Below are 63013 nucleotides of genomic sequence, written 5' to 3'. Positions count from 1 at the left end.
GTTGATTTACTTGCCCTGCTCCTCCTGGTGATCTTGTGAGCTTGATTCGGTCTTGTGGTGAGTTATTGGATTGAACAGCAGTGGCTGTTCATGTGTTCTTGAGTTCTTGTGTTCTTACCAGTGAAGCCTGTCGATGAATGAGCTAGAGTTTGGCTCAAAACTGTTATATATGATGCTCCTATGCTCTATCTGGTCGACAGCTTGGCTCTGGTCACTTTGGTGACTCTCCCAGGCTTGTGTCTCTGTGAGACATGCACACCAGCTTGTGAGCTGCCTGTGTGTTTGCTGCTTGGTACTTGGTCCAGTGAGTGGATCAGCTCGGCTGATCATGGTCATATCCTCTCATTTTCATTTTTCTTGTTAACCTGCCAAGTGGCTTTGCCACTTGGCTTAATCCTTGTTTGGTCTTTGTGTGTATGTGCAGGGACAATGTGATGATCAAGATGAATTTGGAATTCATCAAGTTCAAGATCAAATGAAGATGATCTTGCTGAATTTAGTCTAGGATCATTAAATTGTAATTTTTCTTTATTTTTCTTTCTTCTATTTCTGCCCATTTATGTAATGTGTTGTAATTCATTTATTTCCATTATGGATAATGTAAAGACAATGTATCTTGTGTGTTATTCAATAAAGCTCAAAGTTTTCTCTAACGAGCTTTACTTTAATATAATTGTTCATCTTATTTATAATTGATCATTTACTTAATGAATTTCCTCAATTGAATTATTTAAGTAATTATTTAATGTTTGAATTTGAAATTCAAATTCAACCTTGGTTTGAATTTAATCATGTCATAACATTTAGAATTCAATCATGTGAATTCTCCCTCTCTTCTCAAAACCCTAAACTAGTGAAGTGAGAAGCAAGTTTGTCGCACTCTCGAAACCCTAACCACGTAAGGTGTCGAGAGAGAAACTTGTCCCCCTTCGATGCAGTTTTTGTTTAAAAGCGCGAAATTTCCCCAGAATTTACTATGCAATGCACATCCCTTTCTAAAATCTACCCCTCGATCGTCTCTAAACCTGGGACATTACAGATGGAACCAGAAAAATTGTTTTATCGATACATAACAAAATTTTGCAACAAAAAATTCGAAATTCATTTTTTTAATTTCTCTTGCAACAAGATAATATAACACATGAACATCTCGAAGGATTTTATCTTTTAATTTTTCTATCAATTTATTTTATTAAAAAAACTAGAAAGGCGATGGGGGGCATCCGTTTTCAAAAAAGGCCTAGACGTACCAATGGCGCATCAGACTTGCTAAGGGGTTCGCTGCGGAAGTTCGAGCAGGGTGCCTATAGGTGGCATGGGGGCTGCTCGCATAGGTTGAATAAAGGAGGTGGCGTGCAACACTGTTTTGTGTTGTGATCAGATGACATTCTGGTCCATGGTGAAATCAGAGGCAGAGAATATCATGAGGGCCGGTTTCGAGGAATAGCGATGGAGGTTTGAGTCTCTGTGATGTAGAGGGACATGCGTGGTAATTTGGGTTTCACATCAACAATATCAAGTGGGACGGCAACATGGGTGAAGTTAAGGGTCTCACCTTTTAGGGTGAAAATCCAAGGTCTCGACTTAATTGGTTGTGCATGGCAGCCGCCTCGTTGAAGACATTTTTTTATGAGCGGAGACTATCTTCATGGTGAAAACTTAAGATCTTTTGATGAAGCGATGGCGGTGCTTGTGCATTGTTCACTTCTTGGAAGCTTCGCTTTTGGAGAGTCTGGAGTTTAGGTGTTGTCTTGGTGGTGGATGTACGGTTACTGCTAGGGCTGGTATACCGTAGCGGGACTTTTCTTTTCTTAGTTTTATTTTTATTTTTTTGCTTGTGTGCATCCATACTACCAGTAGGGTATTGCGTTGTTGGTTATAATTGGCATCTTTCATATTAATATATTTTCTTTATCGAAAAATGATAATATATTGCCTTCTTCGAAACAAGAAAACTAGGTTTTGGAACAATTATTCCTTCCAAAAAGATATCTGATTGAAAAACTTATCTTTTGTTTTTCTTCCGCCCTCTCACTATATATCTACTGGCATGTTGTTTTCCTTCACTTGCGGGGGATCATTCTGCAGGTCGATGAAAACTGCAGTCATCGTTGTTTTCGTCCTTACGCAAGCCTTACTTCCCTCCTCTTTCACCATCATCTGTTCCAAAATGCATGGATCCCTACACGCTTCAGTTTTTTCTTAGGTAACCTCTGAATACTTTCCCCGAAAAAGAAAAAGTTCTGGATACATAAATCAAATACTACAGTAGTTCAGTGTGCTGCGTGTTTACGTCTCACAATCTGATGCACCGTTGCAGCTGTCAGATTAATCGCCATGTAACAGAATTTTCCGAATTTATTGAGACAAAACCAACTTCCTAGTTTGCGAGTCTTAACCCACAATACATAGTGCTGAAGTGTTGATAGTTTTATAGTGTCTTGCCTTCAGATATAAAGCAAGTATGCACCAGGGAGGCGCAATGGAAAGACAAGACACTCGAGAGCTGAACTTGTTTGCGTTACTAGAAAACCTGCAGCTTTTTGACATGAACCAGCAGAACAATATATTAAATTCTTTTTTTTGACGTTACAATATATTAAATTCTGGGACTGACTGTAGGCATTTCTTTGCCATCATTGCACTTCCAGCATTTATAGGCGTACTGTATCCATGGCTTAGAGAGATAAGAACACGTCCAAATCACACAACACCGGTAAGATCGAGCAGCACAACGCCTTTCAAGTGCTCCTCCACTTATTTAGCTTTATAATAGACCGACTGACACCCAGACGCCTATAGACAGTAGTACGTCGGATTATCACGAACAGTTGCTGGGCATGGCGAGGCCGCACTTGCCGGGAAGCGCCATGGCGCGGGCGGCGTCGATGTGGTACATCCTCAGCCATACGCCGGCAACTCCTTTGTAACGGCAGATGCACGACAGGTTGGCCTTCCCAAGCGCGGCACAACACTCAGACGATGGTCCGTCTGTGGGGTTATTCACCGCCGCCGCTGGCTGGCAAAGCTTGAACTCGTCGTTGGACAAGCCGCAGATGCCATGAGCACCCTCTATTGCGGCGAGGGAGACCACTAAGGCAAGCAGGAGTGCTGCAGCCAATGCCTGTGGCTTTGCCATGGATGCTGGTTTCTATTCTGATTTCTGGTAGATTATTTGGCTACTTTGATCTTAGGTCTTGCTTTGGGGATGTGTGCGATGATTGTCTGATGTAGGGCTCTATTTATAGGAGCAGGCCTGGTGTGTATTCTGCATCAAGCAAGCTAGTAGTACTATCTCGTCGTATCATGGAAATATCTGCACCTGAACTCAGTCGCTGAGCATGCATGCAGTGCTGAGTGATAAGTGATAACGACTGCCACAATTGACACAGTAAGGGATATAACCAGAAAACTCTATTTAGATAGGTGTGAACTTCTCCATAATGAAATATCAGGAGTACGCCGCAAAGAGCTATTCTTAGATATGATCGCACTCAAGGTTTTTTCACATTGAAAAGAAAGATGGCTCATGATAACATTTTGAATATTGGATTGTGTTTAGATGACCAAATCGATTAAGACAACCACCGTAATCTCGTTGTTTGTACCTAGCTAACGAATTATATGTATTATTTCATTAGCTATGGTATGCCAAAATAAGAATTAAAAGGCATTAGGCACCTAGTGCCCCTTCAAAAATTAACAAAAAGAACCTTAGTTTTTTTTTGCAAAGGAAAAAGAACCTTAGTTTGGAGGACAATATGGTCTGCTCCTGGTTAGTTAATTATAGAGAACGACGTTTGCTAGCCTGAAGCGTTCAGAAGTATGTTAAATGCACCCACCATGGTTTCAGATGCTTTCATCAGAGACCATATAGAGATCAGGTTGGTCTTACCAATTCTTAGGTACTTTTGCCGACTATTTTCAGTAGTGTTTAGGTGGGACAGTCAGAAAGGAAATGAATGAAAGATTGCTTGCGGTGGCTGTGGATGGTGAGGTCAGACAAGTCTTGCTCATCATGATAACATTTCACAGTATGCAAATTCGGCGGGACGTCGACCGGCACTTAACATTATAAGAAAAGCGTTTATTTTTATGGCAATTGGGGCAACCGGGCAATTTGCTGCCGACTAGCACTCACTCCAATGACCCAATCAGCCAGGGACGTTCCTGGCCGTTCGGGGGCCCTTGGGTGAAACATAGGAAGAGGCCTCATTTGTTATACGCCTTCCGTCTTCCCAAATTTATTTTAGATTTATTAAAATATTTTAATGTAGCTAAACACTATCTGCTATGTAGACAAATCTGAGATAAGTTTCATGAGACGGAGGGAGTATATAACTTACAGAAAACATATCGATTCATAATAGTTGAAATAGTCATGGAATTTTTTTCGGCTCATCCTCTTTAGGATCCAATCAACTTCTGTACTTGTCTATTTTTTTTCTCATTTTGAAAATACACACTAGTGAAGACAGGGCAATCAGTCCCGGCCCGTAATGGGATCTAGTCCCGGTTGGCCAACCGGAACTATTCATGCGGGACAAAAGGTGAAGCCTTTAGACCCGACCCAGTTGCTAGCCGAGATTAATGGCTCTCCACGTAGCCGCGATACAGGGTTTTGGACTGGAGAAATTTTAGTCCCGGCTCGTAATTCCAACCGGGACTAACTATTAGTTTCAATAATTTTGTTTTTCATTTTTCTAATTTCTTTTTTCATTTTTTCTTTTTGTTTGACTTGTTACTCTCTTACTTGGACCATTTTTAATACTAATTACACTTACTTTGTAGTCAAATTGTAGACTTGGTCATCACTTCTCGGTCGGTCACCCATCCGCATACTACTCCTTGCGCTCCCGCGAATGTGATTGTACCTTGTTGTAAATACTACCATACCAATCTTATTACCTCTTATACCATTGTGTCACATTTCTATATTTTTTGAAACCAAAAACAATCTGTAAACCGTAATTGGACAAATATTATATACTTTATTATTATAAAAATGTGAGGAATTTGAATATGAAATAATTATGTTTTTTTTATTTTTTATTATTATTAGCAGATAATATATGCATTATTCGTATAATATGGCCAAATAATTAATATCTTGAAATTTGTAAACTGCAATTGGACAAATAATATATGCTTTATTATTAGAAAAATGTGAGGAATTGGAATATGAAATAATTATGTTTTTATTCATTTTTTATTATTATTAGCAAATAATATATGCATTATTCATATAATATGGTCAAATAATTAATATCTTGAAATTTGTAAACCGCAATCGGACAAATAATATATGATGTATCTGTAAACTGCAGGTAGATGTGGAGTTGGCGCCATGCAGAGATAGAAGAAACACGATGGTGATGGAGGTGGACGTGGAGGGGAGGCGGCATGGAGTGAATGCAGAGATGTAAAATACACGAAGATATATGTTGCTAGTTCAGATACATAGTTCGATATATCTTCTTTGGTTGCAGCGTGATGGTGATGGAAGGGAAGCGGCATGGAGTGAATGCAGAGATATAAAATACACAAGGATATATATATATCGCTAGTTCAGACACATAGTTCAATATATCTTCTTCGGTTGCAGCGTGATGGCCGGTGGAGCGCCGGGTGCGGCGTGATGGTGATGGAGGTGGACTTGAAGGTGGCGGCATGCAGAGATACAAGAAACGCGATGGTGATGGAGGTGGACGTGGAAGGGAGGCTGCATGGAGTGAATGCAGAGATGTAAAATACACAAGGATATATGTCGCTAGTTCAGACACATAGTTTGATATATCTTCTTCGGTTGCAGCGTGATGGTGGAGCGCCGGGTGCAGCGTGATGGTGATGGAGGGGAGGCGGCATGGAGTGAATGCAAAGATGTAAAATACACAAGGATATATGTCGCTAGTTAAGACACATAGTTCAATATATCTTCTTCGGTTGCAGCGTGATGGTGGAGCGCTAGGTGCAGCGTGATGGTGATGGAGGTGGACGTGGAGGTGGTGGCATGCAGAGATACAAGAAACGTCATGGTGATGGAGGTGTACATGGAGGGGGGGCGGCATGGAGTGAATACAGAGATGTAAAATACACAAGGATATATGCCGCTAGTTCAGACACATAGTTCGATATATATTGAAAGACTGTTATCACCAGAATTTAGCCAATGCAGGAGATGGGCCGTGATTGAGATGGTCCTAGAGGACGTGCAGATAAAGGGTCTCTGAATAGGCCTCGTGCAGGAGTTTGGGCTAGATTGCCCGTGTATCTGTATATTATAGTAGGTCACGTTTTAATTAAGAGATAGAATTTAGTTGTACACAGCTAGGTTTATTGTAAAGATAGAAAGTCTACGTACTATAAATATGTACCTAGGGTTATTGAGAAGGAGGACGATCACGTTCACAACAAACCAATCTAGACGCATCGCCACCCCTTGTTTCGAGGGTTTCTTCCGGGTAAGCAACATGCTGCCTAGATCGTATCTTGCGATCTAGGCAGTATCAGTTTATTCGTTGTTGGTGTTGCTCGTACTGAAGCCTTTTTGATGGCGAGCAACACCCTTATCGTGGATGTTTTGGGGCTAACGTCGATACTTTCATGATATGCTTGTTTAGCTACGCTGCCCCTCAATATATGGCTGCCTTTGCACCTATCTTGGGTGTAAGGGCAGCATCTTGCTTAATCTTTATTTAGTAGATTCGATTTGTTATAGTTGTTCCTTGTTCTCCAAAGATTAGTTTGATATCCGCATGATTAGGCCTTGCAAACGGGTTGAACGATCCGGTAGTGCGTAAGGTATGGTTTACTAATCGTAGAGGGATTGTTCCGGGAATCGACTTCGTGTTGGTTTTTAGGCCTCTTTAGGGACTAGTTTTCCATCATCTTTCGTATCTGCTAGGCTCAACTATGTGTAGGATGTTCCGGTTATGCGGTGAAAACCCTAAACTGTCGTAGATTGATTTAACAATGTATTGATAAAGCAGGATCCCCATGTCATCGTAAATCCAACGTGAACCATGGGGAAATCGGCTCTTTGAGCCGATTCACAGGGAACCTGAGAGCCGATCGGGCTCGTATTTAATGTTTACATGTCTGCCATGCAGGAAACTAGTCGAAGCCATCCATCACCTTCCTGACCAGGTATAGGTCAGGTGGCACGCCCTTGCATTAGCCAGGACGTGTGCCGGAGCATTGCGGGCCGTCGCCCGAGGGACCAGGGCCCACCAGCAGTCCTGGGAGCCTCCCGGCTCTCCGTGTTGTCCATCGCTGCTCGCCGGTGGGTTTTGGTAGGCAACACATTCTGGCACGCCCAGTGGGACATTCTACAACAACTATGTCAAAATCTGCAGCTGAGATGGCGGACGAACCAGTCACGTACGAAGATCTGCCTGAAGAGCACAAGAAGAAATATGATGAGATTAAAGCCGTCTTCGAGTCTGATCTCATCGGCTCTTTCGCGAAGACCCGTTCACGTGGCATTACGTGGAAAGGGTTCTCACCCGAAGGCGCTCTCGACGAAGTAGATCTGTCTACCCCTTCAGAGGAACGCACCAGGGTTCTGCGCCAGGAAGTCAATTACATGGTGGCTCATTCTATACACCGTCATTCTGAGAGCCTGGTGAACTCCTTCGAGCGCATTGCGGTTCGCGTGGTTCAGGAAATCATGAAGCATCAGTACTCTCCGTCAGGACCTGCCCTGGGGACGCACCAAGGAGAAATACCGTTCCAGACCAGACCGCCGCTGCCGTTCACGCTTGCAGCTCCAGAGCTGCAGGGTTCACCGGCGTACGTCGTCTACAAGGTTGGAGGCGATCCTGGCGATTGCCAATTCCTCTATGAGCCACCTAAAGAGATCCCACATGGATACGTGTGCACATACGTGCCGGACTGCAATAGCTTGGCGCGCACGAACCAGATTGCACCAGCTGGGATTTCTGGAGCAGACGCCGATAAACAGGCGTGGCTAGCTAAATATGCCACCAGAACGAGTCATGAAAGCTCGGTCCCTGCAGCTCATACCGTGAAACAAATCAGTACCATCTTGAGAGACCAGTTCGGCATCCTGCCAAAGAGGAAAACAATCGGCTATTCCAAGCCGTACCCCGACGAGTATGATTTGATCCCGCTGCCACCCAAGTATCGGCTCCCTGAATTCTCAAAATTCAATGGATCGAAGGGTCTAGCTCAATTGAGCATGTGAGCCGATATTTGGCACAGTTGGGCATGATTTCAGCATCAGACCCGTTACGTGTAAGGTTCTTTGCACAATCTCTCACGGGATCGGCTTTTGGGTGGTACACCTCGTTGCCACCAAACTCAGTCCGGACGTGGAAGCAACTGGAAGAGCAGTTTCATGTCCAATATCACTCAGAGGCTACCGAGGCTGGCATTGCCGATCTAGCGCGAGGTGCGGCGAAGCGGGGAGAAACGGTGTCGGAGTACATCCGGCGTTTCGGGACTCGTTAAGAACCGATGTTATTCGGCTCGTCTAAATGAGAAGGAAGCAGTCGAGCTGGCAGTGTTGGGCCTCGCGGCGCCGATCAAAGATCTGGCTTTCCAAGTAGATTACAGTTCACTGGCGCACATGGTCCAGAAATTAACTTTGTATGAGCAGCGCCACCCAGAACTGTACCAAGACAAGTTCAAGCGTCCGATAGGCCTGGTTGAGACTGAAGAAGTTGAGGATTCTCCAGGAGACCAGGAAGTGGCCGTGGCTGAATGGAGTCGGGGGCGGTTCCCGTGTCCCGCAAATGGGTGAAACCACAAGGGCCTCCAAAGGGGTTTGACTTCGATGTAAGCAAGGCTGAGCGAGATATTCGATTTATTGCTTAAGAAAAAACAGCTGAAGTTACCCGAAGGCCATAAAATCCCTACGGCGCAAGAGATGAACGGGAGACCGTACTGCAAGTGGCATCATTCGTTCACCCATATCACCAATGACCGCAAAGAGTTGCTTCGGCATATCCAAACGGCGATAGAACAAGGCCATTTGATCCTCGGCCAGTTTGCCATGAAAGTGGACACGCACCCGTTTCCTGGCGTCAACATGGTGGGAATCAATCACTCCACGAGGCATCAGCCAGGTTTCTCATTTGATGTTAACATGGCAGGGCCTGTACACCACCATGGCAAGGATAAAGAAGAAAGCAGTCACTCCCGTGGCAAGGAAAAGGAGGAGGCCGGCCCACGCGACCGGCCCCGATATGATGACAGACGGTACCTCACCGAGGAACAAGTGAGAAGCGTGCGATATCAACGACCACTCTCCGTGCATCTCCTTAACAAGTATGAGCGTCAGTATGACCGACGTCGGCGGTATGACAGAGAAGACGAAAGATATCGTCGGTCTGACGTAGACAATGGAAGATATCGTCGGTATGATAGAGCCGGCGAAGGATATGAGCACCGCGCTAAAGGGGAATCAAGAGAGCAGGAGGACATGGATAGACACTGGGACTGTCCTTTCTTTAAGCACTGCTGGGATTCAGGAATGAGCCGATTGCCTACAATCGACAACTGCCCGAAGTGTAGACAGCAGAAGAAGGACGCAGGAGAAGTTTCGGTTTTCAAGCGTCTAGGGCCTCTCCCATCTCGGAACAGACGAGCTGAGTCATCTCAAGAGGAAGATTTTGAGGAGTCAGAAGATGAAGAAGAAGATAGATACCACCGGCCAAGGTGGTGTCCTGATGGACTCAGCCACTCCCAAAAGCGTAGGGTTCAGCGGCTACGTAGCTTGGAGCAAGCCGAGGCGCAATACCTGCACACGTTGAGGAAAGCGCGGCCCGATCTGGCCGTGAAAATTCAGCAAACTTTGGACGAGGAGAGTCGTCCACAGAAGAAAGAATGGCGCCCCAAGCAAGTAAAAGCCCATGCGAGTGCATCGGCTGGCACAAATATGGTGTTCATACTTCCGTCGGAGTTTCGTGCTCCAGGAACCGAAGAAGTGCCGATAGCACAGTTTGACTGCGGTCCACGGCCAGTTATCTTTGAAAAGCCACGAGAGAAGAGCTACAAACATTTGAAGGCCCTGTACCTAAAAGGTTATATCAATGGGCATCCTGTCGGAAAGATGTTGGTTGACACGGGAGCGGCAGTCAATATAATGCCATACTCCATGCTACGGCGTTTGGGACGCTCTAGCGCAGATCTGATCAAAACCAACGTCACACTAAACGACTTCAACGGCCAAGCATCAGAGACGCAAGGACTTCTGAACGTGGATCTAACCGTAGGCCGAGAAACCATCCCTACATCATTCTTCATCGTCGACAGCAAAAGCACCTACGCTGTCCTGCTAGGGAGGGATTGGATTCACGCCAACTGCTGCATTCCATCTACAATGCACCAGTGCCTGATACAGTGGGAGGGAGATGAAGTGGAGGTCGTTCATGCAGACGACTCGATCGAGGTCTCAATAGCTGGCATGAATATTTGGGACTCGGAAGACCAAGAGCCGCTCTCTGGAGTCAGTTTGGACGGCTGTGATCGCATCGAGGTTACAAAAAACGGGGTGAGGCTGGTCTTATCCACCGGCCTGACAGAGTAGCAAGAGCAACATCAATCGACGTACGTGGCAAGGCCGATCCCTGCGATCGGCCCCAAAAAATAAAAAGCAATGATCTCACCTCAAGCATGTCACGTAGTCGTAGTAGGGATGCTCCTTCCCGTAGTGAAGCGCAAATAAGTTGTAAACCTTCATTGAGCAATGCAAACGAAAAGGAGTCCGATTCCAACAATCGGCCAAAATTATCTTCACCATACGTTTTGCCTGTGTTCAGCATTGATCTAGCAGGCGACGGGAAGCTATGATATGGGTTTACATCGGCTGATGAGCTAGAACAGATTGACATTGGTCTTGGGGATAAGCCACGGCCAACATTTATCAGCAGAAAGTTAGATCCGCATCTGAGGGGCCTGATGATAGCTTTGTTGAAAGAGTACCCTGATTGTTTTGCCTGGGATTACACAGAGATGCTCGGGTTAGACAGGAGCATCATTGAGCATCGGCTCCCTCTTAAGAAAGGATTTCGGCCGTTCCAACAACGAGCAAGACAGATGAAGGCCGAAATTTTAGAAGAAGTCAAGAAAGAGATCGAGAAAATGCTGAACGCCGGGTTCATCAGGCCATGCAGGTATGCTGAATGGATTTCTAGTATCGTACCTGTAGAGAAAAAGGACGGCCGATGGCGCGTCGCCATAGATTTTCGTGATCTCAATAGAGCCACTCCAAAGGATGAGTATCCAATGCCGGTAGCAGAGACATTGATCAATGCAGCTGCTGGTCATAAGGTTTTAACTTTCATGGATGGCAACGCCGGCTACAACCAAATTTTTATGGCTCCAGAAGATATACACAAGACTGCATTCAGAGTACCAGGTTCGGTGGGCTTGTTTGAATATGTAGTCATGACATTTGCACTGAAAAATGCCGGCGCAACATACCAAAGAGCCATGAATTACATCTTTCATGATCTGATCGGCAAGTTGGTGGAGATTTACATTGATGACGTGGTAGTCAAGTCTGTCTCAGTAGAAGGACACCTGGAGGATTTGCGACGCATCCTGGACCGAACTAGAAAATTCGGGTTAAGAATGAATCCAAAGAAGTGTGCTTTTGGTGTGATGGCCGGTCAATTCTTGGGCTTCTTGGTCCGTGAACGCGGAATTGAGATCGGCCTGAAAAGTCAGGAGGCAGTACGAACAATGAAGCCACCTACCACGAAGAAGGAACTCCAGTGTCTCATCGGCAAAATCAATTTCGTCAGAAGGTTCATCTCCAACATGTTAGGGCGAATCGAGCCGTTCATGGGATTGGTAAAGATTAAAGCTGATGAGGAGTTTCGCTGGGGGGCAGAGCAACAGCGAGCGTTTGACGAGATTAAAGAGTATCTAACGAAGCCACCTGTGTTGGTTCCGCCCCAGCAAGACAGGCCATTCTATATTTACTTGTCGGTAGCCAGCACTTCCATCGCCTCAGTGGTGGTGCAAGTTTATGATGGTCTGGAGAGAGTCGCTTTCTACCTGAGCAGAAGGATGTTGGATGCAGAGACTAGGTACCCTGAGATCGAGAAGTTGTGCCTCTGCCTAGTTTTCACCTGCACCAAGCTTCGTCACATCTTTCTGACAGCAGAAATTGTCATCATATGCAAATCAGATGTCATCAAACATATGCTGTCGGCTCCTGTGTTGAAAGGCCGACTCGGTAAATGGATGTTTGCATTATCGAAATTCGATCTCCGATATCAGCCCGCGAAAGCAGTCAAGGGACAGGCGTTGGCCGATCTTATTGCTGAACGAATCAACACTGATATAGCAGCATTGTCTGTGCGTGCATGGGCCATGTTTTTCGATGGATCGGCTTGTGATGACGGTTGTGGCATCGGCATTCTACTCGTGTCGCCCCGGGGGGCAACATATTCCTTCTCCATCAGGCTGTCTACCCCTTGCACCAAAAATGTCGCTGAGTATGAAGCAATACGCAAGGGAATGGAGTTGCTGTTGGAAGCCGGGGCAGAAGCGGTGGAACTTTTTGGAGACTCCAAATTAGTGATTTCCCAACTCACGGAGGAATATAAATGTGAGAGTGAGTCGCTCTTCCCGTTATGGATGCAATGCCGTGAGTTGATGACACAATTTAGGTACATAAACTTCAACTGGATCCCGAGGTCGCAGAATACCGAGGCAAACGATCTCGCACAGATGGCGTCAGGCTACAAAGACGTAGCGGGTAGAGTCGATGTCCAGGTACAGTTCATGGAACCGGATGACTGGAGAGCCGATATCTTCAATTAATTGAAAGATTCGGCTCGGGGGGCACCTAAATGGATAAGGTACAAGGCCATGAAGTACGTCCTTATTGGGGATGACATGTTCTATAGGACGTTGGAAGGGTTACTTCTCAGATGTCTGGGACCAGCCGAGTCCAATCGGCTCTTACATGAGGTACATGAAGGCGCCTGTGGAACTCACCAATCGGCTCATAAGATGAAATGGTTGATCAGGCGATCGGGGTTTTATTGGCCCACCATGCTTGAGGATTGTTTTGAGTACTATAAAGGGTGTCAAGCATGTCAGAAGTTTGGGAAAATTCAGATGGTGCCCGCATCAGTAATGAACCCCATCATCAAGCCTTGGCCATTTCGAGGGTGGGGCATGGATATGATCGGCAAAATCAATCATCCATCGAGCAAAGGCCATGTGTGGATTTTGGCTATTACAGATTATTTCACCAAATGGGTGGAGGCCGTCCCTATGAAGTCAGTAGCATCGGCAGATGTTATCAATTTCGTAAAAGAGCATGTCATTCATAGATTCGGGATTCCCCAGACTATCACGACCGATGGAGGTTCGGTCTTCAGTTCTCGCGAGTTTAGAAAGTTCTGCGAGGACACGGGGATTAAGCTGATCCGATCATCTCCATACTATGCTCAAGCAAATGGACAACCTGAAGCGTCTAACCAGAGCCTTATCAAGTTGATTAAGAGAAAAGTCGACGAGCATCCTAGACGTTGGCACGAGGTGTTGTCAGACGCTTTGTGGGCTTATCGCATGTCATGTCATGGAGCGATAAAAACCTCGCCATACCATCTGGTCTATGGACAAGAAGTTGTATTACCCTGGGAGATCACGGCTGGCTCGAGACGTGTCACGTTTCAGAATGATTTAACAGCTGAAGAATATGCAGCCCTGATGAGTGATAGCATTGAGGATCTAACGGAACTTATACTTTGGTCGCTTGAGAAAATTAAAGAGAACAAAGCCAAGGTAGCTCGCGCATATAATAAGAAGGTGAGACCAAAGGAGTTCCACGTTGGTGATCTGGTATGGGAAGCTGTATTGCCATTGGGGACTAAGGATGCAGTATATGGTAAATGGTCTCCAAATTGGCACGGGCCGTACAGGGTTGGCCAAGTTTTAAAGGGTAATGCATACATGCTTGAGGAGCTGAGTGGTGTGAAATTCCCAGTGGCTGTCAATGGTCAGCATCTTAAGAAATATTTCCCAAGTATGTGGGATGACGGACAGTGAAATATGGGGGCCGATGCACGAAATCGGCCAGTAATTTTTTTTAATATACAAGGATATACAAGGCACAGCCGATGCACAGACATCGACTTTAGAATAAAACAGCCAATGCGCAGCCATCGACTTTAGAAGTACAGACTGGTACAAGGGTCACAGATTACCGTTTGGATTTGGGGATCTTCTGAATCTGGCCTTAACTGACGTTTTTATGATAAAGACCGATGCGTTGCCATCGGCTCTTTGAACATTGACCTATTTTGACAATCGGGAAAATCAGATATGACCATCGGGAAAATCAGACATAAGAAACATTCTTCATTGATTTAAAGAGGATTGTTACAAGAAGAGCCGATTGCTCACAAAAGGAGGATTTGCTGCCTAATGCACTACTACTACTAGTCTTATTCTAGTAGTCCCTAATCTAGGGGTCGTCGCTGCCCTCGTCGTCGCCGTCGTAGCTGTCGTCGGCGCTGCTGCCAGCGAAGTCCTCGTCGCTGCTGCCGAAGCCGTCGGCAGGCGCTCCTTCTTCCTCGTCGTCGTCGTCATTGTCGTCGTCGTCCTCCGACCCGGTGCGGAAGCGCTTCACCGGCGGGTACTCGTCGAAGGAGGAGTCATCTTCCGCTTCCTCCTCCTCGTCGGAAGAGGAGAAGCCGTCCCAGGAGAAGAGGTCGTCATCGCTCTCCTCCTCCAACCCCCCATCCACAAGGAACTGGAGGTTTTCCTCCCCGTCGGTCAAGGAGGCGTCGTCCTCTGACCCGTCGGTGAAGATCCAATCCCTCTCGTCCCACCACTCTGGGGCGAGGGCCTCGTACGCCGCCATCAGGTCGAACTCCGGCTCCGGCTCGCTCGAGGAGGAGGATTTGAAGGAGAGGCCCGAGGAGGTAGAGGAGGAGGAGGAGTCCATGGTGCAGAGGAGGGTTTTTTCCGATTGCTAATGCGGAACAGGGGAATGAAGAGGCGAACTGCTCGATAAGGATAAATAAAGGGAATATTAGGGGGAGATGATTCAATGCGTGGGCAGTTTTCGAGGAAGTGGTGCCAAAACTGTCAATCGTGCAGTATACAGAAGTTGAGAAGACAAGGCATCATGATGGAAGGATACTGAAGCGGTTCTGCTCTGCAACGCGTGACCCGACGAAGAAAAAACAGAGTGGTTTTGGAATTATTATTGCCAAAACCAGGGGGGCATGTGTTATCACCAGAATTTAGCCAAGGCAGGAGATGGGCCGTGATTGAGATGGGCCTAGAGGACGTGCAGATAAAGGGTCTCTGAATCGGCCTCGTGCAGGAGTTTGGGCTAGATTGCCCGTGTATCTGTATATTATAGTAGGTCACGTTTTAATTAAGAGATAGAATTTAGTCGTACACAGCTAGGTTTATTGTAAAGATAGAAAGTCTACGGACTATAAATATGTACCTAGGGTTATTGAGAAGGAGGACGATCACGTTCACAACAAACCAATCTAGGCGCATCGCCACCCCTTGTTTCGAAGGTTTCTTCCGGTAAGCAACATGCTGCCTAGATCGCATCTTGCGATCTAGGCAGTATCAGTTTATTCGTTGTTGGTGTTGCTCGTACTGAAGCCTTTTTGATGGCGAGCAACACCCTTATCGTGGATGTTTTGGGGCTAACGTCGATACTTTCATGATATGCTTGTTTAGCTACGCTGCCCCTCAATATCTGGCTGCCTTTGCACCTATCTTGGGTGTAAGGGCAGCATCTTGCTTAATCTTTATTTAGTAGATTCGATCTGTTATAGTTGTTCCTTGTTCTCCAAGGATTAGTTTGATATCCGCATGGTTAGGCCTTGCAAACGGGTTGAACGATCCGGTAGTGCGTAAGGTATGGTTTACTAATCCTAGAGGGATTGTTCCGGGAATCGACTTCGTGTTGGTTTTTAGGCCTCTTTAGGGACTAGTTTTCCATCATCTTTCGTATCTACTAGGCTCAACTACGTGTAGGATGTTCCGGTTATGCGGTGAAAACCCTAAACTGTCGTAGATTGATTTAACTTTGTATTGATAAAGTAGAATCCCCATGTCATCGTAAATCCAACGTGAACCATGGGGAGATCGGCTCTTTGAGCCGATTCACAGGGTAACCTGAGAGCCGATCGGGCTCGTATTTAATGTTTACGTGTCTGCCATGCAGGAAACTAGTCGAAGCCATCCATCACCTTCCTGACCAGGTATAGGTCAGGTGGCACGCCCTTGCATTAGCCAGGACGTGTGCCGGAGCATTGCGGGCCGTCGCCCGAGGGACCAGGGCCCACCAGCAGTCCTGGGAGCCTCCCAGCTCTCCGTGTTGTCCATCGCTGCTCGCCGGTGGGTTTTGGTAGGCAACAAAGACACATAGTCCATACATATAGTAGCACACACCACCATCTACTCATCATCTCTAAATATTGATACGATCAACATGGCTATTGTAGCCAACTAGCATCCAATGCCTCCTAGCCATCTCGAAGCCCAGACGAGCGTCCATCGCGGTATAGCGCACTTGCCCGTAGCTTAATGGAACATTGGCCCACCCAAATATGAGTTCATCTTCTTTTTCTTGCTCGGCGTCCTTCTTCTTGTACTTCCTCCTCTTCTTCTTCTCAAGATTTGTCCCAATGATAGAATTCGCCAGATCATATAGGCTCGGAATTGGATAGTTGGTGGGATTCGGGAGTATCTTGTGGAGGTCGAATGCAGAAGTAATATGATTACCATAGTGACTCAGCATTTTCCACATCCTTGTCGATAGCCGCACCAAAGAATTTGTTGGTCTCGTCCTGCAAGAACTCCTTTAGCAACTGTGACACTTCATCCGCCCCACAAATTTGGAATATCAAATTCTCGGACGCCATCGAGAGTTGAAGGACGGCGGCGCGCTGATTACCCTCGCGAGGGTTGGGGAACTCGCAGTCTAAGCTGACACACTTCTTTGGTGTGTTGTCGAGGTAGTCCCTCTTCACGGCGTGGATCCACTTCTCAAACCTTCTTGCACAGAGAGCGAATGTGATCTTGAACGACATCCCTTCTGCCATCAGGTGATATACCCGAGTTCGAGGATCTGGGTCACGCGTGAGGTGCTCCATTGAGTCTGAAATGTCGACGAAGAGGAGAGTTTTTTTTGCAATGGTGGAGGAGATGAGAGATGTGGAAGAATGTTGTGTGTGGTTATGGTGGAGAAGATGTGAGTATATAAAGTAAAGGAAGATGAAGATGAAGAGGCCAACAACTGGGTGTCAATTCCTATGGCTGGCCGCCGATGCCGACGCGGGGGCTCAGATTGCGAAGCCAGTAATAGCGACGCAATCGGCTTCCGCCGGAACGAAGCGTTTGACTTTAAGTCCCGGCTGGTAGGGGTGCCGCAATACCCTTTAGTCCTGGTTTGGGACAAACCGGGACCAATGGGTCCTAACGAACCGGGATATATGCTGGCGTACGATTGGGTGGATTCGGAGCGACGTGGCTATGCCTTTGGACCAAAGGGGCCTGACGAAAGGTCTATTTTCTACTAGTGACATTTTACTCCCTTCGTTCATGTTTAATTGACGCCGATACGACCTAGCTACATGTTCGCTTAGCTACACCCAGTGTCGATTAAACACGATCGGAGGTAGTATATAGCATTTTACCACATAAACTGGAAGTAGTAGTGTCGTTGGTATAGCTAAGAAACGCTAATTTTACACAGACCAAAAGAATAAAATGGCAAACTTGACGGCATGGGATGTTAAAAAGCTCCTAAAAGAAAAACAAATAATATTTAGAAATTTGGTACTACACAGAAGAACGAGATAATGAAATCAAATAGAAGTATAGGGCCGCTTACATGAAAAAGTTGAATAGGCGATAATCTCCGATTTTCTTAATCCGAACGATTGGCTATGTTGAACTCTTGAACTCCAGATCATTAATTTCCCTCTACGAATGATGGTCTAGAAAATTTGAGGATTTGTTGTGTCAATGAGTGGATAAGCGAGATTGTAATCTGTGGTTCATGACAGAAAGAAAAAAAAACGTCAAGGAGAATCTCCGGTGGGAAACGATTGTACCTAAGTGCACCTGTAGAAATTTGCAAATAGAGAGCGATTTGGTCTCCATAGGAGCCTCGTTCTCCATTAGTGACACCACAACGAGCTTCAAGCGATAATACTGCGGCTATGGAGGCGTTGATTTCGGGGCAATAAAAAGTTGCATCAAGTTAGCGGTGATCAGATGAATCGAGTGGACTAGGTGTCAGCTAGCGTTAGTTGCTTCTTTAGAGCAACTCTAATAGTTAGTCGGTTATTGGCTATAAGTAAAATATCATGTCATATATAGTTAACTTGTAGCCAACAAATATAATGGTTGGCTATAAGAATGCACTACTTTCTCAGTGGATAACCCACCTTTCATTGACACAACTTGCCTAGAAGCACGTGCTAGAGCTAGCTCTTACATCAAAGTCCACTTACCTTCTCTCTCCTCTTCTCTCATCCTCCAACTAAACACAAATATATTATTTTAATCATTCTAGTCAGCTGACTAGATTGTACTTGCTCTTATTTGCCTGGACCTTTTAACTTGCTGAACCGTTCGACATTGGGCGGGGCTCCTGTGCGTTGGGGCCACCAGACACCGATCGAGATGCTTTCTTCAGTCACATTCCATAAATGGCATTTGATAAACATGCCGGATCAATTGAATGAAAGACGTTGCATGGTGGTGTCGTTGTTTGGTACGCTCGTTCTCAGAAGAATATGATGAAATTAAAAGTTTTCATTTAAATTTTCTTTACATATTACAAGTTGAATGAAAACTTCTACGACTAGACCCTATCCTACTCGCCATCCACTGAGGGCTCGATGGCCCGCTCCGTCGTCCCCACCCTCCCTTATCCGGTTCTCCTGCTCCCGCCGCTCCTCCTGCATCGTTGGCGCAAGCCCTACGTCCGCACGCCTACTCGTCGAGCCACTGCCACTCGTACGCCATGAGGCGGTGAGCCCCCTTCTCAACGGGCGCCCGTTCGACGAACATCCCAACAGTGTGCCACCACTGCTCCTCGAAGGCCTTGTCGCGGGCGTGAGCGTTGTCCTACTGCTTCTTTCTGATTCTTGTAAGACTCTAGAATGGCTCTCTGCTCCGTCGACTTATCCTCCTGGTCTATCCCGCCGCTCCTGCTCGCCAGGTTGTCGACATCCCCCTCCTCCACCGTCACTTACACATGTTACTAATAAACGATCTTAAATCTTAATTTAAAATCATATAAGTGCTAGGGTTACTCCATCTTCAGAAGAACAAATGGAACTATTGACTCATGGAGCGAATAACATCATCATAAATATAAACGAAGTACGATAGATCAAATGAGTACATTTGCAAACCAGACTAGGATTTGGTATTACAACAAGATGGATGATGACAGCTGTGATGGTGCTGATTGTTATGGTGAGGAGGCGGATTCTGTATCACAACAAGGCCTACAACTCTTTTTTTGAAAAGAGGGCAAAAGATTTGCCCTATTCCATTCGTTAAGAAGAAGTAGAAATAGTTTTACATAGCACCCGGTTACACCCTTGAAACAAAGGGACCTACTCTCGCGGCATCAAATTGTTCATACATTTATCACCCGCCAAAATCCAAAATTTAGCCTCTAACTTAATCTTATGGAAAAGCACCGAGGGTGGCACATGCTTGTTTTTGAAAACCCGAGCGTTTCTTTCGTTCCAAAGCTATCATGGCACAAGGAAGGTTAAATAAGCGATGCCCTTGCGCTTCGTCATCTTGCCCCACCAAGGATGAAGAATGGAGGCCGGCCAAAGATTGAGGTCAAGAGATTGAATGCCAAGCCAATCGTTTAAGAGGCCCCAAAGACGAATGGTGTAACGGTAATTGACAAGAAGATGATCAACGGATTCTAAAGCTCGTTTGCAAAGAGGACAATCCCGACAATTAGGCCAACCCCTCTTCTCGAAGCGGTCATTAGTCCAAAGCCTACTTTGAAGCGCGAGCCACATGAAGAACTTGTATTTAGACGGTGCTCAAAACTTCCACACCGAGGAGGCGATCGCGGATGATGTAGCTCCAAAGAATTGAGCACGGTAGGCGGAGGTAGATGAATATTGGCCATTGTCGGTGAGGTTCCAAGTGATTTCATCTTCAACGTCCTCATGAAGAGTGAATTCCGAGAGTTGGACCCAAAGGGAGATGCCTACAACTCTTTTCAAGAGTAAAATAATATAAAGTTGGACCAAGTTTTTAGAAAACAAAATCCACGCTATACTACTAGGTAGACATTGATACGTCTCCGACGTATCGATAATTTCTTATGTTCTATGTCATATTATTGATGATACCTACATGTTTTATGCACACTTTATGTCATATTCGTGCATTTTCTGGAACTAACCTATTAACAAGATGCCGAAGTGTCGATTCTTTGTTTTCTGCTGTTTTTGGTTTCGAAGTCCTAGTAACGAAATATTCTCGGAATTGGACGAAACGAAGACCCGGGGGCCTATTTTGCCACGAACCTTCCGGAAGACCGAAGAGCATACGAAGTGGGGCCACGAGGTGGCCGGACCACATGGCGGCGCGGCCAAGGGGGGCCCGCGCCTCCCCGTGGTGTGGGCCCCTCGTCGGCCCCCGACTCCGCCCTTCCGCCTACTTAAAGCCTCCGTCGCGAAACCCTGATGCGAAAAACCACGATACGGAAAACCTTACTGAGACGCCGCCGCCGCCGATCCCATCTCGGGGGATTCTGGAGATCTCCTCCGGCACCCTGCCGGAGAGGGGATTCATCTCCCGGAGGACTCTACACCGCCATGGTCACCTCCGGAGTGATGAGTGAGTAGTTCACCCCTGGACTATGGGTCCATAGCAGTAGCTAGATGGTTGTCTTCTCCTCATTGTGCTTCATTGTTGGATCTTGTGAGCTGCCTAACATGATCAAGATCATCTATCCGTAATACTCTATGTTGTGTTTGTCGGGATCCGATGGATAGAGAATACCATGTTATGTTAATTATCAAGTTATTACATATGTGTTGTTTATGATCTTGCATGCTCTCCGTTACTAGTAGAGGCTCTGGCCAAGTTTTTGCTCTTAACTCCAAGAGGGAGTATTTATGCTCGATAGTGGGTTCATGCTTGCATTGACACCTGGACGAGTGACGAAAAGTTCTAAGGTTGTGTTGTGCTTGTTGCCACTAGGGATAAAACATTGGCGCTATGTCCGAGGATGTAGTTGTTGATTACATTACGCACCATACTTAATGCAATTGTGCTGTTGCTTTGCAACTTAATACCGGAAGGGGTTCGGACGATAACCTCGAAGGTGGACTTTTTAGGCATAGATGCAGTTGGATGGCGGTCTATGTACTTTGTTGTAATGCCCAATTAAATCTCACTATACTTATCATGACATGTATGTGCATTGTTATGCCCTCTCTATTTGTCAATTGCCCGACTGTAATTTGTTCACCCAACATGCTTTTATCTTATGGGAGAGACACCTCTAGTGAACTGTGGACCCCGGTCCATTCTTTAATACTGAAATACAAATCTGCTGCAATACTTGTTTTACTGTTTTCTCTGCAAACAATCATCTTCCACACAATACGGTTAATCCTTTGTTACAGCAAGCCGGTGAGATTGACAACCTCACTGTTTCGTTGGGGCAAAGTACTTTGGTTGTGTTGTGCAGGTTCCACGTTGGCGCCGGAATCCCCGGTGTTGCGCCGCACTACATACCGCCGCCATCAACCTTCAACGTGCTTCTTGGCTCCTCCTGGTTCGATAAACCTTGGTTTCTTTCTGAGGGAAAACTTGCTGCTGTGCGCATCATACCTTCCTCTTGGGGTTGCCCAACGAACGTGTGAAATACACGCCATCAGACATCGTATTAAAATATATTTCATCATGTATCCAACGATATTGATTTTATATTGTATATGTCAATATTTTTTCAGAAAGTTAGTCAAATTTTACACAGTTTAACTTTCAAAAAATTATGCCTTTATTTTAAAAAATGTAGGTAGTATGTACGCCCTCCATGCCTGATTAATAGGCAATTACGTACTTCGAGAAACAAGTTTGACTAGTAATTTAGTCAACAAAATATAAGACATACATCAGAAAAAATATATTATTGGAAACATTTTTTGAATACGAATTCAATGGTATAATTTTTGTGGCATATATCTCATATTTCGTTGACCAAATTTGTAGTCAAACTTGTTTCTCAAATTGCATAATTGCCCATTAATCCGGTATGGAGGAAGTATTAAGCTCCAAACCATGCATAAATTCTTTAGGAATCTAGCAATCCACTCCCAATGTACACTAGCACATCAGTTAGCATAAATTTAATCGCTTCACGCAACCTATTGTCTATTACCATCAACCATTCGCGCGCTTCAATCCTTGATGGCCAACTTATCTATAGTTGTTCCGGTCCGGCTAGATTAGCATGTGTCATTGCTGAAATCATTTTCCATGTGGAAAAAGTCTATGTTTAACTGCTGCCTTCTGAACTATTGCACACTTATGTTCCTAAAGTATTCGAAAAGGAGCTCCCCAAATTAATTATACTTGTAATTGGTTTATTGGAGGAAAAAAATTATGCAAAGTTAGCCAAGTCAAATATTGATGCAAAGAGCCGAGGGGCAAGATGCTCTGTATATGATTGTGTGGGGTTTAAATGGGCAAAATAACACTATGATAAGAAGTTAAGCCAAGTCAATAGTTTAAGGAGGAAAGAGGTATATAATTATTTTTCTAATAGGAATCCAACACGCTAGCTTTGATCGATCTACCTTAGTTTCTTTATCTACCCTAATTTTAGTGTATGTGTTTGTGTGACTGTGTGTGCACATTGAAGTTTATTTGTACGAACCGCATACATTCATGTTTTTATTTTCTTCATATGTTATGCTGCATCGGTTAATGCCGGCAGTACTTGCTTTGCACCATTTTTTCCAAATAAAGTAAAATCCATATTTTACTAAGATAAATTCTATGGCTGACATGAGAGTTGTCGTATTGATTCTAGTTCTCGCATCATAAGCCGGTCTTCGAAAGATTTTGCACAGAATAAAAGGGGCATTTGTTGGAAACATTCGCAAAATGTGATAATGACATATGTTCTTTTCGGCTTAATGTTTTAACAGTTTAACACTGGTTCAGAACGTACTAGGCGCCTATCCAACAGTTCTTAATTAGTATTGCGTAGACAACAAAATAAAATGGCCGCTGGAAAAAAAAATTACATGGAGTGTGCGTTTATTGTGATTGGTCTCCCACGAAACTTGTTTCAAAACAAAAGGAATGGTACGGTCTCCCACGAAAGGGCACCTTTTCTGCGCAGAGCAAGTAAAAAGGAGGTTGGAATTTTCATTAATTTGGTGCAATGCTACAACAGGTGCCATGTTGATGCACTGCAACAGGGAGAAACGGTATAAAAAGACATACACTGTAACAAGCCATAATAATATTTCTTTCACCCAGATAGATGATACATAACACCTACTTGCACGATGCATATATAACAGACAATCTATGAAGGTGCAAGATCGAAGCTAGCGTTCGATCTCTTTCCAACAAATGCACGCATCGCCATCGGAAGAATGAATAGAACCGGACTAGGTACGACTGGTGTCGGGTTCGATCTCATCGTGTCCTCTCTGGGGGAAGCCGTGCGGCCCAAACCCCTGATTTACCGTCTCCATTCCGGTGTCAAACCCCAGCACTGGCGGCGGTGGCAACATCCCCATCATCATCTGATGCTGCTGCTCCATTCCAGCGTCGACGAACCCCGTTTGTGGAGGCGGCGGCATCTCCATCATCATCTGTTGCTGTTGCTTCCCCTGCTGCTGTACCAACTCCATCATCAGCTGATGTTGCGTCATCTCCATCCCGCCGCTCGCGCTGGTGCCACCGAGCTCAAACTCGCCGCCGCCACCCACAGTACGGCCAACGGGCAGCACATCCCGGAGAACCTGGTCGCAGCGCACCGCCACGTCCGCGCGCAGCTTCGCCAGCGCGGCCGCGAAGGCAGCCCGGTCCTCCTCCTTCATCTGGCTCACGTCGTTGGCCTGCTCCAGCCACGCCGCCGCCTGGCACCCCTCGGCGCGCGCCTTATCCAAGAACTCATCGATGGCCTTGTTTCGCGCCTTGATCGCGGCCAGCTGCGCTTGCAGCTCGTCAAGCTTCTGGTTCAGCTCCGCCTGCGCCGGGTTCCGGTCACCGGCGCCGCCGTCCACCGCCGCCACGGTCTGAGCCTCGGAAGAGTAGGAGGTGCGGAAGCGGTCGAGGACGGAGTCGACGGAAGGGTGGCCTATGGAGAAGACCTTGCCTCCTGGGGAGAAGACGACAGCGGCCACCTCGGCGCCGCATAGGGTGGACAGCTCGCTCACCTTTTTGAACAGCCCCGTGCGGCGCTTGGAGAAGCATACCTGCCGCGCCGCCTCGCTCTCGATGGGCCGGATCTCGATCTTCTTCCGCCCCGTACCTCTCGGCCGCCGCGGTGCCATTGCCGCCTACCCTTAAACCTTTGGACCCTCTCACCTCTCAAAATGTTTGCTCTGCGTAGGTAGCTAGGTAGATCTGTCTAGAACTTTTGGGGTCATCTGTCTATATAGGGGATGGAGGAGAAGAATTGAGATGTGAAAGGAGTTGAGAATTGAGATCCTTATCTCGTGACTCATGTTCCCATCTCATCACGTATAAGCTAGAGAATTCATGAGACAGCGAGACGATGATCAACACATTTAGCTGTCAGATGTCTAAACGAGGACGAATTTAATGAAGGGTCGGGCCCACAGTTAATCATGGGTACTTTCTGAATACCCAAGAAATTATGTATCGATCTGGTCAACCATAATTTTCAGATACGTAATTGCCAAATTGTTAAGCTGCAGGATCTAGTATGATTGTGACATGTGAAATCAAACAAGATGTCTTTCAGTTTAATGTGTGATCATAATATATCCTTTTCTGGCTTGTACTTTTTCTTTCGGTGTTTCTTTCTTTTTTAATCTGATTTACATATATGAACATGTTATTTTCACACACTCCTGAGGTTGGTATCCTTTGCATATATATAAGCGCAGACGCACAAGACAATTGGTTTTTAAATTTCTTTTAGGATTTTCTATATGCAGAGTTCTCTATCCACGTGAGGCTGTGCTAATGCAAAGGAGACCGCTCAAGGAGCACGTGAAAAAGAAAATAACATGTTCATATGTGAAGTAGATTAAAAAGGAAAGAAATACGCAAAGGAAGTACAAGCCACAAATAGATATACCTCGCAAAAAAAAAAAAAGATATACACCAAGCTCATGGATTGAACAAAAAGGCATCTCGTTCGACTTCATATGTCACCACAAATCGAGCTAACACTTGATCATGCCTGTTAACCACTGGTGGCTTTCTTTAAATAATTATGTCATCGCAGATCGATATATATATTATTTTTGCTATTCAAACAAATAATCCTTCCGTTTCTATTTACTTCACATTTTGGGTTTGGCCAAAGTCAAACTTTATTAACTTTGACTAAAAATATAGGAAAATATCAATAATTATAATACCAAATGCATATAATATGAAAATATAGTTTATGGGGCACATATTGTGCATTGAAAATGATAAATAATACTATAATATAATAATATTCTAGAATATTGTAGTGAACTTCGTGGTCGGCGACGTGGTGATGCTCGTGACCGGCTTGACCGGCAGTGTCACGGTGGTGTGTTCTTCTTCGTGGTAGGCGATGTAGTGATGCTTGTGACCGGCGGTGAACGGCGGTGCCATGGTGGTGTTCGTATTCGTGGTCGGCAATGTACCCATTCTTGTGACCGGCGTGACCGGTGGTGTCATGGTGGTCTTCGTCTTCGTGGTCTGCGACGTGGTGATGCTTGTGACCGGCGTGAACGGCGGTGCCATGGTGGTGTTCGTCTTCGTGGTCGGCGACGGTCCCATGCTTGTGACTGACGTGACCAGCGGTGTCATGGTGGTCTTCATCTTCGTGGTCGGCGACATGGTGATGCTTGTGACCGGCGTGAACGGCGGTGCCATGGTGGTGTTCGTCTTCGTGATCGGCGACGTGCCCATGCTTGTGACCGGCGTGACTGGCAGTGTCATGGTGGTCTTCGTCTTCGTAGTCGATGACGTGGTGATGCTTGTGACCGGCGGTGCCATTGTGGTCGCTTGCTTCGTGGTCGGTGACATGCTCATGCTTCTGGTGGGTGAGGTAAGGTCACCATGTTGCTATATAGGTGAGACTAGGAAAAGTGAGGAACCAAAAAATGGGGGCTCGCTTCCCTACCCGGTGCAGAAATGAGCGGCCGGACCAAACAACATGGCTTTTCTAGTCCATGATCTGTCTTAGACACGCAGGTAGTTTCTTCCCGATCGGCCCAGATAACCAAACGCGCCCTTACCAATTAGGCCTCGTGCACGTGCACATGACATGGTGGGCCGAACACGCATGCTAGTATTGTTTTTTTTTTTATAAAAGAGTCTGTCAATATGTCAATAATCATCAACAACAGTCGGTACAGCCATAGAAGTAATAAAAATTGCAAATAGGATTTTGCATGGTCTAGTGGCGACTACAAACACTAGGGCGAGCCATTCTCGCCTCTCCATCACTGCAGCTGGGTAAATCTTGTCGCAATAGAACTTGTAGTAAATAGATTAGGAGTCGTCGTACTAAGACACCAAATAGTCAACACACCGAAGCAATAACCATTGTCAATGATGATAACTGTAAATAGTAAGAGACTGATCTGAAGCCTCTACAAGGAACATGAAAACCGACCGAATCCCACGAGATACACCGGGCACATGACTCCACACGCCCTCCACCGATGCTAGACGCACCATTGTAGCGATGATAGGATGGAGAGGATCTTATTCTGACTTCATGATGTAGCACCCATCCCACCATCCCAAAAAACATTGAAAACAGCCTAAACAAAGAACAAGAACACTCCGGCCAGCGAGAGGCCGTGGACCGTCGCGTTTGCAGGGGGAAACCTAGATGGGTTTACTTTGGGCACCACCACCCGGTTGCACACATGCAATCAAGAGGCCAAGCATGTTAGATTGTTCAATGATGCTATGCCCGTTTGGGTGCCATCGTGGAGAATGGTTGGATGATTGTTCAAATTCGAGAAGCTGGTGGCTTTTATACCGAAGATGCGTACCCATCCTACCTTTGTTGCCCTCTCATGTAGCCTTAAGAGATGACTCAAGCTCGGAAAGCTACTCGTCCGCTCTAGGTGTTTCACACCACCGCCGGGCCCCATGCTCTTATTCGTCTGATGACGACACCCGCACCTACGCAGCCTCCTCCGGGCTGGTGTCCAAGTTCAAACTACTGTGGGGAAAAAACAGGTGTATCGGCCACCGCAGCCTTAACCCGCCGCTTCCTCGCCCTCGATCCCGCCGACCATGGATCGTCCTACATTGACATAGCGCCCCCATCATGATCCTTGGACCAGACTCCTCCAAGCATGGCCCATTCCATGGACCGCACCATCTCCATATGTTGCTCCTTCGGCCTATACTGACACATGGAGTCCCGGCCATCGCTCATCGACTGGATCGCCTAAACTTATTGGTCCACGGCCACCTGCTCAGGTCTACATCGGCCTCAATCCGTGGTATACTGCCTCGCCACCATATGTTGCACATGCCCTCCCCAGCGGTGGAGGCATGAAAAATGTTAGGCGGGGGAGGGGGGAGGTTCGAAGAAGAGAACTCACGAATGGCAAAAAAAGTGAGAAGAAGTGATAGCAAAATATTTGTTTCATTGATTATACAACCATTACCGGTTGTCTATGACAAAGGGATGTACAATTGAGCACTACTGAAAAGGAAAAATCTAGACAAGAAGAGATAGAGCAACTAACGGTTTCAATTAAAGTCCACTCGACGTGGTGCTTCATCAAACTCATCTATAATTGTATCTGACAATATTCCAATAGTAATCTCCTTATCAATGTATATTACGAAGCAATCTCGTAGGAATCCATCCTCCATTTTATTCTGAAGCCTTGTTTTCACAAGTTTCATTGTAGAAAATACACGTTCAGTGGTTGCAGTTAAGATTGGTAAAGTAACAACAAGGTGAATCAATATGTTCATTGAGTTAGTACTTTTAGCAATGATTAAATCAACTAGTATAGAAATAAAGAACAATATATACCGGCCAATCAAGTGGTAATCATCATTTTTCCGGTTGATGCAAGTTATTGACAAAGTTGTGATATAGTTGTTAAATTCTGAAACTTCAGGTTTGTAAGGATATCATGCTCATAGTGTCGTAATTGACATCTTAGATTCTCCCTTTCTTGTTCTTCAAAATCGATAAGACTTTGAAGCTAAGAACAAACAACATCAATGTCCAATGAGCTGATTGAGTTCTTGGGGTCCAAGGTAGTGCACATAATGAGAAGCTCGGTTGCTTGTTTGTTGAACATGGAGTTCAACTCTTGTGCTTGTTGGTCCCCAGCTGCCTCCGCCCATGCTTCAGAGCACAATCGGGATCGCCTGATCGATTTCAATGGCTTCCCTGCAAGCATAGCGATCCATTTTCTAAAGGCTGAGGTCTCCTCCACCTCCACGACGGGTGCAGCATGGAGAGGGGTCAAGCCGTGATCTCTGTCAAAACAGGCCACCGTGTATGGAATGTAGCACGTCAACAGAATATTACATGGTGTATAGTTCAGATTCAGCTTCATTCCATGATGCCCCACCTTTTGCGGGCTAACTGAAGGAGTACGGTACTTGGCTCCCTAAAATGAGATCCCAGCACATATTCAGTTTTGTTTGGGAAAGATGCAAGTTAACATCACTTTCTAGATTCTGGAACCTGGTACGGCAAATCTCTGATCTGCATCAAGACGGCCGAATCGCTTAGGCAGCTAGCACTACTGATACGTCTCTGACGTATCGATAATTTCTTATGTTCCATGCCACATTATTGATGATATCTACATGTTTTATACACATTATATGTTGTATTTATGCATTTTCCGGCACTAACCTATTAACGAGATGCCGAAGAGCCAGTTGTTGTTTTCTGCTGTTTTTGGTTTCAGAAATCCTAGTAAAGAAATATTCTCGGAATTGGACGAAATCAACGCCCAGGGTCCTATTTTTGCACGAAGCTTCCAGAAGTCCGAGGGAGAGTCGAAGTGGGGCCACGAGGTGGCGACACACCAGGGCGGCGTGGCCCAGGCCCTGGCCGCGCCGGCCTGTGGTGTGGGCCCCTCGTGACGCCCCTTTACCTGCCCTTCCGCCTACAAATAGCCTTCATCGCGAAACCCCCAGTACCGAGAGCCACGATATGGAAAACCTTTCAGAGACGCCGCCGCCGCCAATCCCATCTCGGGGGATTCTGGAGATCACCTCCGGCACCCTGCCGGAGAGGGGAATCATCTCCCGGAGGACTCTTCACCGTCATGGTCGCCTCCGGAGTGATGAGTGAGTAGTTCACCCCTGGACTATGGGTCCATAGCAGTAGCTAGATGGTTGTCTTCTCCTCATGTGCTTCATTGTCGGATCTTGTGAGCTGCCTAACATGATCAAGATCATCTATTCTATATGTTGTGTTTGTCTGGATCCGATGGATAGAGAATACTATGTTATGTTGATTATCAATCTATTACCTATGTGTTGTTTATGATCTTGCATGCTCTTCGTTATTAGTAGAGGCTCTGCCAAGTTTTTGCTCTTAACTCCAAGAGGGAGTATTTATGCTCGATAGTGGGTTCATGCCTCCATTAAATCCGGGACGAGTGATGGAAAGTTCTAAGGTTGTGGATGTGCTGTTGCCACTAGGGATAAAACATTGATGCTATGTCTAAGGATGTAGTTATTGATTACATTACACACCATACTTAATGCAATTGTCTGTTGTTTTGCAACTTAATACTGGAAGGGGTTCGGATGATAACCTGAAGGTGGACTTTTTAGGCATAGATGCATGCTGGATAGCGGTCTATGTACTTTGTCGTAATGCCCAATTAAATCTCACAATATTCATCATATCATGTATGTGCATTGTTATGCTCTCTTTATTTGTTAGTTGCCCGACTGTAATTTGTTCACCCAACATGCTATTTATCTTATGGGAGAGACACCTCTAGTGAACTGTGTACCCCGGTCCATTCTTTACATCTGAAATACAATTTACTGCAATAATTGTTCTACTGTTCTCTGCAAACAATCATCATCCACACTATACATCTAATCCTTTGTTACAGCAAGCCGGTGAGATTGACAACCTCACTATTTCGTTGGGGCAAAGTACTTTGATTGTGTTGTGCAGGTTCCACGTTGGCGCCGGAATCCCTGGTGTTGCGCCGCACTACATCCCGCCGCCATCAACCTTCGACGTGCTTCTTGACTCCCTACTGGTTCGATTAAACCTTGGTTTCTTACTGAGGGAAACTTGCTACCGTGCGCATCACACCTTCCTCTTGGGGTTCCCAACGGACGTGTCAACTACACGCATCAAGCAAATTTCTGGCGCCGTTGCCGGGGAGATCAAGACACGCTGCAAGGGGAGTCTCCACAATCCAATCTCTCTACTTTGTTTTTGTCTTGCTTCATTTTATTTACTACTTTGTTTGCTGCATTATATCAAAACACACAAAAATTAGTTGCTAGCTTTACTTTATTTACTGTCTTGCACTCTATATCAAAAACATAAAAAAATTAGTTACTTGCATTTACTTTATCTAGTTTGCTTTATTTACTACTGCTAAAATGAGTTATCCTGAAGTTGAAGTTCGTTCGTTTAAGCAACAAGGGGGAGAATGTTTAAAAGATGCCTGGTATAGAATTAGTGATGCTCATAATAGGTGCACTAAGAAACACTCCACCACTATCCTACTCAGGAATTTTTATGTTGGTATCTCTAGCTGGAATAGGTATGTTCTTGATTGTCTCGCAGGAGGTAACTTCCTAGGCGCTCCTGCTTTAGAAGCTAGTTGCATTATTGAGAGTTTATTTGGAACACCACCTGTTAATGAAGTTAAAATTTAAACCTCTCTTGAAGATGTCATTAAAAAATTGGAAACCATAGAGAAAAAAATTCCAAGTGTTGAAACTAAATTGGAAATGTTACTTGATAGCACTGATAAACTTGATAAATCTCTAGGTGGAATGAATGAGAGAATCACCATCTTAGAATCTTGTGCTAACCATGATAATCAAACCCAAAGGATTAGTGAACTTGAAAAAGCTATGGGAACCTTGGGTTCAACTTTTTCTTCTCTTAAATATAAGGAGAAAGCTTATGTGGGTAAGGAGCAAAAGTTTATGTATGTCTCTAAAGTGCCTAAACCAAAAAAATATTATTATAGGCCTAAAATTGACAAAGCCCTTAGTACCACTACAGATGGGGGAACTTATGATGTCGATGCTCCACCTCTTGATAATACTTGATATACACTTTCTGCGCCTAGCTGAAAGGCGTTAAAGAAAAGCGCTTATGGGAGACAACCCATGTTTTTACTACAGTAATTTTATTTTATATTTGAGTCTTGGAAGTTGTTTACTACTGTAGCAACCTCTCCTTATATTAGTTTTGTGCTTTGTTGTGCCAAGTAAAGTCGTTGATAGTAAGGTTCATACTAGATTTGGATTGCTGCGCAGTAACAGATTTCTTTGCTGTCACGAATTTCGACCTGCCTCTCTGTAGGTAGCTCAGAAAAATATGCCAATTTACGTGCGTGATCCTCAGATATGTACGCAACTTTCATTCAATTTGGGCATTTTCATTTGAGCAAGTCTGGTGCCTCAATAAAATCCATCTTTACAGACTGTTCTGTTTTGACAGATTCTTCCTTCTATTTCGCATTGCCTCTTTTGCTATGTTGGATGAATTTCTTTGATCCATTAATGTCCAGTAGCTTTATGCAATGTCCAGAAGTGTTAAGAATGATTATGTCACCTCTGAACATGTTAATTTTTATTGTGCACTAACCCTCTAATGAGTTGTTTCGAGTTTGGTGTGGAGGAAGTTTTCAAGGATCAAGAGAGGGAAATGATGCAATATGATCAAGGAGAGTGAAAGCTCTAAGCTTGGGGATGCCCCGGTGGTTCACCCCTGCATATTTTAAGAAGACTCAAGCGTCTAAGCTTGGGGATGCCCAAGGCATCCCCTTCTTCATCGACAACATTATCAGGTTCCTCCCCCGAAACTATATTTTTATTCCATCACATCTTATGTGCTTTGCTTGGAGCGTCGGTTTGTTTTTGTTTTTGTTTTTGTTTGAATAAAATGGATCCTAGCATTCATTGTGTGGGAGAGAGACACGCTCCGCTGTTGCATATGGACAAGTATATCCTTAGGCTTTACTCATAGTATTCATGGTGAAGGTTGAATCTTCTTCGTTAAATTGTTATATGGTTGGAATCGGGAAATGCTACATGTAGTAATTCTAAAATGTCTTGAATAATTTTATACTTGGCAATTCTTGTGCTCATGTTTAAGCTCTTGCATCATATACTTTGCACCCATTAATGAAGAAACACCTAGAGCTTGCTAAATTTGGTTTGCATATTTGGTCTCTCTAAAGTCTAGATAATTTCTAGTATTGAGTTTTGAACAACAAGGAAGACGGTGTAGAGTCTTATAATGTTTACAATATGTCTTTTATGTGAGTTTTGCTGCACCGGTTCATCCTTGTGTTTGTTTCAAATAACCTTGCTAGCCTAAACCTTGTATCAAGAGGGAATACTTCTCATGCATCCAAAATCCTTGAGCCAACCACTATGCCATTTGTGTCCACCATACCTACCTACTACATGGTATTTCTCCGCCATTACAAAGTAAATTGCTTGAGTGCTACCTTTAAAATTTCCATCATTCGCCTTTGCAATATATAGCTCATGGGACAAATAGCTTAAAAACTATTGTGGTATTGAATATGTACTTATGCACTTTATCTCTTATTAAGTTGCTTGTTGTGCGATAACCATGCTTCTGGGGACGCCATCAACTACTCTTTGTTGAATATCATGTGAGTTGCTATGCATGTCCGTCTTGTCTGAAGTAAAGGAGATCTACCACTTTATTGGTTAGAGCATGCATATTGTTAGAGAAGAACATTGGGCCGCTAACTAAAGCCATGAATCATGGTGGAAGTTTCAGTTTTGGACACATATCCTCAATCTCATATGAGAACACTAATTGTTGCTACATGCTTATGCATTAAAGAGGAGTCCATTATCTCGTTGTCCATGTTGTCCCGGTATGGATGTCTAAGTTGAGAATAATCAAAAGCGAGAAATCCAAAATGCGAGCTTTCTCCTTAGACCTTTGTACAGGCGGCATGGAGGTACCCCTTTGTGACACTTGGTTAAAACATGTGTATTGCGATGATCCCGGTAGTCCAAGCTAATTAGGACAAGGTGCGGGCACTATTAGTATACTATGCATGAGGCTTGCAACTTGTAAGATATAATTTACATGATACATATGCTTTATTACTACCGTTGACAAAATTGTTTCATGTTTTCAAAATAAAAGCTCTAGCACAAATATAGCAATCGATGCTTTTCCTCTTTGAAGGACATTTCTTTTACTTTTATGTTGAGTCAGTTCACCTATCTCTCTCCACCTCAAGAAGCAAACACTTGTGTGAACTGTGCATTGATTCCTACATACTTGCATATTGCACTTGTTATATTACTCTATGTTGACAATTATCCATGAGATATACATGTTACAAGTTGAAAGCAACCGCTGAAACTTAATCTTCTTTTGTGTTGCTTCAATACCTCTACTTTGATTTATTGCTTTATGAGTTAACTCTTATGCAAGACTTATTGATGCTTGTCTTGAAGTGCTATTCATGAAAAGTCTTTGCTTTATGATTCATTTGTTTACTCATGTCATTACCATTGTTTAGATCGCTGCATTCATTACATATGTTTACAATAGTATGATCAAGGTTATGATGGCATGTCACTCCAGAAATTATCTTTGTTATCGTTTACTCGCCGGGACGAGCAGGAACTAAGCTTGGGGATGCTGATACGTCTCGACGTATCGATAATTTCTTATGTTCCATGCCACATTATTGATGATATCTACATGTTTTATACACATTATATGTTGTATTTATGCATTTTCCGGCACTAACCTATTAACGAGATGCCGAAGAGCCAGTTCTGTCGTTTTACGCTGTTTTTGGTTTCAGAAATCCTAGTAAAGAAATATTCTCGGAATTGGACGAAATCAACGCCCGGGGTCCTATTTTTGCACGAAGCTTCCGGAAGTCCGAGGGAGAGTCGAAGTGGGGCCACGAGGTGGCGACACACCAGGGCGGCGCGGCCCAGGCCCTGGCCGCGCCGGCCTGTGGTGTGGGCCCCTCGTGACGCCCCTTTACCTGCCCTTCCGCCTACAAATAGCCTTCATCGCGAAACCCCCAGTACCGAGAGCCACGATACGGAAAACCTTCCAGAGACGCCGCCGCCACCAATCCCATCTCGGGGGATTCTGGAGATCACCTCCGGCACCCTGCCGGAGAGGGGAATCATCTCCCGGAGGACTCTTCACCGCCATGGTCGCCTCCGGAGTGATGAGTGAGTAGTTCACCCCTGGACTATGGGTCCATAGCAGTAGCTAGATGGTTGTCTTCTCCTCATGTGCTTCATTGTCGGATCTTGTGAGCTGCCTAACATGATCAAGATCATCTATTCTATATGTTGTGTTTGTCGGGATCCGATGGATAGAGAATACTATGTTATGTTGATTATCAATCTATTACCTATGTGTTGTTTATGATCTTGCATGCTCTCCGTTATTAGTAGAGGCTCGGCCAAGTTTTTGCTCTTAACTCCAAGAGGGAGTATTTATGCTCGATAGTGGGTTCATGCCTCCATTAAATGCGGGACGGTGACGGAAAGTTCTAAGGTTGTGGATGTGTTGTTGCCACTAGGGATAAAACATTGATGCTATGTCCAAGGATGTAGTTATTGATTACATTACGCACCATACTTAATGCAATTGTCTGTTGTTTTGCAACTTAATACTGGAAGGGGTTCGGATGATAACCTGAAGGTAGACTTTTTAGGCATAGATGCATGCTGCATAGCGGTCTATGTACTTTGTCGTAATGCCCAATTAAATCTCACAATATTCATCATATCATGTATGTGCATTGTTATGCTCTCTTTATTTGTCAATTGCCCGACTGTAATTTGTTCACCCAACATGCTATTTATCTTATGGGAGAGACACCTCTAGTGAACTGTGGACCCCGGTCCATTCTTTACATCTGAACTACAATTTACTGCAATACTTGTTCTACTGTTCTCTGCAAACAATCATCATCCACACTATACATCTAATCCTTTGTTACAGCAAGCCGGTGAGATTGACAACCTCACTGTTTCGTTGGAGCAAAGTACTTTGGTTGTGTTGTGCAGGTTCCACGTTGGCGCCGGAATCCCCGGTGTTGCGCCGCACTACATCCCGCCGCCATCAACCTTCGACGTGCTTCTTGACTCCTACTGGTTCGATTAAACCTTGGTTTCTTACTGAGGGAAACTTGCTACTGTGCGCATCACACCTTCCTCTTGGGGTTCCCAACGGACGTGTCAACTACACGCATCAACTACCATGCCTTGGAAACCCACGAAATGGACGCAAAGCAGAACATTTTTTTGTTTTCCCTTTGCAGACTAGACCAAAGCTAGGCAGTCGGGGGATTGGTAAATTGTGAACCATGCCACCTGACGCGGTGAGTCGAACGCGCACATGTGGTTAGGTGTTTGTTGTTGGCTAATGTAGACGCCCTGGCCGGCTCGCTAGATCGATCGACGACCACGATGGTGTGCTTGCTTGGGTGCCATCATCGAGACTCAAGAGGACCTGGATGGCGATTGTTCAAATTAATAGACTAGAGGAGCCAGAATCATACATGTGTCTTGTCCAAATTCTCCCGGTGCATCCTATTCATAAGTAATTGTAGCAACTGAAACACAGGGTGTGAATCAGCGCCTAGCCACCTATCTCCTTACATCTATCCATCTGTTTTCTAGAAAGGAGTGGGGGTTTTTCTTCAAACCAGCAGATGATTATCCTTCCATCTTCTGAACGATTTCAGATATTATGCACTTCGTAATTTTACACCGTATTCTGCGTGAAATGGAGTATATATATCGTGGTGTGTGGAGTAACTCAAACAATGCCACCAACCATTTGACCAACCATCATGATTCTAGATGATTATCTCAGACTACACTACATGAGTATTAATTGTTTTTTTAAACAAGGCAAGATTTGCCATTTTCATTGGTAAGTCTTGCCTAGATGGTGTGTGCCTTCGTAGAGGTCAATTCTTGACCACTCCTCCTATGAGGACATATTTCGGTGTGCTGCCAGTTGCGACTTGCAAGAGTGTTTGTGTGTTTGGGGAGTTTGTCTTTTTCGGATACAAGGTGTCTTGTTGTTTCCTTTATGGTTTCTTTTACGGTACATTTTATTCTTTGTTGGCAGGATCTTCACTTGACGTTTGTCCATAAGACATAGTCATGTGTGGAAGCACATTGCTTGCACACTTGATTTGCTCTTGTCAACACTCATTTATCTCTTGTGGATCTTCACTTGAGACTTGTCCAGATGTTTCATAGCATACAGTTTACCTCCGGCATCGGCTGCACCGAACTTAGCGTCCAGTGCATCCCACAGTTCCTTCCCATTTCGGATGTGCAGATAAGCATCAACCAACTTGTCTCCAAGCACACTTAGGACGGCACCCACAAAGATTACGGTGGCATCCCCGAACGCTTTATCCTCATCAGGAGTAAGCGAACCTTTGGGAGTACCATCCGCAACCCGGTGCACTAGAATTTAGTTTCCGATAAGTCCTAAAGCGGCACGATCTGAGTTACGCCAGTATCCCAGTTTCGAGTCCAGGGGATCAAACTTGAAGAAGGTTTATACGGATTGCCACAAGTGCATTAACTGGTACCCGAGCTTTCAGATGAACCAACCCTATTTAGCAATACCCATGTGCAATATAGAAGTCGAGCAAAATATAGTGTTTCCATGAACTCGAAATATTTGGAGAACAATGAAATGAAGCACGGAAATTTCAATCGATTTTGAAAAATATATAAAGGTTTATAGACTCAACTCGACTATGCGACTCGAGTGGAGCCTACTCCCATCGGGAGCACATGGATTTCATTAAGTCCTCCAGCAGGAGTCGATAAAAAGAGGAGTTGCGCCCAGAAATATAGTCAAGTTCTTCATCGAGTAGTACAACTTGAGTCTATGCCCAGGTGCAAACACCTGCCCATAGACTCGGGAGCTACTCCCATCGGGAGCGCTGGTCGCGCACCCGATAGAAAAATAACTTCGAGAATCATCGACATCATCTACGCTACACCTGATCTACGGTATTGACCTGATATATTTCCGGATCAATGGCCTCACCTTGTATTTCTTCGACTTCGTAGATGATTATGATTGGAGTCTCTACGCAAGTCTTCGACTTCCCTAGACACTCGGGGGCTACTGTCATGGGCATACCCTTCGGGTACCCATTATTAGTATACCTGGCTCGGCCCAATATGAAGAAGGCCCAAAAAGGCAACCCGAAGAAGTAGTCGACTAGGACTCTTGTAAAACCCTACGCTGATTGCATATATAAAGCCAGCCAGGGTACCCGATAGGGGGAGAGGTCAAGAGATAGACAACATAGCTCCACTACGGCGGCACCCTGTAAACATACTTATGATTATATACTAGATTGCTAGCAGCACGTAGGGATCCTCCACCGAGGGGACCCGAAGCTGGGTATATCGTGTGCCCAATCTCGCTCCCGAAATCTCCATCGTCGCTCCATCCCGAACCCAACTCTGCAATACGTAGGCATTGGCGAGGTGATCCCTCATCACCTGGAGTTTATCGGAACGGGCGGCCCCACGTGCTGCAGGCTAGGTGCATGTGTGCAGACAGTGGTTGTCTCCCTTTACAAATATGGGTCCCAGTCTTTGCAGGTCTTGGACTGTTGTGCGGGTAGACTAGAAAAGTACGTGAACATGAGCATGCACAGTGTGGGTCAGGTGTGTCCACCGGCCCGAAGCCCAGTTGTTGTGACGCACCCTTCCCTGCTCACTCCGCGGTTCGAGCCGCCAACCACCCGCGACGCTCATTTATGCATAATCGCTGACGTTTAGACCTCGCCCGTCACTAATTTTTCGGGCCGAGCGGCCAATCGCCATCTGTGACGCGAAAATGCCCTATCGTCATAGAAAAAGACAATCACCGATGGATTTCTCAATCATCAGTATCATACCGTCATTGAAGACCCATATGTTACTAGTGATGCAGGAACTTAAATTTTCTTGGTAAGAGAAGTAAATCGGTGAACCAATTTCTCCAGGTCCTTAACACGAAGATCTTTAGATATCCTCGCAGCATCGCCAACACCGGAATAAAGCGATAGGGGAGTTGACCTAACTTGGAGAGGTTGAACCCGGATTCGCAGAAAATGTGCTATTATTTGCACACCCGAAAGTTCCTTTCCTCGGGTAGTCTGCAAGATCTTGATTTTCTCTATCAGATGCTCTGTAGCAACAACCTCTTCTGGAGTAGCTTCAGCATCCCAATAATGACGCATCAAGATTCCTTGAGACATGTCGAAAGGGGCAAGGCCATATTTTTGATTATCGGTGGGTTTCTCCAAGACATAGAGCCATCTCTTGTGCCAGCCTTGGACAGAACCAGCAAACTTCAAGTCAAAATATCCGGCTTCGAGCCGAACAAAGATGCAGACACCACCTATGTCATAGATGGCATCCCTCGAGTTGTTGCGGCGGAGGTAGAAGATACGTTTCCACAAGCCCCAGTGGGGATGGATGCCAAGGAAACAGTCACAAAGAGTGATAAAAATTAGAAATGTGGAGTATGGAATTGGGAGTCAGCTGGTACAGCTGAATCCCGTAGATCAAGAGAAGTCCCCGAAGGAACTCATGAACAAGAACAGAAAGGCCATGAACGAGGAAGTTAGAAAAGATTACTCGATATCCTTCAGGTGGATTGGGGGTCACCTCATCCCCAGGAGCTTTCGCCTTCTGGTCAACGGTCCCCAATTTCTTTAGCTTTCGGTGCTCCATTAGGGTAAACTTGGATCTCTCCCATCCAGATAACTTTTTCTTCTCCGCCTAGTCGGTGGCGGCACCGACGGAGCTATTCTTGATACGCTTGGTCCTAGTCATGGCAGCGGAGAGGCAACAACTAGGGTGCAAGGTGAAAGCAAGGAGCGAAGAGCGCAGGCAATGGCGGAAAGAAGATTTGTGCAGCGGAGTGAGAGGGGGATGAATGAGGTCCAGGGTTAACCTTTTAACCTAGAAGATGAAGTGGATTGGTTGTTCAATGGACAAGGGATAATCTTAACCCTACGCATGACAGTGAAGTAAAAAAAAATTTATAGCTCATTTTGGAAGTAACAGAATTACAACACGTTTGCCGGACTCTTCGGAGAACGTGCAATCCCCACTAAGTGCAACGTGGGGAAAGGGCAGTTAAACTGGACCCACAAAACAGCGGTCCATCAATAGTCACAATTCAGCGAGCCGACGACACATTACCTTCATCAGCGTTGACGTTAGAGACAAGAAAATCTTCGAGTTGGTGAAACAATATAGAATGTGTGGTATGAATTTTGGAGCCTATGTCCAGCTGCAAGCACCCGATCATAGACTCGGGGGGCTACTCTTATCAAAAGCATTGTTCATGCTCCCGACAAGAAGCAAGATAGACGCAAGCTATGGAGTCGATTAAAAGCGAGTTGAGCCTACACCCAAGTGCAAACACTGGGCTGTAGCCTCGGGGGCTACTCCCATCGGGAGCGCTGCTCGCGCACCCGATGAAATTTGTCAATAAAGAAAAAGCAATATAGCGGGTCAATATAAATGAACTTGAAAAATTTCAGCGGTGGGTAGACATCTTCAAGTTTTGTAAACTAGTCATGTACTCCCATCGGGACCATCAAGGTTTTACTCAAATGTAGCAACCCGAAGAAATGAAGCACTCCATCAGCCGAACAAAGGCACTCGACAATATATTCTCAGAGCGCGTCTGTCGTGGAAAAAACTCTGGATGCCGTGCTTCGTAAAAAGGTCACGAAGCTAAGACCCCAGAATCCATCCTATGTGGCGTGGCATCGCACCTAAATGCGCTCTCCCACTTTATCCTCATCAACATATGTGAAAAAAATTCGACGGACGCGTTGGGTACCCGGTAACTTAGCTGAAATTCAGTTTCGGTAAGTCCTAAAGCGGCACGTCCGGAATTATGCTAGTATCCCATGTTCGAGTCAAAGGATTTGAACTTGAAGTAGGTTTATGCGGATTTGCCACAAGAGCAATTAACTGGTACCTGATATGTCAGATGAACCAGCATTATTTATCAATATCCCTGTACAATATAGATGTCGAAAATAAAAACATTATTTTCATGGATTCGAAGAAGTTGTAAAAGAGGAAAGATGAAAGATAGATATTTTACTCGATTCTACGGCTCGAATAAAATATCGGGGGCTACTGACATGGGTATGCCTAATGAGCATGTTATGTATATATCTCGGGTTATGTTTTTAGGTATTGAAGGAGTTCAAGGCCCACGAACCCGAAGGTTTAGAGGCCCATAAAGATGAGGACGTGCAGGTTAAGGAAGCAAAGTCAATATAGGAAAACTTGTAATAATGTATGGAAAGGCCCAATTCATCCCGATGTATATATACTTGTATGACACGAAAAGCCTCGGCTTCGCCTCCTATATAAGGGCAAAGCTAAGGACGAAGAAATGGTCGATACTTGTGAAACCCTAGCCACCATACTATTTCGAGTAAGACGCCTTGTTCGTCTGACAACATTCGAGTTCTACTTGCTCTCTATTTCCACTAAACCCTAAGTCTAGAATTTGTAGGCATTGACGAGTTAAACCCTTGTCACAAGGCAAGTGATGATTTTGTAGTAGTTGATTCAAAGCAATAAAACAAGTGGTAAACAATAGCATTAGATTTCCAGTTTTCAAGTTTTCAAAGATAGTAGTGATGTGTAACTTTTAGTGGCTAAAAGTGTAGGCATGAGGTTATAGCGGGTTGTTGCATGAATGATATTTATCATATAATGTAATCCTAATAATATAGCACCCATATCTAATTCAGTTGTGTTTAGGTGTGTGATCCAAATATATCCATGCATAGTAACAAAGAGAATTTGCATCAGAAAACCAAAACTGATCCCGGGTGCATATGCACCCGGTATGTATAAAACATATTTCAAAAACATAAAAAATTTAGGAAAAAATTTAGCATGTAGAGGAACATGTTCTATGTGTGCACGTAAAGTTTCACATAAAACCGACAATTTTTATACCCTGTGTAAAAAAGACAAATAATGTCTCGAGAAATAGACTATTTTAGCACCAAAAATTTGTCTTTTTTGCACAGGGTACAAAACATCTTGATTTTTGCTGAGACAACTTTGTGAGCATGTAAGATGTCAAGGTATACATGCGGCATTTTTATTTATATTTTTTTGACATTTGTAAATATATTTAATATGTATTTCAAATAAAGGGTGCATATGCACCCGGGTGCAGAAACACCCTGTCCAATTTGCATAACATATTTTGTCATGGCTGCCCATTTTATCGGGGCCAAATTGGAACTACATGCAATTAAGTTCTATCCTTTCGAATAGCCCGGAATAAAGCATTTACACTTCATGAACACACAATATCCTCGAGCAATCACATATTCCCATTGTTTTTCCCGAATGGTCACTTTAGGGAATCGTAGGTTCAACATTGTAATAACCAATACATTTTGAAAATAGATACCAAACTCGTATATATGATGAGGCAATAGAAGTTCAGTATTGAGATCATGTCACTCGGTCCCAAGTAACAAGCATTAAACATAGCAAAGATGTACCAACACTCATACATGAATATCCTCGAGATAAATACCTCAAATCACGATACATAAAGATGATTACATGATCAAAATCATCCAATCCCCATCTACCTCAAATGCCTACAGAGAACTACTCACACATGATGATGTACAATGAGCACATGGTTGTTGGTGATGATGTTGGTGGCGATGGTAGTGAAGAAGCCCTTGAAAGCCCCCTCTTTGGCGTGGAGAGCATTATCAATCTGAGCCCCAAAAAGAAGATCGTGGTCATGGTGGCACTCTATTTCGCGAAAAACTCTGTTCTTCTGGCAGAATTAGTTTTTAGGGTATATAAGGGAGTACGCGAAAGGAGGAGGCAAGGCGACGCTCGAGGGACAAACGGGCCATGGTGGCGCGCGTGAGGCGGTTGGGCTCCCCACCCATACTCATTTGGTCTCGTGGATCCTCTCGTGTGATCCTAAGCTTCAGACCCCAAGTTTTGGTGAAAAACTTTTGTTATATTTTTTCTCGGTTTTATTTCCTGCGAAAAACAGATAAAATAGCGTCAGATTCAGCAGTTTCATCTAAGTAATCTAAGTAGGGTGAGATTCCAGCTTAAATCTTTAAGCAAAGTGCTTGAAAATATAGATACATTTGAGATGTATCAGTGAGAATAGCAATGAAATTGGAACATCATATGAGGATCTGAGCTCCTTTCACATCTCAATTCTTCTCCTCTATCTATATGCACTTCGTTGCGGATCACTGGAACATGTCAAGAACATGTTCTTTATGTACCAATCTTGGCGCTAGTTGGCTGACATCTTCACATGTTTTTTTCATCATCTTTGTTTCTGAATTTTTGGTCCAGACTTAATGTCTGTCTACCTCCCTTAGTGAGAGTGTTGGCAACCGATCGAATATCACGGCTGCCGATTATAGGCCATTATGGTTAGGATTGCATCAGGTTGCTACCTTGGACATCTTCTACACGTTGATTGTATTAAAAAAATATTATGCACTATCTACACACCCTCTCAGCGTTTTTGGTGTTGTTAGCCATCCGATGACACTCGTAACTCAACAAAATTTCCCGGTCATCCGCAACATCATGTTTGGATTCACCGCAACGTTACTACTCTGTCCATTCTAATGAATACGGCATGTAAATTTATACAAAAATCAAAATTTTCTAAATTTTATAATAGATAAAAGTATCAAGATTTATGATACAAAATCAATATTAGTAGATTCATTGTAAAATATATTTTCACAATATATTTAATTCATGTTATAGATGTTATTATTTTCAGCTTCAGCTTCACTCCTGAAGGGGTCTAAACTGAACTTATTCTTAAACCTAGCATAAATAAAGTATAGTTGGTTCCCCGAAATGAGATCTCAGGACATATTAAGTTATCATTGGCAACGACGCAAATTAACATCACTTTCTAGATTGCGGAACCCGGTACGGCAAACCTCCCAAGACAGCATAAACGCTTAGTCCAGAGGACGTCACCTTTCTCTAGCTAGGGCATGGCATTGGCAGATACTACTGCCATGCACGGATGCTGCTGCCTGCCTTCGAACCCATGAAATGGACGCGATGCGAAACAGAGCATTTTCCCGTCGCAAACTATATCAGATTTAGACGGGCAGTCGGGGGCTCGTGGCTGGTCCGCAGAGTACGGACAAGGCCGAACGTCCCGCACTCGTGCACGCGTACACCCGGAGAGGCGTTGGTTGCTGGTTAATGTCGACGCCCTGGCTCGATCGATCGATGACGAGGATGGTGCGCTTGCTAGGGTGCTGTCGTCGAGACTTGGGAGGACCTAGTTCATTGGCTGTTCAAGCTAACTGGCTAGAGGAACCTGGATCGTACACGTACCCTGTCTGAATTCTCCCGTTGCATCCTATTCACAGTAACCGTAGCAACTGAGTTCACAGTGTGTGAATCGGCACATATCATACTATCTCCATACATCTAGTTATCTGCTCTCTAGTTTAAAGGAAGGGAGTCTTTTTCACACTAGGAGATGATTATCCTTCCATCTTGAGACGATGTCGATCGCCCAGACATATATATCTTGGGAGTCTGTGTGTCTGGAGTAACTCAAACAATGTCACCAACCGATTGACCAACTTTCTTGACTCTAGATGGTTGTGCTCTGAGAGCACCTATCACACGAAAAATCAAAACTGATCCTGGGTGCATATTTATACACCCGATATGTACAAACCATATTTTAAAAACGTAAAAAATTTAGAAAAAAAATTGGCATGTAGAGAGACATATTCTATGTGTGCACGTAAAAATTCACATAAAACCGACAATTTTTATACCCTGTGTAAGAAAGACAAATAGTACCTAGCAAAATAGACAACTTTAGCACTAAAAATTTGTCTTTTTTTGCGCAAGGCACAAAACATATCGGTTTTTGCCGAAACAACTTTATGAGCATGTAACATGTCAAGGTATATACGAGGAATTTTTATTTGTATTTTTTAACATTTATAAATAAGTTAAATATGAATTTTAAATAAAAGGTGCATATGCATCTGGGTGTAGAAACACCCTATCCCAGTATTAATTAACCTCTTGTTTGGTGGCATTGCTTAAACGCCTAGAGGACGGCACATTCCTGGTAATTATTTTGAAGCTGAGTTCTAGAAGCCGATTATTCTTGGGAGAATAGTTTTAGAAGCTGACTTTTTGAATCAACATATAGTAGCTTCGCATCGGGGTTTCGACATGCAGATTCATAATTTCCACAATTAACTATGAAATAGACACGTTCCTCTTGTATGGTATGTCTCATGATCAAACCTACTCCCTCCGTTCCGGCGCATGTCGCTAGGTTGCTGAAGTAGTGTGACGTTTGTAGATTTGATGTGTTTGTACATCGTGACGGGCTTGTCGTCGATGGTAATGATAGTATATGGGAAGGACTGCATGTTAAGCATGCACCATATATATAGGCATTGATAGTTGAACTTATTTACCAACATCGTCTCTCGTCTATTTTCTGCAATGATCTAATCACGTATTATGCTAGCAATGTTAATGTTTATATTCCAAATATAATATTTTCTTCCTAATAGTGCTCCTATATGTAGATGCAGCTGCAATGATGGTGGGCAGACGGACACTTCTTGGAATGTCCTGTTTGTCATTGAGCTAGGCAAAAAAAAAATTGATCAACAAGAGAAGATTCCCTTCTTTGACTATACGTTATTATATAAATGATGAGACTTCTTCAGCAGCGAATTTATACACGCTAGATAATACCCCGTTTAGTTCGGTTTTCCTTGGGAATCGAACCCAGCTAGGTTGGATGCGCACTTGCAAGCCTTACCACTTTGCACTCAATTCTCCTAGCCGAAACAAAATAAGAAGTTCAAATTAACATGCTAGCGAAGCATCTTGTATCCAAGGGTTCTGCCGAAATTCTCCCGGTGCATCCTATTCATAGTAATGGCCGCAACTGAATAACTTCTTGTTGTCTAGCACCCGTCAAGCTATCTTCATATATCTAGCATGTTCTTCACTAGAAAGGAAGTTCTTTCATTAGTCTTGCAGATGAGCAATATTTCTCCTCTGTTGAGATCGATGGTTGGTATAAATCTTTCAATTTGGATCTTAGTGTAAGGCCCGACTAACTCAGACTTTCGTTTTTTACCAACTGGTCGACCAATTGTCTTGATTATACCTTACTATTGTACTCCAAGAGTAAATGATTTGAGTATTTATTATAGGCAACTTTTAACTAAGAGCTTACAAGCCTCTTCAGTTATGACATTTCTTAATGCCTAGAGGAAGGCACATGCTGGTAATCTGTAACTTGGATTCTAGGAGCTGAGCAATACAAGGAAAAAAGGTTTGAGTAGCGTTTCTATGAAAAAGATGTCTCGTGTGTCACATTTTGTACTCAAGGTTGGTATGTCCTCACGAACAAATTTGTTCCCAGTGGAAGTATGAGGATTGGAGAACCGGTGGCTTCGGAAAACATGAATTTTTCATTTACATTAACAAAGGTTTGTCAAATGAGTATTGAACACAAAACTCCAGCAAGTTGAGAGAGTGAAAATTCCGGTGTTATTAGACGATCAATGACATCTAACTGCTCCAAGCTGAATTGCATGAAAGACAATGCAAGAAACTAAAAATGGTTGTTCAAATTAATAGGCTGGTGGAGATCGAGAGAATCATAGGTCTGTCCTGCCCAAATTCCCCCGGTTCATCGTACTCATAGTGGCTAGAAGAATACCTTGCGCGTTGGGAAATCTTTTTAAGAGCTCTATTATTGTGACGAAAGTTGAATGCAAGATTTAACTGGTCAATGTATTCCAGAGTCTAAATTTATCAACAATGTTGGATTTACACGATTTAAACTTTTCTCAAAGAAAATAAACAAAAGTAATCTTCCGAATCATCAACAAATCACAGAGAAAGAATTTCCACTCCTTTTTTTAACCTTCCCAACATGCACTATGTCCAAATAGCTCTTGCTCCTCATGTGCTTAAGGTGCATTTAGTGTTGGGGCTGCATCTCGCAGCCCCATCTTCTTCTTCCTATCTCTCACTCTCAATCTCTCTTGTCTCTCTCACCTAGAACACACACGCACACACTGACCAAGGAAGAAGATGCAGCTTTGCCATGAAACTTCCTTGGTGATCAGAACGGCTACATTGTGTTTGCTGGTGCCTCACGGCTCAACTTTTCCATTTCTGAATGCATACATATATACACAAGACTGCAGGCAGGCAGGCACCCATGCCACTCCTCCACTAACCACTAACTCCATGACTCATGCACTAACTAGACGTGACTACCTCACTCCTGGAATCACTCTATGACTCAACGATCTGGACATGCAACATGCATGTAGCTAACTAACTTGACCAGCTAACTCTACGACCCCTTCTTCCTAGAATCTCTCTAGAAACCAAACTAACGGATACACAATGTGCAGACTATACACAACACATGTCGAGATTAATTCTAACATTCTCCCCCTCATCTTGACATGATTGCCGATCAAACCTTGATCGATGCAGATCTCCTGCAATACCATTGCCGCACGCAGCAGCATCTCCTTGTCATGTTGACGCTTCACAACGCCGAACGAACTGCCATTTTGCCGTAGCCAGCGGACTCCTCCCGTGTAGTCTTCAGTACTTGCATGCAGCAGCTTCACGCCACCATCAGCATCTCACCGAGCTTGCCGCATCACACGGCACCTCAGCATCTCGCCAAACATGCCTAGCTGAAACTTCGTCGGCTTCGTACGACGTACGTAACACCTTGCCGGCAACAAACTCTTGCCGCCACCGTCACAGCGACTCATCTTCATGATGGCGTCACACCACCCAGCACCACCGTCTCCTAGCTTCACGCCAATCCCCATGACGGTCTCCCTACCGCCGTACATCTTCCCAGCGGTATCGCACCGCCGTCTCCTTGTAACGGCATCTCGCCATCGCCGTCGGCACCCAGCGGTATCACACCGCCGGCGCCACTTCGTGACAGCATCACCGTCGCCTCCTCGCGGCGGCATCACACCGCGCCCAGCTGCAAGCGGCATCACACCGCTGGCAGCCTTCACCTCACGCGGCCGTCCTCCATCTCGCATGGAGTTCGCCGCCACCACCATGGTCGGCTAGCTTCAGCGACATCTCACCGCCGTCACCGCAGACCTCCGGGATCTTCTCGCTCTGATACCAATTGTTGGGGCTGCATCTCGCAGCCCCATCTTCTTCTTCCTATCTCTCACTCTCAATCTCTCTTGTCTCTCTCTCACCTAGAACACACACGCACACACTGACCAAGGAAGAAGATGCAGCCTTGCCATGAAACTTCCTTGGTGATCAGAACGGCTACATTGTGTTTGCTGGTGCCTCACGGCTCAACTTTTCCATTTCTGAATGCATACATATATACACAAGACTGCAGGCAGGCAGGCACCCATGCCACTCCTCCACTAACCACTAACTCCATGACTCATGCACTAACTAGACGTGACTACCTCACTCCTGGAATCACTCTATGACTCAACGATCTGGACATGCAACATGCATGTAGCTAACTAACTTGACCAGCTAACTCTACGACCCCTTCTTCCTAGAATCTCTCTAGAAACCAAACTAACGGATACACAATGTGCAGACTATACACAACACATGTCGAGATTAATTCTAACATTCTCCCCCTCATCTTGACATGATTGCCGATCAAACCTTGATCGATGCAGATCTCCTGCAATACCATTGCCGCACGCAGCAGCATCTCCTTGTCATGTTGACGCTTCACAACGCCGAACGAACTGCCATTTTGCCGTAGCCAGCGGACTCCTCCCGTGTAGTCTTCAGTACTTGCATGCAGCAGCTTCACGCCACCATCAGCATCTCACCGAGCTTGCCGCATCACACGGCACCTCAGCATCTCGCCAAACATGCCTAGCTGAAACTTCGTCGGCTTCGTACGACGTACGTAACACCTTGCCGGCAACAAACTCTTGCCGCCACCGTCACAGCGACTCATCTTCATGATGGCGTCACACCACCCAGCACCACCGTCTCCTAGCTTCACGCCAATCCCCATGACGGTCTCCCTACCGCCGTACATCTTCCCAGCGGTATCGCACCGCCGTCTCCTTGTAACGGCATCTCGCCATCGCCGTCGGCACCCAGCGGTATCACACCGCCGGCGCCACTTCGTGACAGCATCACCGTCGCCTCCTCGCGGCGGCATCACACCGCGCCCAGCTGCAAGCGGCATCACACCGCTGGCAGCCTTCACCTCACGCGGCCGTCCTCCATCTCGCATGGAGTTCGCCGCCACCACCATGGTCGGCTAGCTTCAGCGACATCTCACCGCCGTCACCGCAGACCTCCGGGATCTTCTCGCTCTGATACCAATTGTTGGGGCTGCATCTCGCAGCCCCATCTTCTTCTTCCTATCTCTCACTCTCAATCTCTCTTGTCTCTCTCTCACCTAGAACACACACGCACACACTGACCAAGGAAGAAGATGCAGCCTTGCCATGAAACTTCCTTGGTGATCAGAACGGCTACATTGTGTTTGCTGGTGCCTCACGGCTCAACTTTTCCATTTCTGAATGCATACATATATACACAAGACTGCAGGCAGGCAGGCACCCATGCCACTCCTCCACTAACCACTAACTCCATGACTCATGCACTAACTAGACGTGACTACCTCACTCCTGGAATCACTCTATGACTCAACGATCTGGACATGCAACATGCATGTAGCTAACTAACTTGACCAGCTAACTCTACGACCCCTTCTTCCTAGAATCTCTCTAGAAACCAAACTAACGGATACACAATGTGCAGACTATACACAACACATGTCGAGATTAATTCTAACATTTAGTTCGGTTTTTTGTTAGCTTCCCTTGTACAGTTGCAGGAACGCGGTTCCTTCAGAGCACAATCAGGGCCATCTGATCGACTTCCATGGCCTTTCATGCAAGCGAAGCGGTCCATTTCTGAAGGCAAGTCTACTCCGCGAGGGATGCAGCAAGAGAGAGGGGTCAAGCCGTGATCTTTGTCAAAACAGGCCACCATGCACGGAAAAAAGGAAAATAGCCCGACAACTGAATGTTGTGTGACAACATAATAGCCTGTGTTAAATTACAAAATGCGTAGTTCAGATTCAGCTTCGCTCCATGATGCATGCCCTGCCTTTTGCAGGCTTACTGAAAGGGTCAAGCTAAGTGTGCACGTAGTTAACAACACTTTCTGGATTCTGGAACCTCTGATGCACGGATGACGCTGCCTGCCTTCGAACCCCTGTGCGGTTGCAAAGACTAGACCGAAGTCGGCCAGTCGGGGACTCATGGCTCTGGACTGTAATGTATGAACTGTGCCGCACGTCATGCACTCGTGCACACGTGCATGACGTGGTGAGCCGATCGCGCACGGGTGGATAGATCGATCGACTACAGACATTGGTTGCTGAATAAGGTTGACAGCCGGGCTCCCTAGATCGATCGACCACCTTGGTGGTATGATTTCCTATGTCCGTAGTCGACACTCGAAAGGTTCTGTGTGGAGGATTGTTCGAGTTGACAGGTTAGAGGAGCCGGAATCACAGATGTATCCGTCCGCATTCTCCCAGTGCATCCTATTCATATATAGTAACTGTAGCAACTGAATCATAGGGCGTGAACGGTGAATCGGCACCTATCTTGCTATCTAGCCATCTGTGTTCTAGAAAGGAAGGGAGGTTTTTATTCAGACTAGCAGATGATTATCCTTCCATCTTGAGAACGATGTCAGATACAAGGCACTATGTAATTTTACACCATATTCTGCACGAATGGAGTATACATATATATCCGTGTGTGGAGTAACTCAAACAATGTCACCAACCGTTCGACCAACTGTCATGATTCTAGATGGTTGTGTTCTCAGAATAAACTATCGGAGTATTAATTGTAGGACGGATGGCACATTCCTGATAATCAGTCAATTGTTCTGGAAAAAAACTGAAGCTGACTATGAAAGTTTTTGAACAAACATAATAGCTTGACATCGCCACATGTTTCCGCATGCAGATTCATAATTTCCTGTCTTTTTACTATTTATCAGTATGAAATAGACACATATGTGTAGTCCATTCTGATATGTCCTCATGAAATCATATTTTTTTTCTCCAGTAAACGTACAAGGAACTAGTGGTTTTTGAGATCCGGGAAATTTCTTCTATAAATGTCCCTAGACTACCCAGCCATCCAGGGGGTCTGAGAGGGGCAAAACGATCTGAGCCGTCCGTTTCTACTGCGACAGTAAAATTCTTCCCCCACTTTCACCCACCACCGTCCGATGCAGTGAATTTTCTTTCACAGTCGCTCAGCGCTGAGAAGTCCATGACAGTTGGGCCCTTACGTGAGTGGGGTCGTTTGGCTGAGACTAGAGGGCTGCTCTCCGCGTCTATGGTTTCTGCCCACCGCGGTGAAAACCTAGAACGTCGCGAGCTGCTCCCGTCCCCCAATCCCCGCGCCGCCTCCTTCCTGATCTTCCTCCTCATCCAATCCCCGCGCCCCCGCTGCCTCCTCTCGTCCCCAATCCTCACCTCCTCTTCTTCTCTCCAATCGGAGCGGCGCCCCGAGCAACGGAGGCGCTGGACGTGGGAGCTGGCGACAGCAGGGAGCTCTCCCGTGGCGCGGCGGCTGTACGCGGCGGCGGCTTGAAGCGGCGGTGGTGGAGGCTCGCCGGACGCGGCAGCTGGACGCGCGGTGGTGGCGGAGGCTCGTCGGACGGCCGGACGCGGTGAGCTTTCTCCCAGGACGTGGGAGCTGGCGACAGCAGGGAGCTCTCCCGTGGCGCGGTGGCTGTACGCGGCGGCGGCTTCAAGCGGCGGTGGTGGAGGCTCGCCGGACGCGGCAGCTGGACGCGCGGTGGTGGCGGAGGCTCGTCGGACGGCCGGACGCGGTGAGCTTTCTCCCAAATCCCAATTCCAACACGCTATTAGCTACCAGAAATTTTGATACTCGTTGATTGTAGTGCCCTTTCTTCTTTTCTGATGAAATCAACTGAGGAAAAGTGAGCTTTCTTGGTTTGTGGCCCTAAACCAGCCTTCCCCTCAATCTGATTCTCTCCTCTTCAAATTTATTTTTCTTTTGCAGCTAGGGTTTGGGTGTACTGTAAATTCTTACATCAATGATAATAGCAGCTCTACCTCTGTTGTGACATTGGATGTGCAGTCTGCCCTTGCTCCATTTGAGGTAAGAATGCTTCCATACAAATGCACACTACATTTCAAAATGGCTGGACTAATAATCAGACTATCTCTGTTGTATACTGAGTGGCGAGTGCATTGTATAGCAGCGTGGTTGTGAACTTGTGATAACAATCAAATTTACAAGATGCGCGAGCCGCCCTTGTGCAGCCACCGATGGCCGCTGGTTTCGGCGTCATTTGGGAGGCCCATGGGTGGCATTGATGAGGGCATGGTTGGAGGGGATGCGCCCTCGCCGGCTCCAGGAGCAGTCCTCTGCCGTGGAGCCGCTCGCCGCTGGGCCTTCGCCACCGCCGGGTGCACAACCTAATTTGAAGAACTTTGTTGAGAAAATAGTTTTTGTGCTTTGACTTTCCACTTTATTGATATAATGTTAATGCTTTCTTATCTAGGACTTGCTAATGACCGAGCTTTGGGACATGGGACATACACTGCAATGGGATAGTTTTGTATATGGCTTAATATGTGGGAACTCTCTCCTCATGTGCTTTTTATTCTTGGTATGCTCCCATATGAGTGCAGGTACGATTTGTGTGTACATAATCCACGGATACTTCTGTGTCATGAAATATTTATTTTTCTTTTTGAAAGCAATGAGCATACTGATACTGATCTATTCCATTTCATTAGCTATCTTTGGAAGAGCTTGTGAAGATATGTCGGGACAGCAGGGCCCTCGGAGCGCGGCTTACAAGGGTGGGGCGGCTGTGCAGTTGTCTTGGTCAAGGAGGGCATTGTCCCTTAGTTCATTCTTTAATTTGAAGGTACATAGAATTCATTAGCTCTAGAACTGCTACCATTATCTAAACTGGCGGCAAATGACACTAATCATCTTTACTCTTGCAGGAGAAATACTCAAATCAAGGATTGACTGGCGAGTGATGAAGCAGAGCGATCTCGGGCCGTACGTGTTCGCGTCGAAGCTGTTGAGTGGTGTAGCCATATTGAAGTTGTAGACAGAGGGAGGTTGTTGTTCGAGACAATAGGGAAAGGTGGATGATATGCATGGTTATGCTTGTTGTCCATTAGTACTACAATGTCATTTCTGAACTTTATCTTGTTTTGCAGCTTGGATTCCCCCCTCCAGAGTTCAGCTATGAAAGGATTATTTTATTCCATGACCATCAGCCCTGGGTTGGGAAGCGGCTCTCGTCGAGCAACGGCGAGCAGGGCTGATTTTAAGACGCCAAGGTGAGCTTCTCAAAAATCCCAAACCCAATACATTGTTTGCTTATAAAAGTTTTGGTGCTCATAGAACATTTAATTAGTGCAGACATTCATGGATAAATTTGGGCTCAAAATGACTGAATTATCTCTCCGTTTGTTGGTTTAGTTCTTGAATTCATTGGCAAGTCAGAACTAAGTACATGGGACAAGTCCATTTAGGTGTAGTGCAGTGGCAGTGTCATTTAGATGTGTTTGGATTTTGTGGCAGGATCATAGAAGGGAGACAAGTTCACGTCACGATCCCCTTGTAGTCCATCAAGATCATTTTCATGCCGACATCCTTCAGTTCCTTTGCATTCATCACTTGGTTCTGTCTCTGCTATTCTTACTGATCTGGATGGTTTTCTAGGATTTCCGATGGAGGGGTATGTTAGTTGAGGATCCTCTCTTTTGCTTTTCCCGTGTGCCTTCGAGTCCATCAGTCAGTGCTTTATAGTTATCGGTGATGTACAGTTGATGTACAACTCAATTACAGGTTATTTACTTGCGGAAAGAAGTCCAAATCACCCCCCTAAGTATTGGGTTACAGGCGCTAACCCCCCTTATGTATCAAGTGGGGCAAATTACCCCCCTAAGTATCAAAAACCGGACACATTACACCCTTAAGTATAGTTTAGCTGTTTTGGAAGCAGAATTGGCCACGTAGGACTCTGGTTTAGCTCCACGCTGGCAGGGTTTAGCCGGACATGGGCCATCAAGACTCACCTGGGCCATGAAGACGCACCTGGTCGTCACCTGATCGCACCTGATCGCCCGCTGCCATCTTCTCTCCCGACGGCGGCGAGGTATGTGGACGATCGACGGCTGTTTGTTCATGATCCAGCGCAGCTCTCCTCTCTCCCCTTACCATCTCCGCTCTCCCCTGCAGCCATGGCGCCTCCATGTGGACGAAGGCCCCGACGGTTACCCCCGGATAGAGGCGACGGCGGACAATCGGCGGCTTCATCTGGTGATTGTAATGCGACGCCGACGAGCAGGTGAGTTCATGGAACATTCCTCATCCCATTCCAGCACGTTAAGATCAGTCCCTCTCCGAAATCTGCGCTGTGAAAAGAGAGGTTTTTCAGAAATTCAGTTAGTACAAATTCAGTTACTGCAAATTCAGTTAGTGAAATTAGTTTGTGAAATTCAGTTCGCATTGTACAGATCATGTGCTTGTACATACAATAACATCTGTTTGAAGTAAATACATTATGAAGCATCTCTAATTTTTTGAAATTCATGTGAAGTAGCTGTAATTTCCTGCCAAAAAGAACCCTCTGTAGGATCTACTTGTGCCCTGGATGTAGTATTACTTGCATTAAATTTGTGCCCTGGATGGTTGATTGGGTGACAGTACAGGAGAACCTGGTTTCATGTTTCAGAAGTTAATTAAAATTGATGTTTGCCTCATGCTATATATCACCTCCTTATGTAATTTTCATTAAGTTTGCATGTATACCCGGCAATGTTCAGTTCAGCTAGGGAATCAAACCAGAATACGCAATGATCGTAGGCATCATTTCATAACTGAATATAATGAAAATATTCCATACCTGAATAAACTTCATGTTTGCTTTGATCAAAGGCTCCCCTCAAATGTCACTTATCAATGTACTGTCATTTACAGCCTGTAGGATTTTCCGTCCTTAGCTTCTCTAATACAGTACCATATTGCTAAATTTTGCACTTTGATGGTACTTACTACTGTAGGATGGATGTTTTGTCGGTTCGATTCCATTTTCGGGGGAGATTGGAACATGATGGCAAGGATTGGCAGTACATAGGAGGAAGGACTGGAATGTCAACTGTGACTGGTTCAAACCTCTCTGTACAAGTGTTGAAGAGTCACTTGGCTGAATTTTTGAAAATTTCGGACCAAGATTTGGTGGATACAAGTTTGAGTTGGAGACTACTTGACAATGAAAAAAAATTGAATTTTGTGTGCAGCATTGTTGACGACACAAATGCTATCAGCATGGCTCGGCATGTGCTAAGAGCAGCAGATGGCTTTGTTGACATTTACGCAATAATTCCAGAAAATGTCACAGTTGATAGTGCAGAAGAAGACGCAGCTGAGGAGCAACACTTTGGAGAGCAACAATATTCAGAGGCACATCATGACATTAACCAGTATCAAGTTTATGAGGAGCAGCACCTACAGGAGCATCACGTTGAGCAAAATCAGCATGTACAAGAGCAGCAGGAAGACATGCATGTGCAGCACCCAGAAATGCATGACCATCACCACTCAGAAGAACAACAAGAAGATGGGGTGCTAATTGAGCAACTTAATGAGCAAATCCAGCCCAATGCAGCAAAGAAGTTGCCAGTTGTGAGGGCAGCAAGGCAAGTGCTAGACAAAGGCAAAGGCATTCAAGATGTCAGTGCACATGATGATGTTCTTGAAGAAGATATAGAAGATGATAGTGACTATGATGATGTCCATGAGGAAGATAGTGAAGATAGTAGTGGTGATGATGAGGAGGCCATATGTTACAGAAAACAAGCACTGGAACTGAAGAAAATAGTTAAAAGAAGAATGCTTGGAGAGGTAGAGGATAAAGGAACCAAAGTGCCAGAAGAATTCATTGTTCCAGAAGAAGAGGCCGAAGATGGGAGTGATTGCATACACTAATTATGCCTCTGGCAATATTTTCTTAAAGTTGAATTTATGAAACCTGGTTCAACCATCTTGGATAACCATCTGATTTAAGAGAGATACCTTTTGCAGAGATGAGTAGCAACATACATAGCTTTTCGAGATATCACTTCCGTTCCTTTTCTCCATTTAATTCCAATCTGCAGCAAAGCAACAATTTATGTTTCACACATCGATTTGAACACATTCAATTTATGTTTCACACATCGATTTGGACAAACCTGTGACATATATTCACATCAAAAGATGACAAAATCATATTGCTGGTCTGGTTACAGAATACAACTGGCATGACATATATTCACTCCAAATTTGCCATTGTAGCAGTCGGCAACTCCAACAGCATCACCACTCTGAAATCAGAGTCCCTCTCAAAACCTTTTCATGTGACCAAACAACTCAAGTATCTGGTAGAAAAAATGGTCAGATTAATATATGCTTCAGATTAATTTAGTTCCTTCTCTGGTGTAGGCTATAGAAAACGGAATAAATTGCACATCAGGTTCTTCCAATGAACATCTCCCAGATCGAGTTAGTACAAACAAGCAGCTGCATTACTGACTGGCACATTTGTCCAGAAGAAATAATGAAAAACTTCAACTAAATTACTAGTACTGAATTAAACAAGTTAACAATCAGAAGCCAGGACAGAACAACCCATCAAGCTTAACAAGCCTCAGTCTAGTCATACGGAACATCCAGAATATGGAACTCGGACTTCACTGCATCCTCCTGGTGTCCTTGCTCGTGGTGCTGCAGACTTGTGGGGGGCGGCGCTGATCAATGCAGATGCAGAGCGGGAGCACGTCGCCGGAGAGCATGACGTGCAGCGGGCCTGCTCTACGTGACCACGACGGCCGCCGACGCGGTGGCGCTGCACCCGAGCCGTTGGGCGCGCATCGAGTGACTGGTGGGCGCCGTGGTGGATGCATGCGAGAACATGCCAGGCGAGCGGCGCTGGGTGTGCATGTCGGCGCTAGTGCGGGGCCGCGCGCACACGGAGCGCCGGCTACATCAGCTGATGCACGACGACCGGGACTACGAGCGCGGCCCGGCGCCCACACCGTCGACGAGAAGCTCTTCATCATGGTGGACGAGGTACCAGACCTTCTTCACCTCCATCGCGCTTGTCGGGGAACCACTCGCCAGGTGGTGTGGGAGGAGGTGTTGAGCCAGATTTGACGGAGGAGAAGTGCTCTGTGGAGAGGAGGTGGCTCGATTTTGGTGTGAGAGGAGGCGGAGGCGGCCGGAGGAGCTGGCTCGATTTTGGTGTGAAGAGGACTGTGAAGAGGACGGGGAATAGACGACCACAGGAAAGTCAACCAAAGTTAGGGGGTTATTTAGACCGACGTGGAGCAAACCGGAGTCCACCGTGTCCAAAACCGGAGACAAATCCAGTAATCAATAGTTAGGGGGTATTTTGTCCGGTTTTTGATACTTAGGGGGTAATTTGCTCCACTTAATACATATGGGTGGTTAGCGCCCCAAACCTCATAGTTAGGGGGGTGATTTAGACTTCTTTCTTTACTTGCGCAAAGGATATATAATCTTAAGCAGCTGGACGCGGGAGCCGGCAGCGGCAGGGCCCACGCACCTAGGGACGATGGCGGCTGGACGGCGTGGTGGAAGGTGGCGGCTGGACGGCGCGGTGGAAAGTGGCGGTTGGACAGGGCAGCGGAAGGCGGCGAGGGAGGAGCAGCTTCACCGACTCGGTCTGTGGATTCGGCGCCGGTAGATTGCTCCACGAGTAAGGCCCTCCTCTTCCTCTAGATAACTTTGTCAACCATTTGTAGGTGATTCCATGTATAGAGCGGGGTACTCACTACCTTCTGTGATTAAATTTGTAGGTGTCCATGTATAGAGCGAGTTTCAACTAACAGGTTTAATATTGAACTATTTTCATGCTACTGCAGTTTTTTCGGATAGCTTCGGTCATTGTGTTTCTTCCCCAGGATTGAGCTATATGCCGATGAGGTCTGACCAGGGGATTGAGATATTTGAAGTGTGCACTGGAGTTATTGGAAGATAATTCCATCAATGAATTCATAACTTTTGGGACATAATAAGTTTAGGTAATAGCTCTTTATTTTCTCAGTAATGTCTCTTCCAATACTTAAAAACGAAAAACAGTACATGGTGGTCAACTGTTAATTAGGCTAGAATAGCTTGTGTGATGGTGGATCTGTTTTGGTGTGATCTTTCTAAGCATGCACTGTTAGTAGTGTTCTCATGCATTTGTAATAAAATTGATCAACGGTTAATGGGAGCACCATAGGCTAATTTAACTCTCTTCTTAATCTATAAGTTATTTACCATATTTTTCGAGACCTTTACTGTTAACTGTTATATCATACTCTACATTCTTCCCTGGTTTGCATCGTTTGGTGCAATGTATATTAGCCCACAGTGATGAGAAGAATGTTGGGTCCAGGCTACTGAATTTCACCCCTAAAGAGCTGAAGAGAATCTGGCAGTAATAATTCTAATAACCTCAAATTATGTTATAGTATATGTTATGTCCCACAATGCAACCAGAGAGATGGATTAACCTACTGACCATGACAATTTATTTTCCTTTTGGATGTTTTGCTTGCTTTGTAATGCTTTCTTTTTTTTAGCAGTGGCTACACCGAGATGTAGAGTTTCTGCGGGAGCGTGAAGCTCGATCTAATTCCGCACCACGACTATGGTTGCGTATTTGTTGTTCCGTTGATCTTTATGTTGACTAGGGTTGTCCAAAAGCTTAATTTGTCCATTGATTGGAAGGTATAATTTTTTTCGCTTCCCTCTATCCTTTTTCTTCCTATTCTCATGTGATTGGAGCTTTTTATCGATCTGTTTTTCTCGGTAATGATGTGTATGCTCTCCGTTCCTTAGCCCTTCATGGCTATTTCATTAGTTGGGTAGAATATCATGCCATTTTCGAATCCTTTTGGTTAATTAAAGTCATATGAGATAAAAAAAATATCAGGGATTGTAGTGCTTTAGATAAGGTGGGGATTGTAGTGTTTTAGATAAGCTGTGAATGCAATGAAAATATGAATACATGACTGTATGGCTGCTATGAAAAGTGGGAGACGGGGTTACTGTGCAGGGTGAAAGTCCTCGAATATATATCAATGTGTGAGTAAATATTTGGATGTATTTGCAACAAGTATGTTATGTGTAGTGTGACCATGCCTAGGGTTTATTTCACACTATGATCATTTGACGTACAATACTATTTGTTTGACCGATGAGACCTTGATTTGTATTGCCATCAAATGCCCATGGAAGCTCCTTTCACTATGAAGCACCATTATTTCATTTTCTATGGGACAAAAAAATTCTTTGGTGTATTTTTCATTTAGTTGTAGCTCAATACTGAAAAATGATATCTCATCTTTTGTCATTCACGGATTAAATTCCCAATGCACATATTTCCTTTTGAGCTCTCATACATTGTCTTATATAAGAAGCGAGAGAATAGTGCTTACTATAGGTCGCTTTTTGTCTTTTTTAGCTCACATTCATTGTCTTGTTCAGGAAACAGACACTGTTAATTGTCATGCTAAATGTACACTAGCTTGGACCTTGTACAACGCCTTCTTGAGTTGTGAAGCATTTTTTGCTCTGGCCTATAACAGTGCTTATTGTATGTTATCCATGCTAAATTGCCAGTGCTTAGACTGTACTTAAAATATGTTTGTTGTGTTATCTCCCAAGAGTATTATATCGAGGAACATGTAGCATATTGAGCGGCATGCTGGATAAGCAACTAAAACAGAAAAACCAATAGAGGAACATGTAGCATGTGGGATATTCCTCTTTAGTTATTCCCAGGTAGGAATTTCTATGCTTTCCTCTCCCGCTGCTGTATATGGCATGATTCAACAGGGGAAAATTGCCTCTACATTCCCATCATATTTGCTATTTATCACTTTAATTTCAGCAAAGTTTGTAAATTGTTCTCTCCAAGACTTTTATTAGGATATTACATTTATATATTCATTCAACTTGATATCAATTTGTTCAAGTGTATCTTTCCCTGTTGCATTTTCAGGATTTAGCTATTGGAGAGGAGGGCGGCAGGATATTTATGGTTGGCGTGGACGAGCAGGGGAGGCAGACCGCGGGAGGAAGCAGCGGTGAGGCTAGAGTTGCCGAGATGCTGGCGGCGTGGACAAGAAGCAGCGGGGCTGGCTCTATTCTTTATCTTTCCCTGTGATGGCCTTAATCCGGAGGTGTGTTCATGCCATATACTGGCTGTGTGTTCATGTCTTTTATACAGTGCTAACTATCAATCTTGGTTGTGTGTTCTTTCCTTGAGAACAGAGCCTCCTCTGCTCCCTGCATTTATCTCATATGGATAATTGGATAATTGTAGGATTCAATATTATGGTGTTAGATGAGAGTATTACAGAGCCCCTCTCTATTCACATTTTGACTCCTCTTTCTCTCTGATTTTGATTTCATAGCATATCTTTTATTTAGGCGCCATGGCACGATGCCATTTTTTTCTCAAACATTTGTTTATCTTCCCTGCAAAGATCCAAATGAGGTTTGCAAACAAATTTAACTTTCGCAATAATAATAATAACTTACCTGCACCTTTTGATTTCGGCTTGCAGACAAATTTAACTTTCGCAATAAATACTTACCTGCACCTTTTGATTTTATTCCTTGCATCATTTGAATATTGTAGTGGGGAGAACGCTTTACATTGCTTCCCTTACGTACTACACAACACAACAGCTTCATTATTCATTTGAATCGACTCTTCGTGGCTAGGTTTGGTATGATTTGACTGTGGGATATTATGGATATAACAGATTATCCTTACCTTCACTACGACCCTATATTGGCCATTCGACACCTCACTCCAAAGGCACCGCAATCCCCAGGTAAATGCCCTTCGTATTTTCCAATTAATATTCTTACACTGACTTCCCTTCGTTTACATGATTACCTATGACCCTTAGATCTAAGGATTAAGCATTCTCTGATATATGTGGACTGTACATGTATTGTTTTTAGTGAATGGGGGTTTTATTCCATGTGAAATGCATTTTGATTGTCATTTACTATCACCTCATTAATAGCTTCAAGGACATGCCCAACCTAGGTTACAGGGATTGCATTTCATTAGCGTTTTTACCATGTAATTTTTATTATGGTCTTCCTCGTATTGTCCACGTATTTTCATTTGCCGGTTCATACACTTTTAGCATATTTTATCCTATCTTTAAATTATGAACTTACTCAAGGAGGTCAATGCATTTAAGGGTTTGTTTGGACAAGGCGCCTTGAGGGGATATTTAATTAGCAGTAGAATGTTTTTTGACACATGTCAAATTTTGAATTACCGTTTTTCGCTTTTTTTTTAATCTGCAGAGCATGTAATAGAAATATTAGATTGTTCATTGGCTATGAAACTGTTGGCATAGAGAGCCAATTTAGCATATGTTGATTTTTAGGCCAGCTTATCTTCATAGTTAAGGTGTGAATTTATAACGAAACGAAACACTACTACTTTTTTTATTGTTGAAAGCATCAGACCTTTTCTCTTGGTTATAATACTCAGTTTCGCTTTGTTGGTTCCCTACGTGATTATAAAAGTAATAGTTGCAGTATTTTGCACTGTCCTGAATGAAAGTAATCACTACATGGTCACTACATCGTCCCTTATTGGTAGAATGATTACTTCTAAATCTATTATTTCAAGGGTTTTAAGTAACGCTGACTTTTTACGGTAGTCTGTGTTTGTGGGCATGCAACCTTCCATGCAACTAGAGTGCATATTTGAAGGCCCTTAGTATACATTAGTGTTATGTTAACATGTGGTTACCTTCAGTCTCTAAATCACATATTAAATTTAACCACTACACATCTACATGTATAATATGTGGGGTTCTGCAAATATATTTATTGGCTATGTTGACAGGGCAGCTTCTGCTCATCTGGTGTCATCATAGCACTGCCTGTCTGCCTTGAATTGGGTTTATTTCATAGTCCCTGGCTGGTGCATTGTACGTGTTTTTTTTTTCATTTATGCAGCAATTGAGCTGTTCCTTTCAAATTGCTTGAGATTCTTTGTTCCAAAAGAGGGCCCTTATGTTAAGGCCAGTTTGTGTATTTAGGTGGAGTACATTTCAACACTATGTGGTACTGCATAACACATTGAAATAGCTTATGGACAGTAATCTGATGTAAAATTGCAACCGCCTTAACATAACATAATTCTTTTGAGAGAAACTAATTACAACTAACCAGTGAAAATTGTTACTGTTTGCACTTCTCATCCACTATATGAAGGAAAATTTTGCTGAAGAAATGCATTACTGTACAATATTTTGTATACTGAGATTTTACTTTTTCAGAAGCACGACTACTTGGTCTAGCAACATCATACATCTTGTCTGTTTTCTCCCGGCATTTATTGATGTGTTGGGCATTAAATAACGCATGTGCTAAACTAGCTCTAGGTTTTCTAAAAATTCATTATTGTATAGTTGTTTTGGTGATGTTATATGCTACACACCTTCCTATGACAGCTTATGACAAAGCTTAACTTGCGATAGTAAAAATTACATTTGTCATGCTATTTTCATTTTTTGCTTCAAATTTATCACCCTGCCAGGCAAATCAGCATAAGCATGGGCGGGAGGCTAAGCTGGCTGGCTGTGATCGACTCCTTCAGGGGGACGCATGGGCGCAGTTGCGGCAGCCCAAGATGGAGAAGAAGATGCACTGGCCTCCTTGAGGCGGATGTGTATTTTGGCAGCAGGAGGCTGCTGGTGCGGGGCGGCTGGGACGAGCTCGAGCGGGAGGGCAGCGGGAAGGCCGGCGGCGCTAGGGAAGCAGCAGTAGTAATAAAATAGTAAGGTGACAGAACTAAGATTTGTTGCATCGATCATGTATTTCTTGTTGCGGTCTCTCGGATTTTTGGTGATATGTATGCTGCTCACCCCTCTTCTTTAAATTCTGCTTTGTTGATTATTATTGCCTTGCTAGGGTTAGGATTAGGGTAGTAATATTTATTTGTTGGGATAATTTGACTCGGAAGGAAAATCAAGCTCTTTGACATTTGTTGCTGTGAGAGTAAAACCTATGCATTTACCAGTGATTTTGTACATACTTATACTTATATTGTTTACTGAATTTTCTATATATGTATTTTGCTAATGCATATATAATATCTCGAATCGAACTTTTTTTTGTCTTGAAGTATATACATTCCTTTTGCGATTAGTAATTGTGCTTTTATGCTTTTTTTATTGTGCTATCTTTTTTGGTACAATACCCATAATTTGGCGGAAGAGCTTATACAAAAGCATAAAAGCTGAGAAAATAGTGCGAAATCATACTAAATTGTGAATGTAAAATACTAAAGCAAAATTTTGGGCTAATTTTTAATATTAAAATAAGCTAAAATTTATGGTTTA

The 63013-nt window shown here is 44.6% G+C and overlaps 2 protein-coding genes and 1 long non-coding RNA gene across 3 annotated transcripts; 1 reads left to right on the top strand and 2 right to left on the bottom strand.

The window, feature by feature from the left end:
- Positions 1–2668: 2668 nt before the first annotated feature.
- On the bottom strand, positions 2669–3198 carry LOC124688655 (putative lipid-transfer protein DIR1). Its single transcript, XM_047222302.1, has one exon. It carries the CDS (start codon positions 3137–3139, stop codon positions 2822–2824), a length of 318 nt encoding a protein of 105 aa, XP_047078258.1. The 5' UTR covers positions 3140–3198; the 3' UTR covers positions 2669–2821.
- Positions 3199–23645: 20447 nt separating this feature from the next.
- Positions 23646–24536, bottom strand: LOC124690841 (agamous-like MADS-box protein AGL62). The gene has a single exon (XM_047224170.1). The coding sequence runs from the start codon at positions 24534–24536 to the stop codon at positions 23646–23648; it is 891 nt and encodes a 296-aa protein (XP_047080126.1).
- Positions 24537–57532: 32996 nt separating this feature from the next.
- On the top strand, positions 57533–59690 carry LOC124688654. Its single transcript, XR_006998594.1, has 3 exons — positions 57533–57661; positions 58211–58355; positions 59632–59690. It is a non-coding gene; the product is annotated as an uncharacterized LOC124688654 (long non-coding RNA).
- Positions 59691–63013: the final 3323 nt, after the last annotated feature.

Source organism: Lolium rigidum, chromosome 2 (genome assembly GCF_022539505.1).
Source record: "Lolium rigidum isolate FL_2022 chromosome 2, APGP_CSIRO_Lrig_0.1, whole genome shotgun sequence".
Lineage (NCBI taxonomy): Eukaryota > Viridiplantae > Streptophyta > Magnoliopsida > Poales > Poaceae > Lolium > Lolium rigidum.
The sequence above is the reverse complement of the archived record's forward strand: the minus strand, read 5'-3'. Positions and strand labels throughout refer to the sequence as shown.

Coding starts and splice junctions, on each gene's coding strand:
- LOC124688655 (XM_047222302.1), bottom strand. CDS start 3,139: ATGGCAAAGCCACAGGCATTGGCTGCAGCACTCCTGCTTGCCTTAGTG.
- LOC124690841 (XM_047224170.1), bottom strand. CDS start 24,536: ATGGCACCGCGGCGGCCGAGAGGTACGGGGCGGAAGAAGATCGAGATC.